Genomic DNA, 52,863 nt, shown 5'->3' on the forward strand with positions numbered 1-52,863 from the left:
TTTGAGGATTATAGATGGAGCGTGTTATTTTACCTGGGGCAGCCAGTAGAGGTCAGGCACGAGCCTGGATGCAGAGGTTGTTCCTCAATGTTTGAGCAGAGCTTGTGATCAAAATGATCAGTTTCCTTATTTCAGTGGAATAGCCTCTGTATATCATGTGGGATCATCAGCCAGCACCACAATGTTTTAATGACCAATGGCTAACTTTTCGAGGCTCCACAATATCCTTCCTCAGAATACATTCTGAATGAATACCTTGGGACAGTGCAGTATGTGGTGTTTTGGAAGGTGGGACACATTGGCAGAAACTGAACACCTCAGTTGCATAGCTCTGGAAAATATTCTTACAGCCCAGATGCTCATGTATGCACCAAGTTGGTTGAGGTTTGACTAGGAATGGCTAGTTATCAAAGCATGTGTGTACAAAAAGGATACAGGCTCATTGATTAATATTCCAGATTTTATTAAAACACAAAGATTCAACTTTTTTTTTACAATTCAGTCTATAAATATGAAATATTGCAAGATATGAAAAGTTTTCATGAAATAACATAACCTAGTTCACTTTAATAAAATTCCTTAATATTTCCTAATATAAAGATATGGGACTAGAAATGCATAATGGCACAATATCTGCAATTTTCATAATAATCAAACGTTTGTGCAGATGTGTTTGTCAACGCCTTGTCTGTGATAAAGGAAGGGCAGGTTGGCATTCTGCAAATCCTCAGTGTGTACTTGGCGTACGTTCCATACGACGCCGTCGCCGGAAAAAGCCACACTGCAGATAAGAGGACACACATGGAATATTAACATAGTTCATTTATTCATGTTTCATTTGAATAAAACTTTGAGTGGTCAGAGGAGAACCCTTCATTTTACCTTGACAAGAATAACGATGATGATGATTAGAAGGACAAAACCTCCAATGGAGCCACCTATAATAGGTGCAGTTGATTTCACAACAATCAGTTTTTTAATTGCCACCTCTACCTGCATTCAGACAAAAACATATGAGAGAGTGAACCAGTTATTATTATTATTAGATGAAAAAACTGAGAGTATGTTTGGGTGTGTGGTAGATAACTTTCACCCACTTTCTCTGTCTTCCTTATGTCTTTTCCGTAAAAGACGTTCTCATCAAAGCTGAGCTCTGCTGTAGCAGTAATCTTCTCATGTGTATCCTGCTTAAGTTAAAAAGATATTATCTCAGACCAAACATGAAAATTGCTCGAACTTTATTGGCCAATAAACTTATTAAGTATGAAGCAAACTTTTTAAAATTAAATTCTTAATACCAGCTTTCACAACTAGATTCTTTGTTAGTCAGGAGGACACTATATTAAGTGACTTTAGTGATTTTATTCATGCCAGTCAAATACTTGCAAAGATCTGGTGAGATGGGATATACTGCTTTCTTCGCTACCTTCTGGTGCTCGCAACATTTCAGGCTCACAAGACCTCACAATGAAATTACACCAGATCTCTGACATTTTGGACTAATGGGCCTTAGATTTGTCAAGTCAAGGTTGTTTCTGATAACAAACAACAATAACAACAATAATAGCCAGTTTTTCTACTGTACCTCAACGTGGATAAGAGCAGTAGCCTTAATGTTTATGTCTTGCAGGTCTGTCAGAGTGCACATAATATGGTAGTTGTCCTAGTAGACACGGCAAACAAATAAAAAAGTAACACATACTGTGCATGATTAATTCAAACATTGCTAAAGAACTAGAAAACACTGATTTTGGAAGAGGAAGTCCCTTACCTTGTCATCAAACTGTGCACAGTTCTGAGAAAAAGGAAAGTCACAAATTAATATTAAAACTTTGTAGGCTATTGTAATTTATCATTCATGTGCATACCTTTGGTTCGAAACCCGTTATTGTCAGATCTGTTTTCTGTTTCTGCTTTGGGATTGTTACAGTCACATTTATTTCGGCCTTGTACTTGTTTTCACCCAGCAGCTGAAAGACAGAGCACAAAGACACATCAGATCTATGTTTAAAACACAACCAGCATATAGGAAAAGCCATGCCTCTGCAGTAAAAATGATATTCTCTGCCTTGTTATTCGTAACTGTGACCGAACTTAATCTTTCCCATCATTGCCTTCCCATACCGTACCTTAAAACTGAACTGCAGCTCTTTTGACAACTTTTTTTTTGCCCCTTCTTCAATAGTTATTATGTTTGGGGAGGCTATGCTGTTGAAATATAAAAAAAAATGCCTATAAGCAATATGGGTAAACACAACTTTGACTAATCAACTGAAAAATGTACAATGTTTTTACCCAGTAAGCTGAAGTTCAAGTGCATTCTTTATTCCAAAAACATACGACTCGGAGTCAAGTTCTTCAGTGCCATTAATTCCACTGAAAGTAAAAAGAGAAAGTAAAAATATTTGAGTAGAACATACAGCAAATAGTTTCTTCCAATCAGTAAACTTACAGAGAGAGTAATTCAAGATGACAAACCCTGTTAAAACAGCAGTGATGGTACCCATTGCTCAGGTCTGACTTTTTGTCTATAGGCTGCCAGGTGATGTTGACCATGGTCTGTTATGGTACAGAATAGAGAAAGAATAACAAAATGCAGAAGCCATATTTAAAGTTGAGAAATTCCAAAGTCACAAAAATTCTGAATTTATTGCCACAGCATGCTTGATTCATACCCGTGCATCTTTTTTGAAAACAGGATGCAGGAGTTTGCAAACTATTTGAAGTTCATCTTTTTCACCTCACATTGTCCGCCCTCATTTTTCTGTGCACACAGACGAAAATGTTGAAGTCAGCTACCAACAATGCTGTCCATAAACAGAAGTATGTGTGCAAGCATGATTTACCTTTGACTGAAGTATTTCAGGATAACTCAGAGTCAGAGTGGTCATATACGAGTTGTCCCCAGAGTTTCTGAAGATCGAAAGTTATATGTAGGGTTTCAGAGGAGCCAATTGTGATCAAGTCAGTACTGTAATGAAATGTATATATATGTATACTTAAAAGTCAGTAGTCACAAAAGTAAGTACACTCACATACAGTCCAAAATGGCTCCCTACTGGACTGAGTGCAATATTTGAGAACTGGCGCCATTATTTCATGACATGTCACTAGTGCAAATTCAAGAAGGGATGGAGGTGGAGGGGAGGGTCATTTTTCCTTCTAGTTTTTTAAATCATGCAAGATCATTTTGGGGGTCATGAGATAATTATCAAAAAAAAGTACAAAGCGTAGTTTCAAAAGAGCTTTCAGATATAATAAATTATAAAGGATAGCTGACAACAGCAGTTTAAAACTTTAATTAAACCCAAATTAGATTGTCGTTCTGTTTATTTATAGTCAGTTCTGACAAACAGAAAGAAGCACTGGCCTGTCCTGGAATCGTTTTTTTAAAACCTATTTACTGTACTATGATCGTTTGGTGTCTTATTACAGTTGAATGATCCATAACAGTTATTAATAGTACTCCATTTTTTCAAAAAAAAATTCTACAGATCTAATTATCACCATATTTATCACAATTGGGGTATGTTCCAAAGATTTTGTAACAACATACAGATCGGACAAAGACTTTAAAGCTGGCTTTACACAGTGAAACTTTCAAGCAACTTTAGTACCTACATGAAACTAAATTGGTCTTGAGTTGCATAATGTCATGCAACTCATTTGAAACTCAACCACAACAGTTGCAAGTGTCCCAACCTCATGGAACAAGTTTCATGAATCAGCCAATCAAAATGAAAATAGCACATTGTGTGATAACATCAAGCCACTGATCAGGTAGCCTATAATCATAATGATTAACAATAATTTTCTTAACATAAACACAACAGATATAAGAATCATATAATAAAGATCCCCTAGAGAGACAAAAGACACATATAGATATTGGAAAAATGATCAGCAATGATCTAGCTGGAAAAGCATGTGAAGCTGATAAAAATGCTGCAGATAAGCACATAAAAAATATGTGCTGATAATTTGGCTAACTAGTGCAGTAACTGAATGTGTTTTGTGTAATACTGATTGTTTTTGAATTGCTTTTGCTTGAATTGCAATTGAAAATTTAGTTGCACAACATGCAACTAGTTGCATGAAAGCTTTACCATGTAGAGTCAGCCTTACACAATTGAATGAAATGGAATACACAATGGTGACACAATGGAAAGAAAAAAATGCCATTAAAACAGGCAACAAAATCGAATCTTTATGCTGAATATATACAATATTATTTTTCATTTTAATAATATTGATTATTTTGTATAATAATACTAATATTTAATTTTGTATAACAATATTACTTTTTAATTTTTTTTAAATATTGACATATGAAGCATGAGATATCAGTGTGACAAGTGTACAGATTTATGTTTGAATTGTTGAATGCAACCTATAGCCTTCTAACGTTGGTCTCCTCACTTGGTCAGACCAATTTTTCCCCTCTGCATGTGGTGCACTATTTTGAGGGAGCAATCTGAGCTTCATCCCAGTGTTTCCTAGTTTTGTTCCTGCTATAGTCCTGCAGTGAATGGTTTTGTGTTCTCCCTGCTCTAATACAGCCATTATAAAAATACAAAAGTCTTGTTACTGAGCTTTTGAGTGGGTCAGGTATGTTAAGACCAGGAAAAATAATGGGCAGTGCAGTGATACTCCAGGATAATGGCTTGTGATCTGATCTGAGTAGCACTCTCAAAGAACAGTTTCAAATCTGAATGGCAGACTCACCTGAGTATTGAATCCAATGAAATAACTGACTTGCAGTTTGGATCTTTGCACTCTTTTTCAAATGGAATCTGAATCATTGAAAAGACAAAGACGTAATGTTAAAAGTAAGCAGACAAAAGTAAGCACTCCTGTTAAGATTAAATATACATGTAAAACTGACCTAACAGTAAGTGCTGGACTTTCTCAAGGAGAGGTTTGGAAATGGTAGAGCTAACACACTGACACAAATGTACTGTTTGTCTGTTTGTTTATTTGTATTTATTCTAATGTTAGTGTTTATATATGCTTACTGCCCAGATAAATAGCTTAACATATATTTTTAAGACTAACCTAAGGCAAGTAAACTTTTATAAAAAAAAATATATACATGCATACACAGTACTGTTTTAGTCACCTGAGGAAATTAATGCAAATAAAATTAGTACAATAAGCAGTTATTTATGTCTGTCAGTGTGCTTGCTTACCCATTTCCAACCCTTTCCTCAGATCAGTAATAATTGTGATTATAATCTAATAGGTGACTTGGCTAATTAGTCTTTTAATATATTAAATCAGGTGTGCTGGTGATGGATTGGAACCAAACTACACAATGGCTGGGGCTAATTAGCCCAAAAGATATAATCAATTACTTTTTAAAACCAATAAGTTCTTGTTACTTTTTACTGCATTTACCTTCGTCTGAATTTATTCTAACGATATATGGTGGTTGTGAAAGCAGAAACACACTTATTGCCCAGATAAATAGTTCTTAGTTGTGCTAAATAGTGCTTATTTGCTCAGAAAAATACAAATAAGATTAGTACAAAAAGTAGTGGTTTTATATATGTCATTGTGTTTGTTTAACCATTTCCAGACCATTCCTTATGACTTATTGTAGTTATCATCCAATCTCTTGGGTCTGTCTCACGAAGCAGGATTTATGGCTTAGCCAGCTAACTTCAAGCTTTCTTTGATTTAACCTTAGATTTTCTGTCTCACAGATTACTGTGGATCCCTTTTTAGCAGGATACAACTTGTACTTAGGCCTGGATCATCCAGTGCGCATGCCCAGGTGCCCGAGTCACTAGGGGGTCCCCCATGAGCAATTATGAGAAAATCTAAACAGCTGTTTTGACCCACGGTGGGAACTTTACTAATGGCACAGCAGTAAAAATGAACTAACACCATGTTCTAACAACAAGCAACATGAGTGAGAACAACAAAACCAAAACACTTCCATTACAATCATGGAGGATGTCTACACCAGTTGCGGACGGCAGAGCACGATGTGGTGAGATGCGATGCCAGAGAACCTGTAGAGCGGCAAATCTTTCAGCAACATTTACCTGCATTTGGCAGGAGGTAGGAGATCCTTTGGCTTTCATGCTGATGTATTAATTGATATAATAATGTATTTTCCATGACTTGCAAAATTGTATACCTGCTAATGCATTTTTAGCTTATTTGGTTAAAGTCTGGTTAATCATTTAATCTTTCAATTCACTGGCTGCACAACATATGGATTTTGTCCTGAACTAGGCCAGAAAAAAAGCATTTTGAATAGGCCTAATTCACGTAAACTGGAAGAAGAACTACAACCCATCTGCAATAACTGTTCTCGAGTAACCTGCAACCTGCTGTTTACTTATACTGGCGCATCCATCGGGCATGCTTAATAACAGGTCAGATCAAAAGTTAACCTACCTTTAAAACTATATGGTGCAGTACAACTAGATCTAAAATATAACCTAGATAATGAAATGAAAATGAAACCACCCTTTTCCCCCTAATGTTACACTCATAAATATGCATTAAAAGACAAAATCATAATTGTTTATATATTCATTAAACAGTTGGAGAGATCTAAAACATAATTTTGACTAGTAAGAATTAGAATTGTGGATCTCTAAACCTATATTTTAAATCTCAATAACTTAAATGAAGACATCTGTAAAGCTATTATGACTTAACCTTAATTGTAGATATAATAATGTCAAAACATAGTTACAGATATCTGTATCTAAATAGTAGTTATTACTTGTCAAAACTGCATTCTGACTAGTTCTAATTCTACATTTAGGTATCAATAATATTTATTCTTACTAATCAAAACAGAATTCTGGATATCTAGAACTGTATTTAGAGATCTAAATCTATACATATCTCTAATGCATATTATAACTAGTCATAACTATAGTAAAGATGTCTTGAATTAGTATTTCTACTAGTCAAAATGGCTTTGTAGATATGTATACTTGATATTATGACTAGTAAAAATTGCATAGTAGATATCTGGCATCATAGTTTTTACTAGTGAAAACTGCATTACAGATCTCTTGAATTAAATTTTTTACTAGTAAAAACAGGGTTATGTCTTGTATCACTGGTGTCATTTTAGGCTAAAATGGCTTGCCATAGAAGCGGGGCTAATAAACACATATTTAAACAGCAAACCTCGCCTAGTTAGCCGCTTAGCGACACTGCTAGGCTAGATAGCACCAGCAGCTGTAAACCCTAAACAGGACTCTTGAGTGTGTGTTACATTAATAAATATGACAAATATTGCTCATAATGTTGGACATCAGCATAATCCTCTCTTGCAGTACTACACTCAGTATGATGTGCTTCGCCATGTTCAAGGTAGATCATTGCTCATGGACAGGATGTGGCTACGTATTTAGAAGACCTGTCACTCCAAATCAGTTGACCTATAAAGAGTACAGGTGAATGCCCTGTTAAAAAGTGCCAAAAGTCAGAAGCAAAACAAAAATTTCAGAAGCAAAAGAGGGATTCCAGAAGCAAAAAAGACATCGGCAAAATAAGCATATAGAAAAAAAATTAAAGCAAAAACTGGCAAAATTATTAATACATTTATATCAGAATGAGTGAAAAATCTGAGTAGAAATCTTTTTAAAAATATGTTTGATTTAACTCTCATTATTTGTATTTGCAACGTATTTTGGACATTTTGATAATACTTTGCTTGTGGATTTTATCATATTGTTTGAAACTTTTGGCACAAAATTAACTCCATAAGAAAATCTTCCTTCAAGTGGAGAAGAAAGGGATCTCTATGACCCTTTCAGTAAACAATTTGAAGAGAAACAGGGAGAGCGCTGGAAGTTAGAGGTGAATACCGCTTGTTAGCTAGCTAGTTAGGTTGGCTAAGTAGATACAAGTTAGCACAACTGAGCTGCCCACCTTGGCGATAAAATACAATTTAAACTGTGTAATTTAGACTATTCAATCATGGGGATAAAACGTAACCCGTTACAAATGCTACTGAATATGTGCCCCAAACCACACCTGGCCAGCTCTGTCAGTCTGTCAGTGTCTACGGTTTGTTTACATTTTGACTTGTCACCTTTCCGGTGTAGACATCCTGAAGGCCTTGCACCATGATGCGATACTACATTTGAATGCTCAGTTGCTGTTAAGACATGGTATAATTTTGTGTTACGGCCGATCTTAATCCTGATGCTCTCCAACTCTTTCCTAAACATTTTTTCTCCTCCAATCACTGCTTAGTAATTGTTACACTATCCTTCATTATCTCGCTCGAGCTTTCAGGTTTTTAGCATTGAGCTAGCGTCCCTGTGAATGTAACTGGAATATGAAGCTCCAAGTATTGAAAAGATGTGCCTGAAGGAATCTGTAAAAGCCAGACCTGAAACTTCAACAGAGTATAAGATGCCTATTTCCAAACCCGAACATAAAATGTCAACCACTTGAGTTACAAAGTTGATTCGTCCTTGTTGGCAGTGATCTGTGTTATCAGAGGTAAGATATAAATGGAAAAAAACACAAACACGCCCACCATGGCAGTATACTTTAGCTAGACTGCTTGACTGTTTGGGTTTTTAAGTGTGCTGATTTTCTCCATCTTTATGTACATTTCTGTTGTACGATGGTAATTCTTCTCTTCTCTTCACTGGGGTCAGTGTTTTAATTGTCAAGAATGGATGCATGCTTTTGAATTTAAACATTTTGAGATGTCTGCTGGTGTTGAGGAGACATCGTAGAACAAACTTTGTTATTCAAACTAGCTCAAAAGATATAATTTATTTGTTTACATGTATTTATTCTAATGGTGTTTTTACCAACAAAAACACTTATTGCCAAGATAAATGGTTTTAAACAATGTGCTGAGATGTCTAAGACTTTTACTCTGTATTGTATGTGCCTGTAGAAGTCATGTACCTCTTTTATGGACACTGCTGGACTAAAAGCATCAAGAACTCGCACAGGGATTTCGTCAGAGACTGGGACCATGGTAAAATGTACTTTGATTTTGATAGGTGTAAAACAATCGTAGCAGCCCTGCAGACAGACAAGTGTAACATTCCAACGTGATAAACATTTTACTTTAAAAACAAACAAACAAAAACAGATTCAGGGGCCATATTACAGAAACTTCTTATCTTTTTGTCTTAAGATCTGACAGGTCAAGATAAGATTTCTCACAAGTTTGTTCTACAGAAGCAAATCTTATCTTAATTTAAGAATCTTATTTGATCGAAGTTGACAATCAACTGTCGTGTCTGTTACCTAGCAACCGACCATGTGCGCACAGCTGAAATGTAAACACGTAATCAAGTTAATTAGCCAGACAGCTAACATAAGCTACCATTAGTGATGTAAAAAAGGTCAAATAAAAAATAAAAATATAAATAATAAAAAAGGTCAAATAAAACTAAAGTGCGATAAACGGAAAGTTAAGAATATTGTGGCCGCGCTTCTTGCTGTTTTTTTCAGAGCGCTGCTGCTCTCCACTTTATGTTATTCCTCATACGTTTTATCATACATTAACACCCGAAGGCAATAAGAGGGGACAGTGGAGATCGCGTGTACAGCGTCTGGGTTTTTTAAAAACGCTGTAAAAAAAACCCTGCACAAGTCGAAGCACCATTTTCAGTGTAACGTTAGATAAATGTAGCATCATTATGCTAGTTATAGTGAACTATGCTGCCTGTTACTGCACAAAATGATAGAAACAGACGGTTAAAACAAGTTAAGACAGCTTAACAGTCTTAAATTTAGGACAGGATTTAGGAAATTCTGTCTAGTTAAGATGTTTCTGTAATACTGTTTTTCTATCTGGAGTTAGGATAAGATTATGAACTTAAGAACTGTAATAGCTTCTGTCCGAAATTCAGTCCTAACTAAAGTTGTCATGGTGACAGCAGATATAAGATAAGATTTCAGACTTAAGAAGTTTCTGTAATATGGCCCTAGGTCTTTCTGTCTGGCAACAAACTCTAGATAGATTCCAGTCTAAACTTACCACATATTCTAGATTTCTTGTTTCAAGGCAGGTTTTATCGTTTGTCAGTTTGAATATGAATCTCTTTTCTTGGTTATCAATAAGTCGCTTTTCTTCTTTATCAGAGTCCACATCAATTTGGCACTCAATGTTTAGTGTTTCGTCAGCTAAAAAGACAGTTGAAAAAATATATAAGAAAAAATGAATAATATATATATAAAATATATACATTTTCAAGCTTTTTTAATTAATTCAGTACTAGGTTTGAGAACTTACAAATAATTTTATTCCTCTGTTCATTAAAGCAGATATTGAGTTTCATCTCAAACTTGCTTGATTTGTCTTTGCCTTGCTGTTCGAGGGAAATCTGTGCTTGATCAACTGTTATTTGTGGTTCAAGAATGATGACAGGAACTGTCCTGTTAAGAAAAATACATAAAACAAGCCCAATTATCAGGAAAGTCACTACAGAGTTCAAAGGCAACAAATCTCCCAACCCAAATAATAAATGTGAAATAGATAAACATATCCAATCATTTTCATGTTAGTCTCTTAGTGGAATAATGTTGAACAATACTTTTTTCCCCTACAGTTCCTTTTTTTCACTCACTTAAAGACGGTTACGACCCCATCACTCCCAACACTGAAGTAATTTTTTTTGTTCTCTCCAGAGTGAGACATGGCACTCACTGCCTGGCCAAAATGCACAAGCTTCATCCCGAAATCTGAAGGTGCAATTCTCTGCAAAGAAAAAATAATCAGGAATGCTTTGAAATGGAAGTGACATGAATGAGCTGAAACAGATCATTTGGATGATCAGTGCCAAAAACAGGACATAAGTGATAAGTGGGTTTCACGTATGATGTGTGAAGTGCAGTAGACAGTAAAGACAGTCAGTCCATAAACAGTTCACTTTTCATTTTGGAACTATATGATGCTGTAGGTCTGTGATGGTTCTGAGTGCTTTACTTGGCTACACAGCATTACTACACAAAGAAATCAAATGTTACATTTACTTAAAAATGTTATGTCAAATGGTCCCATGCAGGTGTGTTGAGTAGGTTCTAAGATACTTCACTGTATGTGTACCATTGGAGTTAATAACACAAGGGTGATTTGAGTGCATACCGACTGAGTGTATATACTACAGTGTATACTAGACTGATGTTTTTATGGATTGTTCTTACAGTCAACTTATTAAGATTGGGTTTAACTAATGGAAGTAGAAGCAGGTCAAATTGTGTTTAGGATTGCTCTTTGTAATTATGTGAAAAATACTATACAACTCAGTTGAAGTAGAAGCAGACTCAGCAGTGGGGTGCATGATAACATATCATATAAAGGCTCATTTATGCTCAACGTTAAATACAGATAAATAAGTGAAAGGAATTCTCCGTCCACATGTCACAAAGTATTTAATGACCTCACAGACCACCACTGTCTACAGAGCTTCCTGTGTCATCTCGTTCATAGTTGGTACATTATTACCAGAGCTGGTTTATGAGGAGCTTGGCCTCTTCCTGTTTCCCCCGTTATATCAAAAACATGACTGCAAAATGCCAGAGGGTGACTGCGAGTGAGTCCTCAATGAATGGGGGTGAATGAAGCTAAACAGCTAAAAAGGAAGAGTTAAAATTGTTTCTAATCACTTGTCCATAACGTTCCTTTAATTTTAGGAGGACGCTTTTAACTAAAAAAGCAGAGAAAAAATACTTGTATGGTTCCTTTTTTCTACAGCGAAGTATTTATAACTATTATTTATAAGTATTTATAAATAATAAAATAAAAATATAATATAAAAATAAAATATAAATTATGAATTATAATGAGGTTCAGATATTCAGGCCGTGATTAATCCAGGTTTAGATATTCAGACTATAATTATCCAGGTTTAGGTACTCGGGCTGTGATCATGTAGAAATTAAAGCATTTATAATGGTAACAAAGCAACACTGCCATCATTGTCACGAGGATTAGATCAAACTAATCACAGTTAGCTGGGTAAATTAGAAATACTGCGTCGTCATGAGACAGACCCCTGGATTGAGAATGGTAAGAAGGTTAGAAGATCTGTAATATAATTGTATTGTTTTATACCCCAAACGAGCATCTAATCATTTGCAATACATTATAGATTGTAGATAACTTGTGGTAGTCATTGTGTCCAGCTATGTTTACTGGATACATTTTGTGGATAAGTTTGTAAGAAACCTCCTTTATTTATTTACCAACACTGTGATCTTGTGCGTGTGTACATGAATGTGTGATGTTTATGACGAACAGGCAATCATATGAAACATGATGAGCAGTTTAGCAGCTTCTAATTATACAGTACATCAAGTAACAAGACTGGAGGCCCCCCCAAAAAAATCTTGCTTATGGCCCCCAAAAGGCTAGAGCTGGCCCTGCTAAAAGGTGATGCCAGGAGCCAACAGGAAGGATGCTGAGTTCTTAAAAAAGGTTGCCAAAAAATAAATGCTTATCAAAGTGTACTTCATTGAAACAACACAACTCATACAGTTTCACATTTACATGCATTAGTTGAGTAAAATCAATGAAGGAAAGCTGATTAACCAGAGCGATTTCTTTTTTGAATGTATCCTTGAATTGTAATTAATCCAAATGATTACTGAGAACTACATTTCCGTGTTCATGCATTATTAGGTAACCTTGCCTTAATGGGCAGTCTGGATAGAAATTGTTGCTGTAATATTGGGGTAAATCAACACAAAATATTCTGCTATGCACACAAAATTTAAGCAGCTTTCTGTGTGTGTATCTACAGTTAACTGTCCCATTGCATAATATGATATTTCTGTATAGCAGTGGTCATCAATCCTGGGCCAGGAGATCTGCCTTTCTACAGAATTTGAATCCAACTGCAATCCACCACACCTGCTCCAGAAGTCTTTGATTGGCTGGATCATATGCATTAAATGTTAAATAAAGAGGAAGGTACATGTTAGATGCAGGTTGGAACTAAACTATGCAGGAAAATATATCTCCAGGAGTTGATGATCACTGCTGTATAGCAATAAGTTGTGCTTTAGACAAGTAGAAAATATTCTGGAATAGCAATAATAAATGCAAATGCTGCAAAACTGACAATCATAATGCAATAATAAAAAACCTAATGATTGTAGGCCACTCTTTAATAAAGGCCTGCAACATCCAGAATAGATAAGGAGAAGGTAAAACGCAGAGATTTAGCTCACCTGTGAAAACTGTTGCTTTAATCCATCTTTAAATCCATTATATATGTAAATGCTTCCTGAGATATCAGTCACGTCATCTGCTTCAAGAGGAGCCCCTATTGCCACGTCACTGTATTTGTTCCCATCAATGTCTCCGATATCCGCTATGGCAGAGCCAAACCTTGCAAAGATGTATTTTCCCACTCCATGTAATACATAGCCTTCTTTCTCAAACTTCCCCTGGGGTGGCATCCCAAAGAGTTGTTGTTAGGTTGAGTTATACTTTCAAAATACAAGATATTCAGAAGGCATGGTAGAATTAGTGGGCATACCTGATGCAGTTTGTACACCAACACTCTGCCTTCTTCCACTTTTTCATGATAATATGGTGCTCCGACTAACAGGTAATCTGTATTCTGATCGTTATCAATGTCCAAGGCACATAGAACAGATCCAAAGTAAGACCCTACCTGTAAAAGCAATATTTATATCAGCTGACAGACAGAGATTTGCAATGACGACTTGTTTGAACCAGGTGAGACATTAAACTGAGAATGGACATTAATGTAAAACAGAATGCTAGCCGTGTTGTCCCCAGTAATTTTCCCTTACCCCCTGGTTGATCAGCCAAGGCATGTTTGGTATCTAAAGTTTGCTTTTTCAGTTTTGCACTTCATATATGATTGTAATGTAGCTAACAAGTAGTGGAGGTCTGTGTCACCCAACTTCTATTGTATTAGCCTTGTAACACCATTGCAAAACTAAACAAGAAAACTACAGACACCAAACTTGTCTTGGCTTATTAACTATTAGGGCTGCCACCTCAGCTCTGTAAAGTTCCTGAATGCCCAATCAGAAACTTTTTGAACTAAATTCAGTGGATGGGTACCTGTGTTCGTGGTGCAATCAGAGATAGATAAATGTCAGTTCAGCTACAGAACCTAGTCTTCTCAGTTCTTTGTTGGTTGCTGCCTTGTGCCTAAACGTATTACAAACAGTGCTCCTTTCTGTTCCTATATTTAGGGAGATCTGAACCAAACTTATTCTTTGTAGACAAATTGTTTGAATGGATATAAGAAGTAGTTTAAATTGCAAAGAAAATAATTAAATGTGAAAATTTGGTGTGCAAGAATGGAATTTGGTTTTTTTTTTCCCCAGACAGACAACTAAAATCCAAGATGAACCATGAAAACCCTGGACAGGTGGCAACCCTAGCATCATCCCACTCTTAAAAGATAAATAGTTTAACAAAGAATAGAGGATTAAAGTATGTGTGCTGCATTTTTTCAAACCTGATCTCCTTCTATTAAATCCTGATTGGTTCCATCAAAAATGAAGACTGCACCGGTCAAGTTATACCTTGGAGCTCCAGATATGTACAGTGTTTTAGTGCCTAAGTGTGCAGATGTCACACTGTAACCTGTAATAAGCAAAGAGATTTCGAATTTGTTCAAAAGGACTATTGCCTTAATACATTCAACAGTCATACTATCCCAAGATCTTACCCAGATAAGAAAATCTTGGTTCCTCCTTTGTTGCATTTAAAAATGTCACAGTGTTCTCTTCCGTCCTTTTCAGAATGATCCCTCCACTCCAGTCATAGGCCCCCACTGCCCCAAAAAGCATAGAGCCCTACAGTTGAGGGAGAAATCCGTGTAGTGTTCAGATGTCTCTAAGAAGTAACATGAAAACTATGTGCATTTTAAAAAACCTGCCTGTTACTTCTTACTTAGAAACATCCAGAACTTACTTCGTGAGTTAAATGAGAGCTGAATCCGGCCTCTGCAAGTTCAAACTGAAATCCTACGCCCTTGTTAATGCCTGAGAAAAGAAGGAAGTGGTGATGGAAGTGGAAGTGGCATGTGCAGTTTACAAGTGTGAGTGACACCTGCCAAGGTGCCGCCATTTTAAATTTATTACCATTTTAATTTTTATTAGTATTACTTTCTGCAACCCCAAAAGGCTAAAATTTGAAATTGTGACTTACCTTCAAGGTTAATTATGCTTTTTTCTATATTAGAAAGAATGGTTTCCAGAGCAGCATAATTAGACACATTGAAGAATCTCTTTGCATCACCAGCTATCTGTATCATCTCTTTTATTGCTTTAGGACTGCCCAGAATTTCAGGTCCAACCTGTAAATAGAACAGCACTGTTTTAGTAATGTGTCTATGTTATATATATGTAATGCCAAAAACATCATTGCTTTATTGTGTCTCTCCTTAAAAATGGCAATTTGTAACAATTCACCACTGCGTAAAGATTTTCAAATTGGGATTTTATGCATAATTGTCTTGAATTAAAACAATGAATTCAGATGCAATTTTTGCATGCTTGTTTACTTGCTCCCATAGAGTTTTTAATGTCAGTAGGCTAGTATGTCTGTACTTTTACACAGTTCTTTATTACTAAAAGTAAAAATGTTGAAAATCTAGATACTATTTTAGTACTGAATTTGGCACTTCACATACTGCACATAGTTCATAGTTTGATGAACTCTTTGCTTAAGCCTGTGGTTTAAGTATATTAAGTGGAAATCAAAGCTACATGTCTAAGTACAAGCAACGGAGTTGTCATTAACAAATCGCTAAAATCTTACACTCATATAACTACAAAGTTAACTTTTTTGCACAAGCTTGATGAAACCTGGTCAGGAACTTTGTCTAAATTGAACTTGCTTTGTGAGGGCTTTGTGCAGGCCCCAGGACTACATCCCAATAGCTTTCTAAAGGAAGGAATGAAACTTCCTTGGTGTTCTACGTTCCTTATTTTTGTTTGCTTTGTAGCCAGAGGCCTCACTAAATATATTGGCAGAGTTGACTAGTATGTAGATCCACATGACTACCGGATCAGGCAAAATCAAGGAACACAGTTATGACAGGACATTTTATTATAAATATTGGGACGCAGCCCATGTTTAGACACTCAGGCTGTGATTAAACCTCATGCACATTCATATGAAAGCATGACATTTCTGATGAAACATTCATGTGAAAAATAAGGAGGAGTCACCAAGCAAGTAAAATAAAGTTATACTACCTAAACATGGAGAAAGTAAAGCATGACAGTAAAAAAGCTATGCTGTTGTTACTGCCACCAGGGTTAGATTAAACTAAACTTAAAGATCAGAACAAAGACAAGATATTTAATGTTTTATCTTGTCAAGATAAATGCCACAACTGCTCTCTGAAATGGACTAATGCACAGTAGAAACTCTCAGTTATGGAAATAATGAAAATTGTGCTTTCTGGGCCAAAGAAAAAAAATACCATCCAGATTGTTACTGGCATAAATTTGAATGACCAGGGTCTTTTGTGGTATGTGGGATATTGGTACCCATGGCATGGGTAGCTTGCACATCTGTAAAGGCTGCTGTATGCTTTTTTAGGGATGTCCCTTGTTTCAGCATGGGCACACCAAGCCACTTTCTGCACGGGTTACAACAACATGGTTGTGTAATCAGAGAGTGCAGGTGCTGGACTGGCTTGCCCCAAGCCTGGATCATCCAGTGGGTTTCATGGGCACATGCCCAGGTGCCTGAGCCACTCGGGGGTCCCCCGTGAGCAATTATGAGAAAATCTAAATAGCTGTTTTGACTCACGGTGGAAACAGCAGTAAAAATGAACTAACATCATGTCCTAACAACAAGCGATGCGAGCGGGAGCAACAACACCAAAACGCTAACATTATAGTCAGTGAGGATGTCTACATCAGCTGTGGGCAGCAGAGCAGTGACATGCAATGCACCGTTTTTGACAGATGCCCCGTTTCTGTTTTTTCTACAATTCCACCCCTTACACTGGATTAGAAGAAAATCTTCCATGAAGTGGAGAAGAGATTGATCTCTCTTCTTCTCTATTTTGAGAGAAACAGCGAGAGCGCTGGAAGTTAGAAGTGAATACCGCTTGTCAGCCCGCTATTTAAGTTAGCTAAATAGAAACAAGTTAGCATAACCAAGCTGCCCACCACAGCAGTAAAATGTTATTTAAAATGTAGGCTACTGATGTTAAATGTGGGGAAAATGTAGCATACAAATGCTTCCCCAAACTACAGCTGGCCAGCTCTGTCAGTAAAGCAGCTCTTATAAGAGAGGTCTGTGGTTTGCTTACATCTGTGGTTTGGCTTACAGTGTAGACATCCTGCAGGCCTTGCACCATGATGCTATACTACATTTGAATGCTCAGTTGCTGTTAGGGCATGGTATAATTTTGTGTTACATCCGATCTTAATCCTGATGCTCTCCAAGTCTTTCCTAAATGTCAGTTTATTTTTCTCCTCCAATCACTGCTTAGTAACTGTTACACTATTCTTCATTATCTCACTCAAGCTTTCAGGTTTTTAGCATTGAGCTAGCGTCCCTGTGAATGTAACTTGAATATAAAGCTCCAAATAATCAAAACTATGCCTGAGGAATCTGTAAAAGCCAGACCTGAAGCCTCAACAAGATATTAAGATGATTATATTCAGAGTATAAGATGCCCGTTTCCAAAGCTAAATATAAATATATATATAATATATCAACCACCTGAGTTGAAAAGTTGATTTGTCCTGGTTGGCAGTGATCTGTGTCATTAAAGGTAAGATATAAATGGAAAAAACAAACACATCCACCACGGCACCATACTTTAGCTAGACTGCTTGACTGTTTGAGTTTTTAAGTTCGCTGATTGCTTCTGTCTGATTGTAGTTCATCTCATCTTCACTGAGGTTAATGTTTTTATTGTCAAGAATGTTTGCATGCTTTATAGGGAAGTGTTGCATTGGTTGTTGGGTTCATTTTAACCTGCATTCTCATTAAGTAATCTTGCTACAGATTTCTCAGATTTTCTTGATTGGAAAAACAAATGCGCTCATTGTGGTGATGTGCCAACACTGTGGTTAGTATGCTGCCATGGTGGTGCTGCATAGTCACATTTAAACTGGTGTGATATCCTAAAAAAAAAATCACTGGCCACCCAAAAAAGGTTGCCAGGTAGGGGCCCACCAAACATTTGTGTCCAGGGGCCCTTAACTAGGTGATCTGGGCCTGGCTTGCCCTCAGTCCAGATCTGTGCCCCACTAAAAAGTGAAAAATACAAAAAAGAAGGACCCGTATGATGCTACAACTGAAGACTGTGCTAAACATGCTCTTGTCCCAACTTTTGGAATGTACTGCAGGCAACAAATTTGGAATGAGTGTATGAAAAACATTGGTTCATAAGATAAAACGAAATCTAGTGCTTTGTACTGTTTTGAATTTAAGGTAATTTACAAAATTTACAAATCACAAATCATTCATAAATACTCTTTAGTAGTCTAGTGGGAGCAGTACCCTGCCTATATATGTAATGAAATTCAGTAAAACAAAATTCAGTACTTACTCCTATAGCAAAGCGAAGAACTCCTTCCATCTCTTTCATTTTCAAGACCCCTGTTAGGTTTTTCTGGTCTTTTGACATTTCTCCATCAGATAATACAATGATCATTTTGCTGGCTTCCTTTTTTGATCCTTTTTCAGGAACAAAAACTTCTGTGCTGTAAAGTAGTGGCACAGTAGCTAGTAAGGACTTTGTGGTAAGATGATGTAGTAAACACTGATAGATGCTGACGGGGCTGTTTGTATATTTTTGGTGAACTCTTAATTTCAAAGTTTGGTTCACTGTACTTACAGAACGTGGTAGAGGGCTGAGGCTGTCTTGGTTCGGTTGCCAATCTGTGTTATGCTCTTCACCTTATCCAAAGCTTTGGCAACATCATCATTTTCTTGCAGTGAGAGTTCGGTTCTGATATCACTTCCAAACTGCACTACTGCAAAGTTACACTGAGGAAAAAATACATGCATTCATTTGAGAAAACCCAGCAGTGAAAATGACGCCGTGCATGAAATGTGTTACTGTACTTAGGTATGTTTTTCAATATCAGTTTTTTATAAAAGCTATTAAAGTATATGTACTTTATTTTTAGTTTCTCTCAACTACATTTCAAAATACAGTATTTTACTTTTCATTACGCTACTTTGGGCAGCAGGTGCCAACACTCACAGCTCTGAAAAAACTCAATTGTCTAAATATCTGAAAGAGATAGATCTACTTTCTAATTGAAGCAAACCCATCATAGCACAGTGCCCCTTTTAAATTGCTCAGTGGTTTGAGCCTATATAAGAAGCAGTTACAGCTGTACAGCTACAACTTTAAAAGTCAGAAAGATGAAAGATGTTAGAGGAGTCTTATACAGTGCTGTTGGCTGTGGGGGCGGGGCAGTGTACCACTGCTATGTTTGTTCTTTTTCCGTTGTGCTGTATGGGACTTGTGTAGCTGGGAAAGCTCTGTGTAGTGAACAGGACTTTTGGCCTTGCAAGAGTAACAGAAGCTCTACTGAGTTACTCTGAAAAATTTAAAATGTATCTCGTTCCAAAATTTGCCATTTTCAATAAACAGGAAGATTTTCCTCTATTTTTTTAAAACTGTTTCCATGTCTGTAGCCACGCAGGTCTTAATAAATAACATCATAATATCATAAATTGTTCATCAAACTCAAATAACATTATACAGTTACATGCAAAGGTTCAAACACCCCTGGTCTAATTACATGCTTTGTTAATTTTCTACAACCCCATTTCCAAAAAAGTTGGGACGCTGTGCAAAATGTAAATAAAAACAAATGGCAATGATGTGCAAATCATTTAAACCCTATATTTAATTGAAAATAGTACAAAGACAACATATATATGCCCATTTTGAATTTGATGCCAGCAACACGTTCCAAAAAAGTTGGGACGGGGTCAACAAAAGGCTGGTAAAGTTGTGTAATGCTGTAATAAATACACCTGGCAGTTAATTGGCAACAGGTCAATAACATGATTGGGTATAAAATGAGCATCCCAGAGAAGCTGAGTCTTGCAGAAGTAAAGATCAGGACGGGCTCACCACTCTGTGAAAGACTGCATGGGCAAATAGTGCAACAATTCAAGATGAATGTTTCTCAACATAAAATAGCAAAGAACTTTTGCTTTTCATCATCTACAGTACATAATAACATTAAAAGATTCAGAGAATCTGGAGAAATCTCTGTATGCAAGGGACAAGGCCAAAAACCAGTACTCGCTGGTCATGATCTTTGGGCCTTCAGGTGGCACTGCATTAAAAACAGACATGATTCTATAGTTGAAATCACTGTATGGGCTCAGGAACACTTCTGAACAACACTGTGTGAAAACAGTTCATCACTGCATCCACAAATGCTAATTAAAACTCTTAAATGCAAAGATGAAATCATATATAAACAGCAACCAGAAACGTTGCCACCTTCTCTGGGCCCAAGCTCATTTAAAATGGACTGAGGGGAACAACAAATCAAATTTTGTACATTTTTTGGGAAATCATGGACACTGTGTCCTCCAGGCTAAAGACCACTTGTTATCAGTGCACAGTTCAAAAGCCAGTATTCATGATGGTATAGGGGTGCATTAGTGCACATGGCATGGGTGACATGCACATCTGTGAAGGCACCATTAATGCCGAATGATATATACATGTTTTGGCAACATATGCTGCCATATGGATGACGTCTTTTTCAGTGAAGGACTTGCTTATTTCAGCAAGACAATGCCAAACCATATTCTGCATGTATTATAGCAGCATGGCTCTGTATTAAAAGAGTCTGGGTGCTAAACTGACCTGCCTGCAGTCCAGACCTGTCACCACTGAAAACATTTGGCACATTATAAAATGAAAAATATGACAAAGGAGTCTGAACTGTTGAGCAGCTGATCCTATATCAAAGAAGAATGGGAAAGCATTTCACTTTCAAAACTACAGCAGTGTCTCCTCAGTTCCCAAACATTATAGAGTGTTGTTAAAAGAAGAGGTGATGAAACACAGTGGTAAACATGCCCCCGTCCCAACTTTTTTGGAACGTGAAAATGGGCAAATATTTTTCAAAAAGCAATAAAATTTCTCAGTTTTAACATTTGATTTGTTGTCTTCATACTATTTTCAACATAGAATATTGAAAATTATAGGGTTGAAATGATTTGCACAACATTAAGTTTTGTTTTTTCTTTACATTTTGCACAGCGTCCTAACTTTTTTGGAAATGGGGTTGTAAGTGAAAATAAGTTAACTCATCCTTGACAGGGAACAAACTCAAATATGGCATTTTCCTGCAAATTTTATTGTACAGATTCAATTTAGTGTAATGTATTGAAAAATAAATAACTAAAATATAAAATGTGCCATAACTTTTACACAGGCCACAATTTTATTTTTTGATATGTTAAATTCAGCGAATAAACAGTAATTGTACATTAAAATGAGCTGTACAATAAAAATCAACAAGCATTAATTTGACCAGCGTGATTTGTACTTCAACTTACTATAAATAGAAGAAACATAAAAAGAGGAATTTTACTTTTACTCTAATATTACCTTATTTGAGTTATATTATTGGCTTTTATAATAAAAAGTGTATTTCTATTTTCACTCACATACAGGATTTGATCACACTGTCCACCACTTTAAACTATATATTGTTCAAACTAAGGCTAAACTAATTTGCTGAGACTAAAAGTGAAAAATCTACTTACTGTAAAACATGATGTCCAGACATTTTTCATCACATTAGACATAAATTCTTTGGCCCGTGTAAAATCTTCACGCTCAATGCTGCCAGAGCCGTCCAGCACGAAAGCAATCTCTGTCCCAGGATCTTCAGACAGACGCAACAGTCTTAATGCTTTTGTTTTTTTTCCCAAAAGTTTTTTTTTTCTATACTGAAATATTGTCTAATCTTATAGAGCCCAAATTCCTCTTTTTGAAATAAAGCAGTTTGAAATAACACGGAACATTGTTAAAGTGTCAAAATGTACAGTTTCAAAAAATCAGGAACAGTTTGCTTGAATTCATTGTTCCTGTGATGCCACAACAACAATCTCATTTACATATGTCCACCTACAGCACTTTAGCCCCACCCATTTACACTGAAGTTATAAGGAGTGTTTTTGCTCTAAGTCTTTTTCAAATGAGGCACAATACAGGGTAGCCAATCAGAACACAGCCCATTTATCTTATATCAGTCTTGAAGGCTCAGTAACAAAAACAGCCTGTTTAGGTTAAAAGGATAAAGAGGGGTTGGAAAATGTTATGTTAATTTTTTTTTGTACATAAAACCACACAGATGTTGTAAGTGGACCTTAAGGAGAAAAACTAAAATACAATGAAAATGTAGGGTATGGGCCCTGTAAGGCAAAAGTCTTCTAAGGCAGTGACATTCACCATGCACATTAGTCATGACCTATTTTCACAGAACGGATGAGAAAAATGAAAAATACCTTCATCGTCTTCGCCCTCATCCACATCACCGCCATTTTGCTCAGCCTGTCTTCTCTTTCTCAAGGAAGCTAATTACAAAAGCCGTATGTTTTCAGAGTTAGACAAAAAGTGTGATAAAGAAAAGACAAAATAGGACGTACAGTGGATGCTTCTGGTTGTTTCTTTTACTTCCTCAAATGCGTTTACCTTTACTGGGATCATTTGCAGCAGTTCGCTTGAGTTGCTCTGAAACTGAAGAGGTAAAAGCACAATGAGTGGGAATCAAGGGCAGTTTCTAGAAAACACAATTCTTAATCATGATTTGGTGCAGAATTCCAATACCTAAGTCGGCAGGATTGATTTTATCCTCCTTCTTTTGATTTTTATGTGCACAAAGTCCATTGAAATTCTCAGGTGAGGCCCTCTTTTTGGTCCGAACTTGATTACAGACCTTGAAAGTTGAGAAAACAGTAATTATTTTATTTGAAGTAAAATATGTTCATGCAGTTGATGCAAAATCGTCTTTGGTATAGCTTGAAATAAATGGCTCGGTTGTGTTTAAGGCCGTGACCTGCTTCAGTAATGCTGTGCAGCTCAACTGCTGATTGCTTTGTCCCATTTTTGACACCTGGCCAAAATTGCAAAAGTAGGTCCCAGAGGATGTTTTCAGTGAGTGAGTAAGATCAAAATCACTTTACATAACTCTACTGAGGGTCTGGTGACCAGCAAACCTCACCCTAAACATTAAGTGGCTGTGATGGACGCTCACTTTTTTTCATTACTGCTAATTTTGTAATAAACAGGTCTGCTGCTGCACATGAGAGAACCCACATATTCTGTCTGACTTCACATTCAATGTTTGTCTGAGAAAACGACTCATTATCTAAAAGAGAAGTCAGCCAGACTGACGCCTTTGGCAGAGGAAACTGTGGTTTTCCTCAGAACACTAACTGTCATGAGAATCAGACGGCGTACTGCCCGCATGATATATATTCGATATGTCTGATTTACAGCATGAGCACAATTCACTTTGATAAAAAAAACTGTACTGATAATGGAATAGACAACCAATTAGTTAGTCAATTAATTAATCAGTCATTTAAAGTCCTTAAACACAAACTCCACCATACATTTTTTAAACAAATGTGTAACTTATTAAAGACATGAATTTGGTACCAGGAGTTGCTCCTCCTTTTCACTCAGGCTGGATGATATAGATGTTATTGGTCTCTGGGTTACTTTCTTCCCCTTAACTGAAAGTTCTTTATTAAGATAAAGATAATATATGTACATTATTTTTTTTTATTACAATGTGGAAATATTTTAATGGTTCAGTATTAAAATTTGTTCATAATTTCTTCTATTATTGAAAGTATAATCCTCGTAACAATACAATTTTACTAGCCTATGCATAAATAAATATGCATAAATCTCTCTGGTCTATTTTTTACACGGATACAAATCAATCAATAAATGTAATCAAACCTACCAGTAGGGTTAACATTCACTGGGGAACAGTCTTTTTCCAGTGTACAATTAAAAACCTCTCCATTTGTAGGAGAAGGAACAAAAACTCTGTAAAAAAACATTTCTCAGTTATGGTTTTTGGGCTTTGAATTTTTTCATCGCTTACAAAACATTAAATGCTTCACTTACAAGTTACATTATTATGAACTCAGTTCAGTATGTCAATGTCCAAAGAAAAATGTGTGTCTCCGAAATAGTAAATACAAAATTGTAATTTAGAGAGGCTTTACTCCAAGCGATTTTGAAGCACATCTATTGGTCTATTCCTTGTGAAATTTCCACATGATGTAAATTTCAGCCACCTTGTTGAAGGTTTACAAAAATTATGTAGAAAAATAACCTCTCCCTCCCAAAAAAAAAAAATTTAAAAAGAGGTACATTTTGTTCTGGACAGTGACAAACATATGTATGAAGAAATTGAAATGTCTAAATTTTAACCATTTCACTGTTTATTATTTGTTAAATAAACTTTAAAAAAGACTTGGAAACAACTAACCCAATTTTTGACTTAATGATGGTTTGTCCAAACAGTTTGTCATTGTTTGTAAAATTCTTCACTGGCGTCGTCAATATGTTAAAACCTGCCGTGGTGTATATCCCTACAATTCAGAGAATATAGAAGGATGCAAGCACACCAGTTAAGGAGTTACAAAGAATTAAGCCCACTGTGCTGAAAAGCAAATGAATACGATGAAATTATTCAAGGTTTTTTTAGTTTTATCAAGTTTCTGCCTTTCTACATTTTTATCTTTTTATACATTTATATGTAAAAATGTCAAATTCTTTCAGACGTACCTGTTATTAGTAACACTACTGCAAACATCTTGATGTGATAACCCATCTGAGACGTCAGCTGTGAGAACAGGAGACTGAAAATCAACTTCTCATTGTGGTCTTGAGCAACGACTGACATGTGCCACAAGCGCTTGTCAAGCATTTGACACACTTGAAAGCTTGCTTCCGGATCTGCCTGCTCTTTGAAGGTAACTTTGGAAACCGTCAAAACTTTGGAGTAAGGAAGTAAGTTTTTCTCTGAACAGATGCAGATGTTGTTGTGACTTTCCACAAAGCGATGAGGCAGAAGACACTGACACAAATTTATCCAATAATGTATTTCATTACAACACATAAAAAAGTAACTTATTCACTAACATGTTCCTTTAGAACACATTTAGAACACATTGATAAGACTCTATGGTTCACATTCCATCCATTTATTGTTTGGAGGGGTCACTGATTGGTGACATGGGAGCCCACCGATAGGTGGTGCTGTTAGAAAGAGAGGAAAAACCTCACAACATCAGAGAGCCATCATGTCAAAATATTCTGACTCAAGGCTTAGGCAGACAGAAACTGAACCCCTTTTCACTCCATTGACTTGAAAAGGCATGCACAGTCTTGTTGAGATGCATCCAACTGCCTTAGAAGTTCCCTGCAAAGTGGACTGCACAGGGCATTCAGGCATTTTAAAAGTAATTACAAACTATAGGGAGTGAAAAAGTTCCTTTGGATAGGAACTTTAAACTGCACAGGGAGTAGTGAACAATGGTTAATGACCATGACCATGGTTAATATGTTAGGACCATGAATTTTATTAACCAGTTCTGATTTCTGATTTTATTAGCCTTTTTTAATTTGAAGCTCACACTGTAAATGAACACATGACACACAATAGAACATTCCCAGTACTTTCTATTAGCCAAAGTCACAATATAAATATTGTTGTTTAATGTGCCAAATTGGCATTATAAATTTGCAAACTATAAAATCAGTTGCATTTTTAAATAACGTGAATCAAAAAATGTGCTGTATCGAAATTAAGAGGCGATTGAAGATTTAGCACATCGAGTATTTAATAATAATGTAATAACAGAAATCTTTTCGTTTATAGAGCACTTTTCCTACTGGTGGCAGTTCATAGAGCTTTACAGACAAGTGATAAAGCTTAACAGTAATAGAAGAAATAATGAGTGTTAATTTAAAGTGACACAGATCAAATGAATGAGGCCTCTCCGTGTTTTCTGTATTTTATGGATGGTATTTGCAGAAGGCCAGTATCTGCAGATCTAAGATCATGCACTGGAACATAAACAGCCAGACATTCTGTGGGATAAAATCTATCCTATAAAAGGTACAGATAGCCAATGCAGTTCTTTCAAAATGGGAGGGCTCTCGTTTTTATGATTCGTGCTGCTGCGTTTTGTATGAGTTGTATAAGATATATTGTTTTCCCTCTACACTAGAGCTCTACACTATTCAACTTGACTCGTAACGAATGCATGAAGAAGTGACTTTATATGTGGATTAAATCAGAGCTTAGAGTCCAAGATTACACCCAGGTTTTTTACTTCAGGTGTGGAAATGAAGCCAAGAACCAAACTTCTCAAAAGGCACTTTTATTCCTGAATTTTAGTATTAAGGATCAGTGTGTCATTTTTTTGTGACTTAGTTGTAGACTGAGAAATATCTGACACACTGCGGTTAAGCCTGTCAATGGAGTAAATGTATAATTGTGTGTCATCAGCATAGCTGTGAAAATTGACATTATGTTTCTTTGTGATATCAGAAAGAGGTAACATGTACATAGAGAAAAAGGCCCTAAAACTGAACCTTGTTAGACACCACAAGAAACGTTCATTTTTTTCATGAATGATTTCCCAGTGAAACCAAGAACTGTCATTAAATGTGATTTAAACCATTTAAAGCAGTACCTGTCACGGAGCACACGAGGAAGAGCTTTTTTTGTTTATAACAGTAGTAAGCTCAACATTATTATCTATCTGTCCATATCTATTTTAAGAACTGAGAACAACCAAAAATAAAACTGGGTTATACTCCACAAAACAGGAGACAACCTAGTTAATTTAGCTAATATAGACTCTGCTAATGTTTCTTCTAATCATTTACATTAAAACATCTCATCATAGCCTGTTCCCTTAAACTGAGCTCAGAAAGACAGCTAGTTAATAAATAAAAGTAAACACAAAAAAGATTATTCATTAAATACTAGTCAAACCCAATTAGCTTTATACGCTCCTGTTAATGCACAGCCACGTGGGTGCACCGACCATAATTCTCAGCTTGTATCAAATATGACAATGATTTCTTCACACAGCCAAGCTGTGATTTCCTGTCAAATACATTGTGACGTATTACACAAACTGAAACACCTCCTTGAGACGTTACCCATTTGGGCTGAATTTTTAGGCACACTATGCTTCACTGTGCCTTCCCACAGTCTGCAGTCAGAACTTTTTGGGGTGGGTAGGTCAGTTCTAAAATCTGCTATAGATATATTTATTTGACCAAAAACCTCAGCTGTGCTGTTGTGTAATAATCCTCCAGACAGAGTAAAGCTGTTACACTTTGGTCCTTGGGAAGTTGTAATGTCTGTAATTTAATCCTTGGTTTTTGTTTTATGTAAATAAAAGTTGAAATTATTCTTTTCCATTCACTAAATTGCTTAAACTACATGCAATGACTGAAAAAGCAGCCTAGGTAATATATTTATCTTTAGATTGTCTTTATGATTGTATATTTGCGCATGATTTAAGTCTGGTTATGGTATTGTAGTTGTGCTCATAGGTGGCAGATAAAACCCTGTGTATTTGTACTCCTATTTAATTGTGTTACCTTTCCATTTAAATTTACACATTCTGTAAATGTTTTCCTGAAGATTACAGTTGAAGGTAAGAGTTTGAGTTTTGTGTAAGTATAGTTTCTAGCTGGAGTGTTAACCAAAGTTCTTAAGCAGAGATAATAATTTAGGCAAATTGCATTAGGCTTGGTAAGGGTCCTAAGAATGTCATCCACATAAAAGCATATATTATATTAAAGCAATAACCCACAAGAGGCCATGGGTTACTGCAATTTTATCACGGGGTAGAGTGTTCTTTAGCACAACGTGAAGCAGAGTGCCTAAAACTCCCTTCCCCATGAAAAAATCGCAGTAACGCAGTAACTGCCTGGCTTATTGCTTTTATACAATGGTGGCCAACACAAAATATATTAAAATACATAATGTTTTATATAATTATATAAGTTATTATTAATAATAATCAACATAAACAAGTATTCCCACAAGAAATGTAGTTCCTTTAGAGTACGGTATCATTGCTAAGCAACCATTGACTGCTGAATGAGGAGAAGAACGTTTGGTCACCAATCACTGTAAACTGCAGACATTTCATGATTTTTTAAACAACTTTTTTCATATAACAGTGAACATATGTAACATAGCACTGTTTAATGCAAATACTTTCAGTTTATAAGTACTTTTTGGTCACCAAATTACCACCGCGAGTCTGATGACGCCACTTTTCTCACGCTGGGGCTGAATCTCAAACAGCTCCCAGCTCCCTACATAGCACACTACATAGAAACCCAACAATGCATAATATAGCTAAAAAAATGGTCATTTGGGATTCATCCACATTCATACTCAACAAGCAGTGCACTATTTGACAGCAGAAGCTAGAATTTCTAAACTTAATGTTAGACAGTACACTATTTAGCTAGGGAACACAGAGCCGTTTGGGATGTTTCTGAATGAAACGTGGACATTTGAAGCGTGTAATCCATTCAGGTAACATTCTTCAGACTTTATATTGTATTGCCTTTTTTCAGTGATTCATATCATGAGTACTTTACTTCAAGCCTGTGATATTAATGTTGGAGTTGTTTAGCATGTTTGCTATCTTTTAGTTTGTTGGCTAGCTGACCAACCTTTTACAACGGCTTCGAACATGACTCAGCCAATCAGATTTTAGGTCCGGAACTATCCGTTTTATAATCTGTTTTTATTTCATAGGCCTGTTATATCCTTATCTTCTCTAATTGCCTGTACCAGCAGCTCAATAAAAAGAGTGAAAAGTGTGGGGCTAAGGGGGCACGCTTGTCGACATCCCCTTCCAAGAAATACTGTTTTGGATAAATAACCATTCATTTTAATTCTGGCTGTAGGAGAGCGATATAGAGAATTCAGATATGCAACGACCTGGTTAGAACGTGGGCTCTTGTCTGTTTGCATGCTTTTGATAGCGTCTTCAGCTTCCTCTACTGATAGCACATTCTTAAGGCAAGGCTTTTCAGACTCATTTTACTGAGGAAGAATTAAACCTTCAAAAAAGGAGTCAATTGTCCTTGGGTTGCTTTCATATTATGAAGTATACAATTTCATGTAATAATCATGAACCACATTATTAATCTGAATAGGATCAGAGACTACAGAGCCAAGAGAAGTTTTAATCTGTCTTATTAGCCATGAAGTTAAAGATTTGCCGTGCCTGATGCGCCATGAGCTTACCAGATTTATCACCATACTGTCTGCCCTTGCTGTAGAGGCCAATTCAGATTTTGTATGGAGACTAATTCTAGTTGTTGAATATTTAAATCTCCATGGATCATGCAAGCCTGACTGTATGCTGAAATTCCTTAGGACAGATACCATTTTTGATGTTTAAGCAGGTCTACAAGATGAGCAGTCCAAATTAGGACTCAATATGCTGTTATAATCGTTCCCTTTTAGAGAGAATGGCTGAATACATTTGGTAATGAAGAGAAGAAAGAGTTAATGAATGCTTCATCATCCCGCTTTGGAGCATAAATGCATGGCACAGTCATAGATTTGTTAAACAGTTAGTATAATATATCTACCATTTAGGTCAGCAATAGTTTTCCTGGTTTCAAAAAGAATGTCCTATATTAAATGTCTTTATTAAATATCGCTGTGCCCCTGGTTTTGGAGTTAAATCTGGAATGAAACAGTTCCCAGCCATTATTAATTCTATTAATATCCTTAATACAAAGGTGTGTTTCCTGTAGAAGTGCTATGCCAACATTAAGTTGCAAAAGATGAGTTTTGCTTCCATTTGCGAATGCTATGTGCCCCGCTAATATTTCATGAAATCAAAATGACCTTTCTACTCATCAACAAAAGCCAGTGGTGCTATATAGAATTAATTCTAGAGAAGCTGTATCTATCTGCATAGTTAACAAATTGAGTGTAGGAACTATATCTACAAATACAGAAACCAGTGTAGAAAACAGAACAGAGAACTAAAAACAGTGATGTGGCTCACCCCCCTCCCACACCCTCTCACCCAAACTAAGTTTAACAGAATTAAATGGTTCAACAAAATTTGAAGGCCGTATTGACTTTTTCATCACAAACATAACAAAGAATAGTTTAAAAACAGTTGTATTTTTGTGTCCATGTATGTCCAGCCATGGCACATTATGCTGTCTGTTAGGGATAAATAAACCCTCAAATACAAAATCAGGGAAAGGTCATTGTTTAGCTGCTTCAGCCACAGTTGAGCTTCTGTCTTTGGTATACTTAACTAGATCTGCAGCACTGGTCTGCCTCAGGGTGGCGTTTTAGCAGATTGGTTCACCCAGTTTGTTTTTCATAGCCTAGCAACTGTAACTATGCCCGTGATACCTATTTGTCAATCTTAAACTTGCCCAATTTCTCAAGAGACTGGTGGAAAGAATGAATTGTTTCTCATTTTTTAAACCAAAAACAGAATAGGAGATGTGTAAGATCTCAATTAATGTGTGGAAGACTGTATTACCATGCTAGACAAGAGCATTTCCCAAAAAAAAAAAAAATGAAACCAAACATTTTGTTGCAAGCTGAAGCTAGCATCGCTATGGTGAGTGAGTTAACAGTCAACCAGTGCTGGAGTATTCATGGGACCCCTCCAAATACCAGGGGGTATTTTGCACACTGACAGCAGGTATGACAAAATTGCCACATACTGCAACCTGTCAATGCTTACTCCTCCATTGACAGCATGACCTTTAGTTTGGTGTTTTTGGGGGGATGTTGGGGGATTGTTGGGTCATTGTTTTGGAATGGGATGTCCAACAATTACATGTAGGTGTGATGCTCAGGTGTCTACATACTTTTTCGCACTATGTTAACGGGTGCTTTAGCAGCAGTACAAGGGTACTTGAAGCGTATAATAGATATTTAAAGCTTGTTTAAAAATGCTTGCAACAAACATTCAGGTAAGACATTTTATAATATATATTTTGCTGTTGGATGGAGTCTTCAGTAAAGATTTCAACTGAAATGCTCATGTTCTGCTTATGTATTCGTTGGTAAAAAGTACAGTAGAGCTCTTTATCCAAGGTCAGTTGTTGACCGATGAGCTGCTCTTGGCTGGAAATTTTTTGGGGGTGCAATATTCTCACCCCTGCAGTTACGCTGACGTATGTAAAACCCCCCGCAACACCTCCATGTTGACACATTCATACCAACACCAGACACACTACCATGCGCCTATCATGTCATTGTCACTGCTGTGCTGGAAATGGTCCCATTACCCAAATAATATCTGGCCAGTAGTGTCCTGCAAATGAATAGGGCAGAGAGTGACTGACAGTTTACACATGATATCAGATGGATTACATTCTGTAATAGTACATCTATATAGTGAACTTTAAAGGGGAATTTCACCAATTTTTGTGAAGTTTCTCCATAATTAAGTCCTTAAGATGTAACCAAAGTCACTGAGAGTGGTTTGATGTAAAATGCTTTGTTCTAGAGAAACTTGCTGAGTTTTGAGATTAGATTTTAAATCCATTCATGGTGGAGAGGCACATGCAGGGGGTTATAAAGCAAAATAGTCCCCAAAAGAAGCTTGTTTTTTTCAGATTTACTACTATTTAACAAAGAACATTACATATAAAAACTCAGAAGACACACATAGGTTTGCTGGTGTTATTGGAAAGTAAATAAAATGGCTATATCAGTGATAGTGGAAACAGCATGACCTCTGGTTCCTATCACTACCAATGTAAAAAAATCTTCTACAATGAACCATTTCACATCAGACCACTCTGAATGACTTTTTTTGTATCTCATTTTTTTTTACATCTTTACAAAATTGGTGGATTTAATCTTTAAAATTAGAATCTTTAAGACCTTATGAGTGGAAGGTCATGTTTCTACTTTACATGTAGGCAGTGGATCTGCTTCAACAAAGAACAACAATATGTATCATGTAATCTCCATAGCAATTGTAGAGGTAGTAAGCAGAAAACAGATAGCACTAAGAGGAAACCCTGTGGTTTGAAGTGTTCAGAAAAGATCACATGATTCTTGTGGGCTGCATGCAACTCTGTGTTGCAAAGCTGAACTGAAAATATGCTGTGTTTCATCAAGCCTGACTTTGACTTTTGGGTGAAAATGTCCTTGTTTGACAGAGGCAGTTGACACTCTTTTGAGCCGTTGTAAGCTTTTAAATAAATAAATAAATAGAAAGGTTTGAACGCTGCTGGTCAAAGAGTGAAAATAAGTTAAAACGTCTTCAGCAAATAAATAGAAACTGTGCTCTAAAATAAAAAAGTGCCAGATTTATTTGTTTTCTCTGTAGAGGATGTGTTAACATATTATCACTTTGAAAATATACAGAAAAACTATGTAATTTGACTGGGGGTATTCAAACTTTTGCATATGTAAGATTCTAGTATTTATTAGTATGTACTATTTACACATCATACAGAAATTTGCACTGCACTATAGTATTAAGTAGTGATGGCTAAAAACTGAATACACTGTACTGAATGTTTTCGGTAACATATTCTGTTACCAAACATAACAATGTAACATATTCAGAATGCAATTAAAATACATTTACAATTCATTTTGAACACATAGGAAAGAACTCATTTTAATGGTTCTACACTGTTACTGGTGGGCAAATTTTTTCATGTAATTTTCTGTTAATATTTTTTATTTAAAATTACTTAGAATTTGAAATTCTCAACTGTTTTTGTTTTTGCTCTTATCGCCTGCTTTAGTCCACCACAACTCCCACAATCCCCCTGAGTGGAACCACCGTCTGTCCAGGGGCCCTCTGAGAGGACTGTTCACTTCAACCATTCCTCAAAAGAGCTTAAAGATTAATAATTGATCATCAGTTGACTTGCCAGTCTACTCAGGCTTTAGTAGAGCTCAGTAAAACTGAGATTAATAACTGATCATCACATTGATTTATCAGTCTACTTAGGCTTTAGCAGAGCTCAGTAACAATGGGCCTCATTCACCAATATCTTCCAGTTTTTTTCTTAAATTTGTAAGAAAAATTTTAGAAAAAGTCTATGTCAGGTTCATCATATGTTCTTAAACCGCAGAATTGTTCGGATCTTCAGTGTTTGTAAACAATCTGTTGATTGAGCTCTGTTTCGGGGGCAGTCGTGAGCTGGAGGTTAGGGTACCAGCCTTGTGGCCGGAAGTTGGCAGGTTCAATCCCCTGAGCTGACAGTACATGACTGAAGTGCCCTTGAGCAAGCCACCGAACCCTCAACTGCTTTCTGGGTGCTGTGGATAGGGCTGCCTTCTGCTCTGGGCAAGTGGGCACTGCCCCTTAGTGTGTGTGTGTGTGCTCAGTAGTGTGTATGTGGTGTTTCACTGCACGGATGGGTCGAATGCGGAAGTGAAATTTCCCCATTGTGGGACTAATAAGGGTCACTTAATTAAAATTAATTCATTAATTATTTCAGAGTGCGTCATGCACTGATTTTAAAATAGCAAATAAAAAGCGTTGATGGAGTTTCTTTTAAAGGTTGTATATATTTTTTATGTTGTCTGTGAATATTCTAAAAGTAATTCTTAAAAACGTAAAAAGTGATATTCTGAATACTGCTGTTACAAATTGTAACATGGACTGAATGCAGAGACTCAATTTCTGTTTTCTGAATACGTATTCCCAATACTTATATTCTGTAAAATCCCAAACCTGATTGTCAGAAAAGGCATAAATGACATTTATTATAATAATCCAAATAAAAAAGTGAGCTTTTATTAAAAATGTTTTTTCTGTACGCTATTCTGGTGATTCTGGTAATGCAAGTGATGGTGCCTTGTGCACCTAGCTTTCATCTTCTGACAGGATGTGGTGAAAAGGTTTTGGAGGACACAAATACAGCCTCAGTGCAAGCTAAACTCAACCTGTCATCAGTAGCGAACCTACTAAACGTTTCTTTTGTGTCTGTGTTTATTTTCAACAGTGAGCGATGCTGATGTTACTGAATTAACAGCACAGCATTTTCGGCCCGTCACAAGCGCTGTGTCAGTAGTGTGTGATAAACAAAATTCAATCAAATCACTCTGGTGAAAGTGCTAATGCAATAGATGTCCACTCATTGGCTGTGGAAGTAGGTGTCTGTTTGCAGGAAATGACAAAGGACATCCACCTACAACGTATCTGTTTCTGTGCTGCCTTCAAATCTTGGTTGTAACGTGGTGTTAGTTACTGGTATGACATGCATGAGAAGTGCTTTATTCGGCTTTTGACATTTTTTGGTGTGCTCTCATCAACAAATGGTAAGTTCTGAACACTCTGCTTTAACAAATTATGTTTACACCTTCATGACTCCTACTGTAAATTGGTTTTGATGACTTTTCCATCGTGTGGGTATAAAGAGATATTGTGTGATTGGTTTCACACCACAAAGCATAAAGAGTACTAAGAGTAAAGGTTTGAGTGACTGCCTTTAGTATAAAACCTGAGCTGTAACATCCTGATGGTTCTTGTCTTTGCTGAGGACTAAAATGCGGAGAAACATGTAACAGCACCACTGTCAGCGTTACTCTGGGCTCAAGCGCGTCGCTCCCATGCCTCCTTCAGAAAACGAACCAAACAGACGAAGCAACATGGAGCCAGAATTCCAGCCTCCTGAGCATCAGGCCTGAGGGAAACGTCACCTTTGAGGATCCCAGAGGTGGCAGAGTGGTAGTGTTCCCCTACCTGTTTAACAGAGGAAACTTCTCCATCCTCATTCATAAGCTGCAGGCCTCTGACGTGGGCACGTACTGCTGCAGACTAAGCCAGGAGTGCCACAGAGTACAGCTTTCGCAGAGAGATGTACAGGGGGGAGGTAAGGCCACAGGTGGGCATCACAGCTGGGTAGTAGTACTCAAAGACAATTTTCAAAACTTCAAAATATATCACTTGTCTTAATGGTTACTAATTCGCTCTTTGTGTAAGAGAATTAGTGAACATTATAAATGATTACAACTATGTGATAAACATCAAGAACACCACATAGCTAAAGAGTAGGTTTTAAAAAGTAGTTTTTTTTCATCCTGAATAATTAAGAGTATGATCAGTTGCAAGTTGTTAGAAAATGACAAATTTGTCTGAATTTTAATTTATGGATCATTCACATCAGAGTTCAAAATACATCTGAAACTTAAAACTAAACTGGACTTTATACTAAAATCTTCCTGCTCTGAGTGACTCAATACCTTTATTAGGTTTATTTTATTAAAACAAATGACTGAACATTCCATTTTGTCATTATGAAAACAATCATAACTCTACTGGAACTTTACCAAATGTTTCAGTAGTGACTGTTTCGGTAGTGAACATTTTAGCTAATTGTGAGCATAACTCAAAAACACAGCTTTGAACACACATAAAATCACAATATTTTACATTAAAACAAAAAAGTTTACTTAATTACAGAAAGTATGTGTGTTTGATAGTGACAGCTCATACATGTTGAATTTGAGACTCTGGGACAAATTTACTCAAAACATTATCTAACTGCTCACTATGTGGTCATGAGGGACAGGGATGCAGTCTCACCTCCTGCTCTAAAAAGCAATGGTGTGTCTAAAATAAGGCTCCGTCTATGGACTAAAACTCTCAGTGTTTCGTTAGTGACATGAAAATGTGGGGCATCATTTTTTGAGTAAAGTTTTTTATTTAATTAAAAATGAAACTCATGATGAATCTAAATCTTTCAATTTCACTTTAAAGGAAATCAAAAGATCTTAAAAAGATTGAAAAAAATCTGTGATTATTTCATTATGTTTATTATATTTATTTCTTTTAAATCATTTCATAAAAAAATCCTCTGTCTGTCTTTATGTGGCAGGGTGGACATGTAATACTCGATGGAGGATAGAGAAATCAATTTTAAATAGCAGCTAAATTTACCAGAATTTGAAGTTCCTCTAAAGGTTTAAATGATATCGATTCTTCATCATGTCACTTAATATGACACTATATTATTTTTATGATTTGATCAATATTTTAATTTATATATATATATATATATGTATATATATATATATTATATATATATATATATATATATATAAAAGCAGGGTATTCAGACCTTATTTGCTGTGTTCTATTTAAACCCAAGGCATTTATAGTCATAAGCTAAATATGTCCAAAATCATCATTTATAGGATACTTTCTATTAGGAGGTCTCTGTCCCAACCCCTACCCTCAGTATGTACACTTGTGAAAATAAAGCTTTAATTTTATTGCCATTTTTTCATTTTTTGAGACATTTTTCTTTTAACGTAAAGTTAAAAGGTTTAGATTTACACTGCTAGTCTTCTAGTCTGCGTTTACTAGTTTGCATAGTACTGGCTAGCTTTTTTGAGTTCTGCTCAAAATGAGCTAAAATAGTCACTGCTGAAGCAGTCTCTACTGAAACATCTGGTAAAGTTTTGGTGGCGCTGTGTTTGTTTTGGTAGCGCCACAGTAGAATGCTCGATCATTTATTACAATAAAATAACATAATTAAGGCATAGGGTCACTCAGCGCAAATATATTTTACATTTAGTGTTTTGAACCCTGACTTTGAACCAATGCAGTAGAATAATCCATATACATTTGAGCAAAGCAAGGCCGTGATGTTATTTCAACTTTTATTTAGTAATATTTCACACGGACATGTAAAAAAACCTGCATTTAATAAAAATATGTTAAAAAAACTTTCCCCATACACACATAATGTGAAATTGTTTTGAAGTAATATATTTAAGCTTTTAAAAACATGCATAAGTTGATTTCTTTCTCTAACACAAGACATTGAATGTTGTGGATTCAAATGGCACGCTTTTCATGGAGTGACCCAGGGAAAGCATTAGCATTAGCTGTTTTTGCTGTTTTTGCTGGTGCAGGTTGGACTTTACAATGGTACTATATTGTTGCTGGAATAGGAGGCGTCATTCTGCTCATGATAGCATGTAGCCTCGCCTTTGAATTCAGAGGTGAGCGTTATTTGACTTCATTCCTTTTGATTGGTCATTTTCTTAAATTACAGGTCAAGAAAATAGTACTGTTTTTAATTTTGCAGGAATGTGTCTAAAAAGATCAACAGATTCTTATTACGTCAACTCGCCAGAAATCCAGGGTGAGTCCCATTTGGTGTCCAGCTGATTTTACACACCGGTGTTTATTCAACAATTTGACCTTTTTATGGATTTTCTCATATAACCAGGAGCCGAGAACAAAGAGAGAACAGCGCGTAACACAGAGAGAGAGGAAAGTGACGGTCACTATGAAGACATGGACGGAGAGGCACATGGGGAGGATTATGAAAACATGCAAGGAGAAGAGCGTGACAGCCGAAACGAAGATACAGACGGAGACGAGGACAATTATGTAAACGCTGAAAGGGGACCGTGTGAAGGCCAGTATAGTGGTTCTGAGAGGGCAGAACCCGATAGGCACCATGGACAGACAGGTATGCAATGTAATAGAAGGAGTTCAAATACCACCATTTTCAATTGGGGCATTTTAACTATTTTTGCTATTTGAATATGGGCATTTTTAAATGAATAGTGTTCAAATATCCCAGCATAATTATGAATAAAAACGAAAACTTGTTTTCTTGCATGCAGCTAGCATAAGAAGTTGGGTTTATTAAGTGATTTATCTTTGTGGTGCAGGCGTATGTGACTAGCTGACATACAGAACTTGCACAACATATGGTGGGCAAACTTGTTGTATTTTTGGTTATATTCTTGTTTGAAATATTTCCGTATTGTTTATACCCTAGATTTTGCTTAATGTGAGATGAATACGTAATTATGTAAACAAATACACTATACCGTCATGCCTATTTGAGCTTGTCGGGTGATCCCATTCAACTTCATGGCCAGTCAAATGCAGTTTGCTCCCCTTTGCGGCTGTAATAGCCACCACTCTTCTGGGAAGGCTTTCCACAAGGCTTTGTAGAGTGTGTGCGGAAATTTGTGCCCATTCAGGCAAATGAACATTTTTGAGGTCAGGTTGAAAAGGTCTTGGATGAGAAGGTCTGGCTTGCAATTGATGATCGAGTTCACCCTAAAGGTATTCAGTGGAGTTGAGGTCAGGACTCTGTTCAGGCCCCTGAAGTTCCTCCACACCAGACTTGTCAAAACATGTCTTAGGTAGTGAAGCATAATTAGTCACTCCAGATGATTCATTTCCACTGCTTCAGAGTCTAGTGGCGATATGCTTCACACCACCTTAATGCTCGTGTGCAGCTGTTTGGCCATGGAAACCCTTTTCATGAAGCTCCCAACGCACAGTTCTGGTGCTGGTGTTGCTTCCAGGGTCAGTTTGGAACTCTGTAGTGAGTGTGGCGTCTAGCAGATCAGTTTTACAAACTGATTTGTGGCAAAGCCGGCGTCCTATAACAGTGCCATGTTTAAAGTCACTGAGCTCATCAGTACCACCCATTCTACTGCCAGTTTTTGTCTATGCAGATTGTATGGCTATTGTTGGCAATGTGTGTGGCTAAAACACCTGAATTCAATATTTAGGAGGGGTGCCCACATGCTTTTGGTTATAAAGTGTACCAAAATGTGTTTGAATGCCCATATACTGAAATGCTGGCGTGGGTTGTTGATTTGTGCAGGTTGTTTGACTCTCACAACAATGCAACTATATTTGATGCCATAATTAACAGAATGTCCATTCTCCACAGTGCACCATCACATTTTTGCACTGCGGTATCACAAACTCATGATGCATTGTTGCACCCCTGATTGCAATATACTGTTGTATGCAAAGGTTTGGGCACCCCTTGTCAAATGACATATACAACAGAATGATGTTGCTATGTAAACTTAGTGTTCATAGTAGCATCATGCCATTTACACTTACACGATTATATGCTCTTTAATACAATTCTTGATATTGATTCAACAGTATTAGCCTATATGTCAGCAATACAATTTGTCCTCAAAAAAGCTCTTTCTCTTGAGGATACTGTCCCTGTTTGATTTGTTACAGATATTGCTTACATCTACACTTATATCTGTATATGTGCATTTTCTAAAATTAAATTTGTCTATATGACTACATTTTTGCACTTTGCAACAATTTGAGTTGATGTGAAGGAGTAATTGATTTTTTTTTATTTAAGACAATAATAATGGACATGGGCACATGGACAACTATGATGTCTTAATGTAAAGTTATATTATTTATCATTTATTTTTATTGTTTAGCAGAAAAGTTACTGTGTTGAGCTGGGCTACCTGAAAAAGACCACTCTTAACACACACAACATTTACCCCAACTTCCACAACATAAATCAAAATCGGACAGCTGAGAGATGTACCTAATAAAAGCCAAAGAAAACAACACCGGCAAGCTAAAAAAACTCAAACCATCAATCATCCTTAGCTGAAGCTTACAGCCTCAGTGGAAGTGGAAAATTTTTATGTGTGTATTTTACCTTTGAAGTAGAGAGTCTGTACACGCAGCAACTTTTTTCTTCAAGTCAGGCTGACATTTTTATTTGTATTTGACCATTTGTAAATGGACATTCTCCACTCTGCCTAAGTGTCGTGTATCTTTAACACATCTTTTCTCTATCTGGAGCATTTGTGTACTTCATTGAAATGCATATTCTGTATTTACCCAGATGGGAAATCAAACCCCAGTTCTCTAAAGGGCAGTAGTGTTATTCACTACACTATACCAACCAGCATCATTCTCTTGTCCAAGATAATGAATTTACCTTTAACAATTGTTACTGTTAGATTGATATTTTTAATTATTTATTCGCTTAATTATTATGTGGAGTAATGGAAATTACTCTCATTTATGTTCTGGTTAATACTAAATAACCTCACTCTACAATTCACCCTTGAACACAGCTTCTCCAGTAGCTGCCTCCTTTGTGCTCATGGAAAGCATGAAAATATAGGTGTTTTGGTGTGTTATAGTCACATGATTTACCAGGCAGGGTTAGGGCAAATAGCCAGGCGGTGTGGTCAATGCTATTTTGACTTAGTTTATGTTTAAGTACTGATTTTAATTAACATATTGAAAAAAAAACAAATATATATATATATATATATATATATATATATATATATATATATATATAAAATATTAAATTCAGCAAATAAAAAGAATTTACATATGAATAAACACATAGTTTTTGTATGTTTCACGTTATGTTTCACACACATGCAAAAAAAATGTGTGATTACATGTGAAAAAACGTTGTCAACGGAGGAGGTAGAACAAACAACACAAACCCCTTAGTCAAGTAAAAGTACAAGTGCTCTGGTGATATTCTGGTAAAAGTAGAAGTGTGATTTACATTTTAGTACATAAGAAGAAGTATAAAAGTACATGATTTTTTAAACTAGTGTTCTTTAGTAAGGGTTAATTAAATAGATGCAGCCATGGCATTGAATGTAAATAATGGTTTTTATTAGACCTGCATGCATCATCTTCAAAATCATACAAATGACTGATTTTAATATCAGTGTTTTTTTTTCTGGAATATGCCAGGAATTGTTTTTTTTTGAACCAATTAGATTCAGATGTGCAAATATATCTAAAGTGATCGATCATACTTCGTTATTTCCCACCCTGGTTGTCACATGTGGAAAAAAATGTGTCACCATGTGTCGTTTCATGTCACCTTACATGGTCATACTTTGTTCACACGTGTCTGCTTGCACACTTCACATGTGAAATCTATGTGACCTTTTTAAGGGGTGGAACTTATTTTCACTTAGAAATTTAACAAATCATGTCATTTGACTAAGGGTGCTTTTGCATACGACTGAAATACTTTAATGCAGGACAGATTATTCTCTCAGTGCGTTCACAAAGAACGTAAATCTGAACTGATAATAACTGATAACTGAAAGTGAAATACACCTGAGCAGAGCAGTTCAGATCGTACCTCTCTCCTCTTCTCTTTTTTTTCCCTACAGGTCACCGTAGTAATACAACTGTCTATGGTATGATATGCTCCTTTCTTTTTGTTATCCACGTTTGACAAATAAAACTACTTATAAGGACAGTCAAAAAGTTCACAGTGGGAAAAGATGCAGTTAGTTCAACATGCCAGTTCATTTGACCTTGGTGTAAATAGCAGTTGATATTGGTTTTGGATATCTGTGATACTTTTGCACATAGTATGATACATTGTATGATAAACTGTTTTCATGTTTTATTCATCTCTTGTTGCCATTTGGTAATCTAAACTTAATTTAAACTATGTTCCTGTTCTGTTTTAAAGAAAATGATGAGCATGATCCCCGCTCTGTTCGGATAAGGCCACAACCTCAAAACAATGGTAATTCATCATTTTTGGCATCATTATTCCCTCATGACATGCAGGTAAATACAATGAACAGGGTGACTGAAATGCCACTGTTGTCCTCAGCTTTCAGAGAAATACCTGATCAGTCAAGCTCAAGTCCATCATACTATGGTACGTCTGTGGTTTTTTCTTTAGCACCCATAACAGTGGCTGATAACAATGCTTTTTTATTAAACTATTAAAATCTTGTGCTCTGTAATCTTCCAGCCAACCAGTCAGAAATCTACAAGCCCAGCAGTGCTGGCAAGAGGAAAAAACAACGCAAGAGAAAAACACAATGTAAGTATTTTTTCTTTATTCAGGTTACTTAATAGATTGAGAAACAACAGTCACTGCAACATATAAGCTGCCTACAGGTACCATGATACTAACATAAGTTCATAGTGCCAAAAACTGCAGATGTAATACAACAAATAACAAATATGTTATTGTCAATATCTTTTGGACTGCGATTTTCTACATTTGTCTTGCTTTCAAAATATAGCACTGTGCAAACGTCTTAGGCCTCACAGAAAATAATATGTAAAGCTACTTATTTGGGCATGTATTTGTAAAGAACAACAATAAATTCATTAACAGTAGAATAAATACAATTAACTGAATAAACAACACTGTGATTTTATTCACACTGTGATTTTATTCACAGGTCACAAACCTGTGTTCTACTTACTGTATTCTTCTAATAATTCTTCAACCTTTTTCAAAATATGGAATTCTTTTTGTGCTTTACCGTAGTTATGTTTATTTATATATTTTTCTCTTTTTTAATCTCTTTTTGTTTTACTGGCAAAAACATTTTGCCAGGATAAATCATTTTAAACAATTCTCCTGGCTGCCAAAGACTTTTGCATGGTACTGCGTAATATTCATGACAAATTAAAGTAAGAACCATTTAGAACATTATGAACAAATCTCTTACACATTTATTTACATTCATAGCATTTGGCAGATGCACTTATCCAGAGCGACTTCCAGTAGAATCTTGTTGCCCAAAGACACTTAGAACTACGTCAGAGACAAAAGTCAAAGTCAAAAGTCAAAAACGACCCTTCATTTATTTAATTTCCTGTGACAACTGCCATTAAGTACAAGTTATTCCTTTTTCAGGAGATATTTTTGAGAAGATTAGATGTAAGACTGCATAAGGAAGGTCATAATGGAGGGCACAGTCAAAGAAGAATAAGTGAAAAACAGGACTTAAAACTGGAACCCAAAATAATGATTATACAATGTAGAGAAACTGGGTCTCCTAACAACCATGGAAGACCTGGTAGACCTGAACTGTTCCCATCAGATACATGGCACTTAAAGCTTTCATCTTTGAGAGAGAGGAGAAAATCAAGCTCCAATTCTTGCTTCTGTCTTGATTCTTGTTTCTGTCCATCCTTCCAGTGTAAGAAGACAACACAGTGGCCCAATCCCTTTTCTTATTTTTACCTTTACCCCTTGTTTTCGAGTGTCATCTTGCCCCTTGGAACAAAGTTACAAGGGGTAGTGGTTGAAATCTTGCCCTATGAAATGGGACCCTCAAATAAAAAAGAATATTACTTCATTAACAGGCTACTAGAGGTGCTCTGTAGGCGACCCTGCCAGTCTGCAGTGATAGCAGAGGAGTGCTAAAGTTCAGCAACCTCACTGCTGGGAATCATATGCCTTAAAAGAGGGGGGTGCGACGGAACGGAAAATTTAGCCAGCTAGCTACTGAGACATCAGCAAACTACTAGCGATTTTTATCCTTGTCATGAAGAAAATGACCATAATACATTGAAAAGACATTAAACTAAGATAATACAATGGTTATTGTAATTACTAATTAAAATACTCACTTTTTGTGGGTTTCTTTGGTGCCTTGTGGCGCCATCTTGCTGGTTTTTCTTTTTTTCTCCTAACACTCTGTTTGGAGTGCGGCTCTGAAAAGCCTCTGTTTGGAGGACCATGTAGACCTAACACTTCACCCTATCCCTCTATCTTAACAACATTCGGGACACACTACACCTAGGCATGAACGTGCAAAACAGAGGGCTAAGGGCTAAGTGGTGGGGTGAAGGGTGAAATGGGATTGGGCCTATCAGTCTGAAAGGATGTGTAGCTGTCAAGAAACCCCTACTGAGAAAAGACAAAAAAGAAGAAAATCAAACAAGGAAGCTGCTGGTGCTCTCTGAACAATGGATTGACCACCTCATTGATTGTTTTTTGACTGAACTTTGGAGTTGTGGAAGAATATCCCTGCAGATATCTGAAAGCAAGTCTCCCAAAAAAGGACAGAAGCTGTAATAACCTCAGGGTACACACACTAAATACTGAAATACTAAATATATGTTGTCTACCATTTTCCTAAAGTTGAAAAATGAATAAATTGTACTTAATGGCCATTTTGACTGGAAATAAAATACATGAAGGATGGTCTCTGACTTTACTGTATTTACAGACAAACAACAACTATCATGATACACTGTAAAAAATGGCTCATCAGATCTACCTAAAAAATAATTCACGTGGTAAATACTTCGTAATGGTTTATTCAACCTAAATAAATAGTAAAAGTAATTTTTTAGTTGAATAATTATAATAAAAAAAACACTCATTTTAAAATATGTTTTACAGTGAGACCATTAAATATTTCATAATAGGTATAAAATCTTATCTCTATATATTACTATATATACTCTAAAGACTGTATCATAAGATAGGTGGGGTTCCATGTGCACTTATTTTCCATTGTGGAAAAGCCTTTTACATGATTATGAACCCTATCATTAGGTACACTGATACTGCATGAACAAGATATCAACATTACTGTGTTTTTCTGTTCTCATTTCTCTCCAGCAGCTCCTTCCGAATATCAGTTCAGAAATCCAATATACGGAGACAGCAGTATGGTGCCCAGAACATAGACACTCCTGTTGGAATTAATTGAAAATAAGGCTGTAGTTTAAGTATTATATGATGATAATTATTATTCCAGTGCATTTGTAAGGGCAAAAAAATAACTCTGCCGCAATCTGAGTGCTCTCTATCCTGACTGGAAAGACCGACTTGGCCCCAGTCAACACCACCGATCTTCCCAGCATCATTATGACTGAAGACCTAAGCCCTGCCCAACCCTAGCTGCCTGGATCTCACTCTGCATCCATGGGTTGTCACCGTCTGTGCTGGCTAGCATGAGCATCTGTCATTGATTGTCCATTCTCCTCTAGATCCGATGCTATATTGTGAAATATTAGAACTAGGTTCATAATAAAATGGTGTTTCACCAAGAAACATGTTTGTTTTCAATATTTGTGTTTTTTGCAGTGAGAATGTGTCAAGTAAGCTCATATGAGTAAAACATATGAATGAATCACGACATAAAGTGGCTGTCAACAACTGTATAATCATTAAAAAATATCAGAACTGATTGCTTTGGTACTGACAATTTTAGCTCATTTTGAGCAGAACTCAAAAACACTAGCCAGTACATGATTAGCAAACACAGCTTTGAACAGCTGTTCAAATAAAATTGTTTTTCACAATAAAATCACAATATTTTTCATTAAAACACAAAAAATTACTTAATTGCAGAAAAAATGTGTTTTGGTAGTGACTATTCTTAAAGTCCATGCATTTTAATGATTTTCATCTAACTACCACACTACAGCTGAAAATTGCTGTGTGCCTTTGTGTCAAGCCCCCAGTATTAAGTTTTCATAGTTTCCCTCCGATGCGGAAACCAGGCGAAAATGGATTGTCGCTATCCGGAGAGAGAAGTTTACTGTTAGTCCCCATACCTGCATTGTAGCCGGCGCTTTAAAAAAGAGGATGTTTCTGAGCCTGAATACAAATCAGCTGCACACTGTTGCATGTCTCCTGACAAACTATGAAAACAGGCCTCTTGTAAAGGCTCAGGCAAAAAAGCCAGAATAACACTTGTACATTGCAGTGGTTCCCAACCCTTGCCCTGTTTTGCATTCACATTTAGTCAGCTGGCAAATGATGTTATCCAAAGTAACATCCTCTGCTGGGCTTTTGTGAACATGGAAAAGGAGTAAACCTCCCACCACCTCCAACCTCAAAAGTCTTTTAGAGGATGTATACTGTATGTATACTTGCGGACAAAATGTAAATCTTGTAAATAGCAGTTATCTGTATATTCTTACATGAAATGTTTTAGATTGTTCATTATTGGAACTGGTTTGTTGAAATAAATTAAATTTGTTCAATTTAACTAGTACTCAATTTTTTGGCCACCTACCTGTCAGTCCTGCTCTCCTACCTTCCTGTAACAATCATCATAGTTTACACAAGACAACAAAAACACTCCAATGCTAATCATGTATTTCTATTACACTGTTAATCATTTCCTGTATAAAACTATATACACATACAAATGACTTTTGTACAATAATCTATTTAATAATAATAATAAAACAACAACAAATCATGTATAAATTGCATATCACTGCTGTCGGAAAAAAAAACTTGTATCTCCATTTTTGATGTTTTTCAGTTTTTGACATAATTTGAAAATTCCTGTTTCTCTTTATCTTGTGTATAACTTTCATAATGAATGGACCAAAACAAACGGCCCAAAATTACTTGGAAAAAACTCTGGTTCCATTGACTTAAATCAAAAGTAAAGTAGGTTTTTTCCTTCTCCTGTAAAGTTATCAGTTCAGAGATACAAGGTTTTCTTCCGACAGCAGCGATATGGATACCACTTTGAAATTATGAAAACACAAGGCATGTTTAAAATCATGAAACATAAAGAGCAACATTTCATTGATGTAACATTTGTAACAGCTGTGACTTACTGAGCTCTAATAAATGAATCAAATGGTAAAATAAAGAAAAGAAATTATAAAACATTGTAATCATTACTATTTACAATAAAAAGTAAATGGAATTTCTCACTTTTTACAATTAAGCGTTTTGCACATTTTCAGTTCTGTCTCAATCTATTTATCAGCAAAGCGTAGAGACAAAAATAAAAAATAAAAAAAGTCCATTTTTGAGGAAGCAGAGGTGATTTTTTTTGTCTTTTTAAAATACACATTTTTAAAATAATTAATAACTACTTATTGGAAGTATGAATGTGTTAAAATGCACAATAATGTGTAAGATTTAAAATATATTGGGTGAAATCAGCTTCCTCTTTATTCCCTATATCGCCCAGTCAGAGCAGCAGCGCAGGCAACTGCACACTGTTGTTGACACAAGATACATCCATAGCAACATAAACTTAGCCAATCAGTGTCCTCGAATCTGATTCCTAAACGGCGCTTCATTCACCGCCCCAAGCAGTGTCAGTCGGTGGTGGTGTGACACCTGATGTTTCTTCTAAAGTTGTATGCTGGCTTTAGGATTTTCTGGAAGGTACTGTTTTTACTCCAAAAAGTGCTCTTATATTTGTTTATATATACCCTATTGAATGTTGCTCTGTCACATTCTAAGTCTTATTTGGTTATTTGTTGTTTTGTATTTTGCAGAGTGCATGGAACCTGCTGGACTTCGCAATGAACCTGGTTCTGATGGCAGGGCCCAGGACCTCGTCTGAGTTTGACGACAGGGTCATCATGTAAGGAACATGCACTTTAAAATTCTCATCATATCATTCATCTACATGATTATTCCTCATAAAAAGATGAAAAACAGCACAGTAAAATTTGATCAGCTTGAGGCCAGGGAGCATAATTTAGCTGTCGTTTTCTGTCAAGTTACATTTTGTTTTAACTTTTAAACGCCCGTTGACAAAGTTTTTTCTTGTTTTTGTAATTCTGCAACTGATTCGCAGCTTCAGACTTTTTAGACACAACAAAGGAAGCTCTCCACATATTTTTCACAGACTCTGCTTTTGATACGATCAGTGTCTTCCTCCTTCTTGTAGGCAGCATGGTGGTAGATGCTCTCACACGATTCACAGTCTGTGCTTCAACTGTCAATTTTCTCAGTTTGGAGTTACAGGAGTTGCTATAATCAAAATTTTTAGTAAAAGCTACCATACTTATCCCTTGTAGGTGCAAATGGTGTGTTGCTTTGATGTATATATGCTTATTTATTTCTTTGATTCTGCAGCAGCTGTTTGCACTGATTGGAGTGCTGCTGTTCAGCAAAGCTGCCCCATTTGCTTTTGTTGATTTACCTATGGCACTCTTCACACTGTTCATCTGCGTCACCCAAGATGAATGGAAATCTAAGAAAAGTTTTAAAAGTAATCAGCTCTTTTTTCAGTTTAGTTTCAGTTTTAAAATAGCACTTTTTATCTTGGCCCATTTCTGTGTGGTCATATGATTAATTTGAGGGATTGACTTCCATTGTAGCTTCATAAGACATAGATACTTTTGTCTATATATATATATATATATATATGTATATATATATATATATATATATATATATATATAGCGATCAGGCCGTTTGTGTTGGTCATCCTCTAGTCCTTCATCAGTGGTCAGAGGACGCTGCCCACAGGTTGCTGTTGGCTGGATATTTTTGGTTGGTGGACAATTCTCAACCCAGCAGTGACACTGAGGTGTTTAAAAACTCCCACACTAATACACAAACACCACGTCAGTGTTACCGCAGTGCTGAGAATGATCCACCACCAAATAGGACCTGCTCTGTGAGGGTCCATGTATATATATATATATATATATATGTGTATCTATATATATATATATATATATATATATATATAAATATATATATATATATATATATATATATATATATAATGTTTTTCTTTTCAGTGGCAATCCTGCACATACGTATGGTGCCATGCTGTATTTCCTTGCATTCATCTGTGTCGGTATCTTCATCTTTGTGAACTATCATCATAACAGAACAACAGAAAAACAGGAAGGTTCTTCCGTGGTAAGCCTGCACTTTAAAACTATAATGACAACAGAAGGCAAATACCTTTTCATAAATATTGCTTAAAATATAGACTGGACAAACATATTGTTGTCCGTATGTGCATGCTCTGTAAATGATCATTTTACACTAAATTCGATCAAATTTAAATCAATAGACGAACACAGAAGACCTAAAGCAAGCCAGCGATCAGGGCATTGCCCATGTTGAAGAGATCATCAGAAACACAAAAATGACTACACGCGAAGACACCGGATTGGCTGCTGTCGCAACAACCTCACTGTGGAGAACTTTGTAAATCTACTCTTAGCCAGTGATGTGATACACGGGAACCAGAGGGAATATCTGAAGCTGTATCAGGAGCTAGAGGAGTATGGTTCAACAGCACAGCTGACACATCGATTATTTTCTTTGTATTTTTTATTATTAGTCATTAATAGTTTGTAGTTGAGCCTAACCTGCACCATTTGAGGCAAAACATCCTTGGCTTAATCTTTCAGAAGGTATTATGAGTAATTCTACTTGAATTGTAGAAAAAAAAGCATTGTTCTGACTGTAAATATCTTCATCCAGGATTTTGGAGGAGGTCAGTGACCTGCCTATCAACAGAAAGCAGGAACAGGAGGTGATGCTGCAAAGCCAGGTGGCTGCTACTGTGTAGGAGAGCATGTTGAGCAGCAAGATCTCCTTTGGCTGCACTGGGGACATGCTGTCGATGCTCATCACCCTGGAGAAGGTAGAAACTGTTGCTGAGCACAAATACTTTAAGCACCATAAGCAGCCTAGAAGTGTACCTTGTTCCACTGGAAATGAGCCACATATTGTATCTCGACCATTTACTCTGAGCGTAATTCTCTGTTTCAGGCCCGCATTATCGACTCCAACATAGACACGCCTCAGCTCTACACTAAAGGCATAGTCTGAGAAGGCGTAAGAAAAAATGGCTGCCGTCAAAGCATGACGTCTGTTGGTCCTGTGAGAAACCAAAGGCCTGGACTTTGTCTAATTTAATGCTTTTAAGGTTTAAGGTTTCTCAGTTGCATCTGGTACATCTGTAAAAAAAACCTTGGTGTCACGATCGATGCACATATCACCAATATTACTAGAACAGCTTTCCTCCGTCTTTGCAATATTGCCAAATTAAGAAATGCAAGAAAAAGAAATACTTTTTCTTTGTCGAGGTGAGCAACTGCCCATCCTGTGTGGTCTGATGCTGTTGCTTCCTCTGCCTTGGTTGGGTGCCCACTGCTCACCAGCCTTCTAGACAAGTTTGACCACCATGGAACATCTTGCTGTACAACGCTGCACAAATCTCTTTTCGTTAGGCTGTAATAGCTTGACCTGCAGGGGTCTGTGCTATTAACACAAAAAAGCTACTTTGTGACAACGCTTGTTGTAAAAATCGCTAAATATACTTTGACTTGGCTTGACTCATCTTGACGAGTGTCCAAACTCAACATGAATCCTGTTTTCATAATGCTGAAGAATGCGGTATATGGCATACATGATACCTTATAATGCCTGTCATAAATGTGTGCAATTGCATTTAAGTACCTGAGGTTACATGAATAACACTTTATAAAGCATATATATAAAGAGTATTATATAAAGCACTAAATAAAGAGTAGATGACCTCAGAAAGTCAGGTTCCATAATGCATTATAATATCTGTTCATAACATTCTAGACACTGAAGTTGTAATGCACTATTCTGTACACATAAAACTTTTGGTGCAACAACTAGGTTCTTACTTCCACAGGAATCACATACATGCAAAATTTCAGCCTGTGTTCCAATTTTTAAGGTGGAACAGGAAAATTCGAACAAGCAGCGGCCGAAAAAGAAGCTGACCAGCTTCATGGAGAGTTGAAAGGCATGATATGATCAGGTTGCTCTGTTTCTGTTTGAAACTGAGTAACATTAATGTATTTTTGCTGTTTCACAGAACCAATGGGTCAGTATTGTTTTGTCCTGTTTGCTAGTGTTTGTGGTAGCTAGCAAACAGGACAAAACAAAACTGCTCCACCTTAAATGGTGGAATGGGAAAATTCGGACAAGAAGCTGCAAAAAAGAAGCTAAATTCAGCCTTGTAGTTTTAAGACTGGTAGTGTATTTGATAAGGAGTTTTAAGGTTATCAAAATATCCTAGCTAGAGGTTTTATTTACAGACATACCTATAAATGTGCTACGGTAGAACATTTTGATAAGGTAACTCATCACAACTCCACCATAGCCGGCGTTAGTTTCATGTAGCTTAGGTTACGTTCACATTACCAGGCTGAAGTGCCACAAATCCACTTTTGCCCTAATGTGACTCAGATCTGATGTTTTAAGGGCTGTGTGGACACGCAAATCTGATCTTTTCAAATCCGACCTGAGCCATTTTCATATGTGGTGCTAGGTCGGATACGTATCCGATTCGTGGCCATGCGACCTTAATGTGAACGTTCAGATCAGAATTCATGTGCTTTTTTTCCATCATCCAGGGTTACCATGGCAGCAGCGCCGAACAGACGTTAAAGCCTGTAAACGGTGGAAAAGCAACACGTCTCACCTATTTTGCCTTCGTCTCGCTCTAATAATGAACTGCTGAGAGCTGATCAGAGTAAATTATCTTCACAGTGAAGCTTGTTCTGCTCGTTAGTTCGTTTGCTGAGAACGCACGTGATTCATTCACGTGACGTTACTGAGTAGGATGTGCCCATGCAGGTCATTTCAGGACGCAGGTTGGTTCACATTAATGACAGATTTAAATCACTTACCTAAACGAGTGTGAACCATCACGTCAGAGAGATCGGCTTTGAGCAAAAAATCAGATTTGAGCAATGAGGCTTCTAATGTGAACGTAGCCTTAGTGACATCAAATTGATGCGCAGTAGCTTTAGCTGACATGTAGCAATATTAGTATTAAGTCTCTTTAACGACCTCGTAATTCAGAGGATCCAGTGATATTCTGGAGAAAATGTACACAGGACAAGACGCATCGGGTTTTGAACATTTTTATAGAGGCGCTTTTTCCAAAACACACATTCATTCTGGTTATAGAGAAATGGAGCTTAGACCAGGAGTTCCTAATCATGGCCGTTACACCAGACCTACCCATATGGGGACAGAATATTTATTATGCTGCATTTTACATGATAATGAAATTTGATTTGTTTTCTATGAGCGCTGTCACCATATCATTGCCAATCAAATCTGCCAAGTTACGCCTTATTTACTCAACCCTTCAATCACTGTTTAGCAACCGCTGCTATCTGCAATTATTTCAGTACATTATCAGCGGCCATAATGTTCGTAACTAGCATCTGAAGTTTCTGAAGGCGAGGAAACTACCCAATGAGCTGTGACTGATTCTCAGCTGACCTCAGAACAGCTGTGGTTCGGCCATAGATTTTACTACAAATTGAACTAAAATCAATTTGAAACTCACTTCATTTATTTTCAGCTATTTGTTTTCTAAACAGAAAAGTTTATGGAAGAGTAATATCAATTTATGGAGGGATGAGGAAAGAACAAATGAAAGGAAAAAGGTGCATAACAGTTATGGGTGGGTAAAAAGGAGCAATTATTTGGTTAAAACCTAAAGGAGAAAGTTACAGTTGGTGTAATACTCTCACCATTATTTTATTCACTATGAGATGTAGATCACATTTCTGCACAATGGACCTCACTATAACTTTGGTCCTAGTTCCTCTGTTCCTAATATGGGCATAACGTGGACTTTAAATGAGGCACACCGGATATGTATGGAGTTCATTTTGGCCAATAGGTTCAAATAAAATAATACAATTCATAAGCAAAATGTTAGGTATAAAATATCCAAAATATGTTGCAAGTAACCAAACTTAATTTTTCAAAACATGTCTATTCATTTTCAATCTTTCTGATATAAATTTATTAGTCATTTCGGTATAAATGTTTTACTCACTGGAGCCGATAAATCGGTCCACTTCTCTTTAAAAGACATCAAAAAATATTTAATAAAAAGACTAAAATGCATTAAAGTTGAAAACAAATATTTTGAAGTTGAAATGTAGGGCTTTGGGACAGTCCCCTCCCAACAGGAAGTACGATATGAATTAAGATTTTGTATATATTTAGCTTATTGCTGTCTCTGTTAATGTCCTCGTGTTAAATACACCATAAGTTGACCTCAGGAACAAAAAAAAACTGAAATACAGCTAAAATGTCGGATATGGGCCCTAACACAGAACGTAGCCGCTTATAATGTGTAGTAAGTATTTTAATATGTAAAGTAGAAACATTTCGTCTGGAATCTCCCGGTTCATGTGGGCTGCAGAAAAACTGTTCCTCTTTTTAACTTCTCCCCCCACCTACATTCACGACAACCGAGGCGAGGATTTCCGTTCATGTGGAACACGTCCAACAGCGCCCCCTGCGGGCTGCAGCGTTTCTCATTAAGAACCGATGACCCGCAGCTGTGTGAGGTCGAGTTAAGGCCACACACGAGCCGTCCTGCTGTTCTCTTTATCTAGAACAATCGATGCCGTTCACCTTCGCGTTAAACTACAGTTATCTCAGGAAAAGCTCACTTCACTTCAGCATCGGGCCTAAAACAGGGCTGTGCTGTGGTCGCGATGTGCTCTCTTTGGGCTGTGATGCTAACTGTGTTGCTGATAAACCAAATTCAGCCTTT

At 36.5% G+C, this 52,863-nt stretch overlaps 2 protein-coding genes across 5 annotated transcripts; one reads left to right on the forward strand and one right to left on the reverse strand.

The window, feature by feature from the left end:
* Positions 1–665: 665 nt before the first annotated feature.
* On the reverse strand, positions 666–24,921 carry itgae.2 (integrin, alpha E, tandem duplicate 2). The gene is given in 33 exon segments (XM_036556859.1): positions 666–781; positions 883–993; positions 1,098–1,184; positions 1,586–1,663; positions 1,772–1,795; positions 1,869–1,970; positions 2,130–2,208; positions 2,296–2,376; positions 2,479–2,509; positions 2,746–2,764; positions 2,847–2,915; positions 2,917–2,971; positions 4,726–4,793; positions 8,905–9,024; positions 9,989–10,134; positions 10,244–10,386; positions 10,578–10,708; positions 13,183–13,401; positions 13,494–13,631; positions 14,454–14,581; positions 14,667–14,793; positions 14,912–14,982; positions 15,149–15,296; positions 18,522–18,675; positions 18,810–18,961; positions 21,725–21,846; positions 22,469–22,537; positions 22,656–22,700; positions 22,791–22,899; positions 23,625–23,710; positions 23,938–24,023; positions 24,472–24,574; positions 24,771–24,921. Coding segments are annotated over 33 exon segments (3,297 nt in total). The 5' UTR covers positions 24,913–24,921; the 3' UTR covers positions 666–727.
* Positions 24,922–34,100: 9,179 nt separating this feature from the next.
* LOC118799745 lies at positions 34,101–44,553 on the forward strand. Of its 4 annotated transcripts, none has more exons than XM_036559769.1 (10): positions 34,101–34,311; positions 34,533–34,877; positions 36,913–37,002; positions 37,089–37,145; positions 37,233–37,478; positions 40,963–40,989; positions 41,271–41,327; positions 41,418–41,465; positions 41,562–41,633; positions 44,181–44,553. In XM_036559769.1, exons 1-10 carry the CDS (start codon positions 34,251–34,253, stop codon positions 44,246–44,248), a joined length of 1,071 nt encoding a protein of 356 aa, XP_036415662.1. In that variant the 5' UTR covers positions 34,101–34,250; the 3' UTR covers positions 44,249–44,553. The 4 variants fall into 4 exon arrangements, with proteins under 4 accessions (XP_036415662.1, XP_036415671.1, XP_036415678.1 ...); XM_036559778.1 differs by having other exon boundaries at positions 44,184–44,553; XM_036559785.1 differs by having other exon boundaries at positions 34,533–34,865.
* Positions 44,554–52,863: the final 8,310 nt, after the last annotated feature.

Source organism: Colossoma macropomum, unplaced genomic scaffold (assembly GCF_904425465.1).
Source record: "Colossoma macropomum unplaced genomic scaffold, Colossoma_macropomum, whole genome shotgun sequence".
Lineage (NCBI taxonomy): Eukaryota > Metazoa > Chordata > Actinopteri > Characiformes > Serrasalmidae > Colossoma > Colossoma macropomum.

Excerpts from the sequence above, each read along its gene's own strand:
- LOC118799745 (XM_036559769.1), top strand. The coding sequence starts at position 34,251 with ATGCATGAGAAGTGCTTTATTCGGCTTTTGACATTTTTTGGTGTGCTC. Across the intron at positions 37,146-37,232 it reads CAACTCGCCAGAAATCCAGG|GAGCCGAGAACAAAGAGAGA; the intron begins GTGAGTCCCATT and ends TCATATAACCAG. Across the intron at positions 41,634-44,180 it reads ACGCAAGAGAAAAACACAAT|CAGCTCCTTCCGAATATCAG; the intron begins GTAAGTATTTTT and ends ATTTCTCTCCAG.